General features: G+C 38.6%; 3 protein-coding genes across 4 annotated transcripts in view; 2 read left to right on the top strand and 1 right to left on the bottom strand.

Annotated features, from left to right (window-relative positions):
* The first annotated feature begins 10,723 nt into the window (after positions 1-10,723).
* LOC121377553 (protein starmaker-like) lies at positions 10,724-16,216 on the top strand. Its single transcript, XM_041505599.1, has 3 exons — positions 10,724-10,799; positions 11,752-13,411; positions 15,593-16,216. The coding sequence occupies exons 2-3, from the start codon at positions 11,767-11,769 to the stop codon at positions 16,003-16,005; spliced, it is 2,058 nt and encodes a 685-aa protein (XP_041361533.1). The 5' UTR covers positions 10,724-10,799; positions 11,752-11,766; the 3' UTR covers positions 16,006-16,216.
* Positions 16,217-19,404: 3,188 nt separating this feature from the next.
* Positions 19,405-53,705, top strand: LOC121377273 (pejvakin-like). Of its 2 annotated transcripts, none has more exons than XM_041505202.1 (7): positions 19,405-19,906; positions 22,824-22,980; positions 34,678-34,921; positions 41,337-41,458; positions 44,738-44,869; positions 47,001-47,156; positions 53,029-53,705. In XM_041505202.1, exons 1-7 carry the CDS (start codon positions 19,491-19,493, stop codon positions 53,227-53,229), a joined length of 1,428 nt encoding a protein of 475 aa, XP_041361136.1. In that variant the 5' UTR covers positions 19,405-19,490; the 3' UTR covers positions 53,230-53,705. The 2 variants fall into 2 exon arrangements, with proteins under 2 accessions (XP_041361136.1, XP_041361135.1); XM_041505201.1 differs by lacking the exons at positions 19,405-19,906; positions 22,824-22,980 and adding exons at positions 27,536-28,073; positions 33,968-34,124.
* A 14,501-nt stretch (positions 53,706-68,206) lies between these two features.
* LOC121377637 overlaps positions 68,207-72,089 on the bottom strand; it is a 19,262-nt gene continuing 15,379 nt past the window's right edge. Inside the window, exon 5 of the mRNA XM_041505705.1 lies at positions 68,207-70,426. Within this exon, the coding sequence (XP_041361639.1) occupies positions 69,774-70,426 (653 nt within the window). The 3' untranslated portion in view covers positions 68,207-69,773. The remainder of the gene's footprint in view (positions 70,427-72,089) is intronic.

The raw sequence follows: 72,089 nt of genomic DNA, 5'->3' as shown, positions 1-72,089 counted from the left end.
GTACACGCATACAGTATATCACTCATGTCAGCATAGTTAAGTGGTACAGGTTGATGCGATAAGATATATGATTGATTGCCCTTAGTGGACCCATCGGCTTTTATCTTACTTCAACCAGTGCCCAGGACTGGCACATTCAAGTTTGTGGTATGTACTTTCCTGTTAATGGGGAAGTGCCCAATCCCTGGTTACCAGGATACGCCAGTACATATCTGTGCAATTTAAACGCGCTCTCTCACAGATGGTTGATTATTGACCCAACAAGGTATTATATGACAATATATACATTTGATTTGTACCTAAAAGTACTTTATTGAACCATCTACATAACCACTATATTACACTTATTATTGATATTTTATAAAACAAAATATTTGAATTATGGGTACGGTCCATAATTCTGTGAAAAATAACGCCTGTTTGGAGAGCAGAGGTGTGACGTATTATTTTGAGTCACGTGACGGGCATTCCCCGAGTAACTGCAGTGCCAAAACGATTTACCAAGCTCGTGTAACGAGAACGCTTGACCGTCCTCTGCGACGTAGGATAAATAGAATTATTTTTTTAAAATTAAAATAAGTTATTAAAAAATAATAAAAACATGTACTGAATGATAATAAGCTTATACATTAATTTATTTTAGTAACAGAAGCATGTTAAACGTCGACAATCCTGACTAGTTAGGCCTTTGCATCTATGGGTAAATTTATCATTAGTCGTACGCGAAAAACTCTAAACATCTGGATCACAAACACAGTCATTTTCCACCTTGTCAAATTCAGTATTATATAAAATATGCCATAACAGCTGACTTGGGATAGGAATTGTTACATTTTTAAGAGAATACTCTGAATTAGACGTTGTGTGTATATATATATATATATATATATATATATATATATATATATATATATATATATATATATATATATATATATATATATATATATATCGTCCTTTTGATCACACAAATCAGGATGCGCCTGGATGTTGTAGTTCCTTCACTGGCCGCCAGATGGACCTGGTGATGGTTTAACCCGTTACAGTGCTTACGAAAGTTGAATTGCTGCTATCTCGATGCATTTTTAACAGTTTTTAACAAAATAAAATATAAAATAAATTCAGTGGCGTATTTTTCAGGTACTGGCGGTGACGATTCCCAACTCTTCTTTTTTTTATTTGGCCATATATATATATATATATATATATATATATATATATATATATATATATATATATATATATATATATATATATATCATATATCATATAATATCTTACATTTTCAGTGCAATTAAAGTATGTGATAGTTTTCAGATCACATACTTTGAAAATTTGATAACTTTGCAAATTAGATGTAAATTAGTCGAGGTCTCGGCACTAGGTTTATTGACATTTAAGCAAACGTACTTAATTAAAGTTGCGTGTACAGTTTACAAAAACATGATGTATTAAGCTTGAGATTATATGATAAAGAGATTATTACCCTCGTGTATTTCGGTATCGTCAATATCATATATTAGGGGGAAAAAAATATATGATGCTCGCCAGAGGCTGGCATAATACAATTTTTATTCCTAATATATGATATTGACGATACCGAAAAACACTCTGGTAATAACCTATATATATATATATATATATATATATATATATATATATATATATATATATATATATATATACTATTTTTTTTTGGGGGGGGGGGGGGGCATCTGATATCATTACTGTTTTGTCATTACAGCTGTACTTATTGCAAAGAGCTCTGTCCTGTTTTGATTTAGTAAACTATTCTGGGAGTGGCAGTCCTCTTTGTGCAAGAATGGTGAAATATCCAGTAAAGGTTTCCTCGTGTCTCGGGAGTGGCTGTTCTCATACAGATGAGGCAATAGTTAGAGAATCATGAAATCAACAAATATTTTGCCAAAATTTGCCATTTTTAAATTACGGCTAGAGAAAGGAAACCTGCTACAATGCCACTGGTTACTCCTACGGCATAACAAAAAAGGATAGTTATGTTATGTACACTGTTCCGCAGACAGGAGATTATGCACCATACATACATACATACATACATACATACATACATACATGTGTACATATTTACATACATACATGTGGACATACATGCATACATACATACATATATATATACATACATACATACATACATACATACATACCTGGATGCCTCAATAGCTCAAAAGGTATCGTGGCAAGTCTGCAAAGTTGCGGACGATTCGATGTTATAGGTTCCCTGCACAGAGTCCCTGCAACGGCACGTGTCAATGTGTGAGGCCAGAAAGCATTTAATTATCTATGTATGTAAGAGTCAACCTCGACATACATACAATATATAAATATTCATACATCAACACACACACACACACACACACACACACACACACACCACACACACATACATGGATGCGATTCGGTGCCACAGGTTCGAGTCCCAGCAACGGCATGGGACAATTTGTGAGGTCAGAAAGGATTTAATTATCCCCTGTGCCAGTGCGTTAATATCTATGTATGTAACAGTCAACCTCGACATGCATACAATATATAGATATTCATACATCAATACATACATACATACATACAATACAATACAATACAATACAATACAATACAATACAATACAATACCGGTAATATAATATAATATTGCAAATTAGATGTAAATGAACCAGGTTACAGCAGCACAACGTTTATTGACATGTAAATAAACGTGCTACGGCGACACTACAGAAAACGCTTAACAGAGAAACTTTACATTTATTATATGATAAAGAGATTATTACCCTTCTGTGTTTGGGTATCGTCAATATCATATATTAGGAATAAAAAAAAATAAAAAAATTATACCTAATATATGATATTGATGATATACAGAGAGAGAGAGAGAGAGAGAGAGAGAGAGAGAGAGAGAGAGAGAGAGAGAGAGAGAGAGAGAGAGAGAGAGAGAGAGAGAGCAAAATAAGGAAGTGAGATATCACACTAATATGCAATGAAAACTACTCAAAAGACACGAGTGATGACTGACGTCACGTAAAAAATATATCGATAAAATTAGTCCGAAGGAACGTAGAAAGTATTGACTTAATGCCCGCACTGCACTAATCTATAAATTGCTTCCACTGTGCACTAAACAGTCACAGTAATTGTTGAATTCACGGTTTTCACGGTAAATTATACTAACCTGTCAAGCAACGGTCGTAGAAATTCAAACGTGAATGATAAGGATATAGTGTTCATACACCACGAGCAGATCCGGCATTGATTTGTATGTCTGATCTGTAAAATGTGTCACCATATTGTTAGCCTACGTTAGACTTTCTAGGCAGCGCACTAGCATATCCAGGACTTTCGATTCGTATCAAAGTTCGCATTCTCCGTCAAATAGTTACGGAGTAAAAATAGCTTTCAATCTGATTGGTAGTAACGTGACATTGTTAAATTATCTGAGCATACACTGTTATCTATTCCAGATATTAATATATTTTAAGGGTTAGTTTGTTTTGTTTAACGACATCACTGATATATTAATAATCATCTATTAGATGTCAGACATTTGGTAATTTGACATATAGTCTTAGAGAAGAAACCCGCTACATTTTTCAGTTAGTAGCAAGGGATATTTTATCTGCACCATCCCACAAACAGGATATCACATACACTACCTAAAGCTACATGACCTGAGCCGATTTCATCTTTTATAATAGTTTATAATTTAAACTAAACGTGCTATTAAAACATCATTCTCTTTATATACAACCGGCCTCGGTGGCGTCGTGGTTAGGCCATCGGCCAACAGGATGGTAGGTACTGGGTTCGCATCCCAGTCGAGGCATGGGATTTTTAATCCAGATACCGACTTCAAACCCTGAGTGAGTTCTCCGCAAGGCTCAGTGGGTAGGTGTAAACCACTTGCACCGACCAGTGATCCATAATTGGTTCAACAAAGGCCATGGTTTGTGCTATCATGCCTGTGGGAAGCGCAAATAAAAGATCCCTTGCTGCTAATCGGAAAGAGTAGCCCATGAAATGGCGACAGCGGGTTTTCTCTCAAATCTGTGTGGTCCTTAACCATATGTCTGACGCCATATAACCGTAAATAAAATGTGTTGAGTGCGTCGTTAAATAAAACATTTCTTTCTTTCTCTATATACAATATGAATTAATTCCATGATACTGAACTGCCCCAAAGCTTCACGTCAGAATCCTATTTCATTTTTTACAACAGTTTGTAACTTAAACTAAATATTTTATGTAGTTGATGCGCAACTCTTCAAAAACTAACAAAGATTACAAATTTAAAACATTTATTATAATAAAAAGTTGTTTTACAAATCTCAAAATATGTCTTATTCAATTTTAATTCCATAATTCTTAAACCTGACTAATGGATATTCTAAAGTGCTTTTACAAACTAACAAATTATTTACTACTGACATAATTGAAAAGTAAATAGCGGAGCGGCCTCTTGTTTACGTTTTAAAACATGATTAATACTTTAAATGAAAGCTTCCCATAACACAGTTTGATACAATAATATGATCATGGATGGTCATTATCGTCTCTGGTTGCAATGCATCACAACATCAAAAATACAATTTTATAAAAACCCTGGAATTGATACATATTATCATAGTGGAACATTTACAACTATATTCAAATGAAAATTATATATAGTTAGCCGTGTACATACGATTCAATTAATTGTTATTGTGTCACCTGCATTTACGCAATAACTTAGGCATTAGTTAATTAGGGGATAGCAATGAGTCCAATTAGTGTGAAACTACCTTACAGCAATTAAGAACGCTATGGCTTTTAATGGTTGCCACCAGCTTATCAGCTAAGGACTAAAACCCATGGCAATTACGAGTCAACAAACATATCGATCTTATAAATATTCGTTTTCCGTACATGAGGATATATAGAGACCCAGAGATATAGACCGGGAAGGTTGGACCCAATGGGAGACCCTTGAGGTCTCAGTAACAATGTCAACTCTATCGGGAGACCTGTGTGTCATTCACCCAAGAGCTCTGACTGGTATATTATCTGTATCACCATGTTGGTAATTTATTAATCATGAAAGTAAAATACAAAAAACTACATCACCAACTTGAGACTTGTCTTCTATCCATTAACATTCAAAAAAAAAAATTACGCTCTGTTAATATTATAAAACAATTTAGAGCCACAAATGTAAAATGAGCCATCATTCGTAATCAACCAGAAAATATACACGAACTTGTATTCAATAGGAAAATATGGATATCCATGTGCAAACGAGCACGTACTCAATAGGAAAATATGGATATCCATGTGCAAACGAAGACGTACTCAATAGGAAAATATGGATATCCATGTGCAAACGAACACGTACTCAATAGGAAAATATGGATATCCATGTGCAAACTAGCACGTACTCAGTAGGAAAATATGGATATCCATGTGCAAACTAGCACGTACTCAATAGGAAAATATGAATATCCATGTGCAAAGTAACACGTACTCAATAGGATATATTCATGTGCACACTAGCACGTACACAATAGGAAAATATGGATATCCATGTGCACACTAGCACGTACTCAATAGGAAAATATGGATATCGCTGTGCACACTAGCACGCACGTACTCAATAGGAAAATATGGATATCCATGTGGAAACTAACACGTACTCAATAGGAAAATATGGATATCCATGTGCAAAGTAACACGTACTCGGTAGGAAAATATGGATATCCATGTGCAAACTAGCACGTACTCAATAGGAAAATGGGGAGGGGGGGGGGGGGACTTGATCGCTTCGTACGGTGCTTTGTTGGAGTACCGAGTCGCGTACGTTGGGTGTATGGCGACTCGGTAAAGAAGACTCGAAGAGGAGGGAGGAGGAGACGTGTGACAGGGGTGGCACGGGGGGGTGGGGGTGGGGGTGTAAAAGATGGCGGCTCAACCGCAAGCGGAGGGCTCTTTTGCATTGCCGTCCCCGCCGATCCAGTAGAAGAGGAAGTAGACGCCACCGGCCGACGAGACCTTGGATGCATCCAGCGACGTGATGAACACGGCTATGACCCAGTCGTCGCCGCCCGCCCCCCCCCCCCTCCCCTCCCCTCCACTTCGAAGCCGAAGCCGAAGCCGACTCCGGTGAAGCGTAGGAAGGTGCCAAAAGGTGATGGTGGTGGTGGGGGCACACTTTTATATTTATACACTTTTACACTATTATAAAACAAATATAAAGCAAAATATCTGAAAAGTGCTAACTTCTAAATTTTTATTGCAAATTCCGCCCACCTCAAACTTACCGCCCCCCCCCCCCACCCCCACACCACACACACACCACCACACCCCACACCCTTCCTGGCCCGGACTTAGTCATTGGCGATGTCAGAGGCTAAGCCCGTGACAGGCGTGTGCGAAACCGTCGTGGTGCATGCGCACGTTAAACATTATCCGCTCCGCACTCGGACAAATACAAATTCATGTGGAAACGATAGGCAAAAAATACATTCATGTGCAAACAATAAGAAAATGTACATATTCACGTGCAAACGAACCTATAATAAATAAGAAAATATACATATCCATGTACAAACAACAAGAACGTTGTGACTCAACAGGCCGACGGCACGTCCACGTTGCACATTAAATTTTGTGAGGCATGGCATCGAAACAGACCGTAACAAATATCGTTTTAATGTGTGTGTTTTCGTTGTGTCAGACTGCTTTGAGCAAGTAACGATGAAATCACGTGTGCTATTTTAGTCACGTGACCAGTGGCACGTGCAAAACCACTTTTGCCTCAATGGTGCTGTGCACGTGCTATGGATCGAGTCACGTGGGCTGTGATGGGCTTCAAATGGAGTGTCGACATTGCCACTACAATACTTATTCCTGAAAAATAACCTACTTTCAACAGTCATTGACTTTATTTAAATTTTAGATTGTGAAGTTTTTAATTTGACTCGGTATATATTATTGCACATGCGAACATGTTCTCAACATACAAATACCTACTACTTTTATTTAGTGTGTTTATGGACCAGAGTAACTTGCCTATCCCAAAATTATGTATGTGAAGGGAGTATGAATAATTATTGTGTTTTTACGCCAGAGATAACCTACCTAATTATGAGTAGTAAGGAGGCCTACCGGGTGCCATGACCTACTTTTCCCGTGATCACGTGACCTTAATAGGATTCACGATGAGAACAGACGAGTCACCTTGTAATCTCGAGTTGCCCCCCCCCCCCCCCCCCCCCCCCCCCCCCCCCCCCCCCCCCCCTCCCCGGGACTTTTATCTCTTATGCAGTTATGGAAAACTTTTGGAGTATCGCGGCTCGTACACTGGGTCGCGGGCTTCCGTGACTTTGGTGTACGGTGACGCGATCGTACCGACGAAGAAGGGGGGAGATGGAGGAAGAGGAAAAGCGCGCCAGGAACGGCACGGGGGAGGACCAAAGCTGGCGGTTCAACCGCCAGCGGCGGTCCCTTCTGCGACGCCGCCCCCAGCCCAGCCTGAGTTGACGAGACCAGCCTTGCGGGAACCGTCGACCACCGAGAGGGACCGACTCAACACCGCGGTGTGAGAGACACCCCACGACGATCCTCCATCGCCGACCGTCACGTGGCCCAGGCAGAACTGGCCGGTATCGCCGGTATAGCCAGTCGCCACGCCACAGGCCCGATCAGCCGCCGTTGGCAAGAGGAAGGCAACATCACCGACCAACCAGCCAACCAAGACCGAGAGACCAGCGCCGGTAGTCTTATTTATTTTTGGACTGTCCTTCCAAAATGCCCCAAATTATATAAATATTCGACCGAGCAGTCAATTCTTTTTATTTTTGGCTTGTAACGTTTTTCTTTCTAATTTTAATCCTACTAATTTCTTTTACTAATTGCTATTTTCAAAATTCTGTCCATTTTCACCCCCACCCCCCCCCCACCCCCTCCTAAATCAGGGGTGTTATCTATCTAATTTAATTTTGACTGCCCAATCTAATCTAGCGACCAAATTTAATGAGTAGAATTTTCTTTATTAATTATATTAATTAAAGATGCGCATCAAAATTTTAAAGGCCCACTATTTAATTTTTGGATGTAAATTTCAAAATTGTCCCCTTAATTTTGTTCTGTCCCGGAGCAAGTCACTGGCTATCCAGAGAGAGGCCCCGGGACGGACATGCTCGAAACTCTAATGGTATGTGAGCATGTTAAAATTATTCGCACTCGCACTCGCAGGTGTGCGACCTTGTTTTGCAGGTGCGTGAATTTGAGCCGTGGTGTGCAGGTGTATAACCTTGATGTAAGTCTGACCTTGGTGTGGGGAGGCAGTGACCTTGTTATCCTTGGTGTGCAGGTGTATAACCTTGGTGTAAGTCTGACCTTGGTGTGGGGAGGCAGTGACCTTGGTATCCTTGGTGTGCAGGTGCATTACTGACTTCCTCCTTGAGCAAGGGCACGTCTGTATTTCATCTAACGTGCAGGCAACTGGCGTTTTCTTTTTGTGTTTCTTGTATAATGTTTACTGTCTTGTTGTTGTTGTTTTTCTAGTTGGCTTACCATTAAACATACATATTGTTTTAATTCTTCACAATTGCCTAGAAGTGAATATGTGAACCACAACACGTGTCACAATTAGGAACTATAGTGGACCGTCATCAATCAACTCTCACCCGGAAGTCAACTGTGTAGTGAGACCTGACTATATGATTGTGCATGAAGTGACTAAGTTTAGGTTAGAAGGCATTAAAACGTCCGGCATAATATGCCAATGGCTTCTAAGTTGTTTAGACTGCATTTCTTTGGTTAAGGGAAGGGATTTATCTCAGTCGTTTGAAAGAAAGAAAGAAATATTTTATTGAACGACGCACTCAACACATTTTATTTACGGTTATATGGCGTCAGACATATGGTTAAGGACCACACAGATTTTGAGAGGAAACCCACTGTCGCCACTATATGGGCTACTCTTCCGATTAGCAGCAAGGGATCTTTTATTTGCGCTTCCCACAGGCAGGATAGCACACACCATGGCTTTTGTTGAACCAGTTATGGATCACTGGTCGGTGCAAGTGGTTTACACCTACCCATTGAGCCTTGCGGAGCCAGTCGTTTGAGTGCTCGCTTGAGGTATTTGCGTCGCAGGATCGAACCGCCTCGGTGATTGTTTTTTTTTCTTCTCGTTACAACCAGTGAACCACAACTGGACAAAGGCCGTGATATGTGTTTTCCTGTCTGTGGGAAAGTGCATATTAAATATCCCTTGCTGTATTAGGGAAAATGTAGCGGACTTGCTCTTATGACTACGAGTCAGAATTAACAAATGTTTGGCATCCAATAGCCGATGATTAATTAATCAATGTGCGCTAGTGGTGTCGTCAGTGGCGTATCTACGGAAAATAGCGCCTATGGCAAGCACTGAAATTGCATCATACATCTGGGGGAAAAAAATCACTTTCCGAGGATGGCTTGTCTGACTTTAATAGAATCTGCTCAGTGGCGTCCCCCTTTAAGTGGCGCCCAGGGCACGTGCCGTAGGCTACCTACCATACCTTAGGTACGCTACCGGGTGTCGTTTAACGAAACAAACTGGTTTTTTTTTAATTAGTTAAAGGGGCATTCCTTAGTTTGCTGCAATTTTTAAGATGTTATCGACCAACAGAGACTTTCTGACGATTGTAATTACATGGTCAAATATATTTTCCTGCATAACATATTAGTGGCTGTATATTAAACGTATTTCTGATCGTTCTAATATTTGTACTAGCGTAAATTTAATTTTATTTCCTAAAATAAAAAAAAATTCCGTACGTACGAAATTATTTGAAGACACAATCCGGTTTGGGCTTCTTACAAATATTAAAACGACCAGAAACACATTGAATATACAGACACTGATATTATAAACAAGAAAATATATTTAATATGTAAGTTTAATCGTAGAAATATTTTATTAGTCGGAAACATCTTACAATGCAGCAAACTCGGGAATGTGCCTTTAATTGCTGTGCGTCAGCTGGGCAAGTAGCATTGCGTCTTTTGTCATCTTCAGTTTGATGCCATGATGGAGCAATAGAGTCGTATATTTTGTCACGCGACCGTCCATTAAGACAGTTTTTCGGTCGATTCTTCCTACTGATAATTAAGACGTTCGGAATGGAAGGAAGGAAATGTTTTATTTAACGACGCACTCAACACATTTTATTTTACGGTTATATGGCGTCGGACATATGGTTAAGGACCACACAGGTATTGAGAGAGGAAACCCGCTGTCGCCACTTCATGGGCTACTCTTTTCGATTAGCAGCAAGGGATCTTTTATATGCACCATCCCACAGACAGGATAGTGCATACCACGGCCTTTGTTACACCAGTTGTGGAGCACTGGCTGGAACGAGAAATAGTCCAATAGGTCCACCGACGGGAATCGATCCCAGACCGACTGCACATCAAGCGAACGCTTTACCACTGGGCCACGTCCCGCCCCTTCAGAATGGAAGTCAAGTCTATACCTGACACGGAAAGCTGCAGAAAATTTCTATGCATTTTCAAATACAATGTCATCACCTGAAACTATTCAGGGTGGGATACTCTGCCCCTCTCCCCCCATTACAAAGTAAAAACATTCATTGATTTTATAAATATTGCATTTTCCCAGGCCATTCCAAATTAAATCAGCTGTTGGTAATGCTATGACGTCTCAGATACTTGACGTCATACTCTGAGCTGCAGACAATGAAACGTCGTCATCGCAGACTGTGAAGCAGATACAGGCGACGTCAAGTGAGTTCAGTAGTTCCATTTTTGTTTTGGTTTGTTTTGTTTAGTTTTTTTCCCTTAGACTTTTACTTTTATTTGTGCTCTTTGTTTTTCTTCTTTTAATTTCATGTTTTTTGGTTAATCAGTATTAAAATTTATCACGATAGGCTATAGTACTCAAAATGTATGCATATATTCAAAGAAAATTATTGTTATTATTTTTTTTTTTTTATGATTATAATAATAATAATTATGATTATTATTATGACGATGATGGTTATGAGAATTTTTTTTTTTCTTACTTAACCACATTATGACGTCTTATTTATTTATTTATTTATTTATTATTATTATTTATCAATCTAATTAAAATTAGCTCAACTGGTTAATTACTATTGCCTGTGGATCTAACAGCACCCCGTTGGAGCTCATGTCCAGCTGACCTTTCATTCGACCAATCAAAACCTTACTTGCAAAATCATGCCAGTGATTTGAAAATAATTTGAAAACATTCGGGATTATGCCGAGGGTATACGAAATGATTCGGGTGAATTACGAAATATGCCGGAAACTAATTTCAATATAAAATTTTATATAAAATTCATTTCAAGACGGAAAAAAAAAAAAAAAAAAAAATCAGACAAAAACGTGATGGTATAACCATAAAATTTCTTTATACTAGTAAACAATCCAGAGTTTATTACTGCATTTTTCACCCTTTTTTAATGTTGAAATAGACCAACAAGTTCGCCTATTGCATAAATAGTCTCGCCCGATATTTTTAGAGTTTGTATGCCCCCGAATAACGCTATAAAAAGCGAAGTGTAATTGATCGATATTTAAATTGTTATTTATAGATGAAATGTCACCTGGACATGGGAGTCCACGTAATGCTGTTAGATCTACTGGTAGACCAGTAGGGCTAATTTTAATCAGATAGTTTGTTTATATTATTATTATTATTATTATTATTCAGAAATGTAGGAACCATATGGCGGGAACTGCTGGCGCGACAAAAAATTGGGGTCAGATCGCTACGAAAAGTACTACTAACGAAAGTGCGCTGCGCAGCATCTGCAGAAACCGGGCTTCAGTCACGAACCAGTCGAGCATAGTTGGTGGCAGGAAATTCGTCGTCGACGGCTTCGGCGACGACGGCAGCGAAAGTGACGTGCTGTTGTATTCCACTGACGATGAGCTTGGGTCAGAGTTCGACGGGATCGAGACTAGCGGAAGCGAAACACCCGATTTCCAGGTAGGTCTACGGCCGCTAGAGGGCACCGAGCAGGATGCTGCTGATGATGATGGTTATGATGGTGATGGTGACGGTGATGCTGTTGCAGCAGGTTATGGCAGCCGCCGTAAAGCCGATGGAGGTTGTGAGACAGATGATTTCTTGATACAAAATAACCAGTTTTCACCTCACCAACCAGATAGGTCTAGTGCGCGAGATGATTTTTCGATCGACCATCTACAGTTTCCCGATCGCCAAGAAGATAGCGAGGAAGATGATTTCACGATCGAAAGTCACCGGTTTCTCGATCGCCTTGAAGATAGCGAAGAAGATGATTTAACGATCGAAAGTCACCAGTTTCCCGATCGCCTTGAAGATAGCGAGGAAGATGATTTCACGATCGAAAGTCGTCGGATTCCCGATCGCATTGAAGATAGCGAGGAAGAGGATTTAACGATCGAAAGTCGCCGGATTCCCGATCACCTTGAAGATAGTAAGGAGGATGATTTCACGATCGAAAGTCACCGGTTTCCCCATCGCCTTGAAGATAGCGAGGAAGATGATTTCACGATCGAAAGTCACTGCTTTCCCCATCGCCACGATCAAGATGTACTCAATTCTAATGAAAAATGTAATACATACTACAAAACCTCCGACGATGAATTCGGCACTGAACAAGACTCCTGTGGCGACCACCATGCCGACGCCATTGCTTTCGACAACGTCGGCAATGTCAAGGACATTAGCGACGAAGCGGAACTGGTCCCGATCGTCTGTGCCAGTTCAAAGTACTTCTGGGAACGGAACCAATACGAGGCAGGCACCAGCTTGGGAACGAGGCTCCACCGGTACATAAATTACATCTGCAACATTGATGACAAGTGTAGTGGGCAGTGCGACCACAACAATGGAGACGTAAACAGTCGGTCGCTGGATCAAATCCATGGTGCGGAGGCAGCAGAAAAAGAAGAAGATTCTGACGAAGACCAAGAATCTGATGAAGAAGAAGTTGCTCGCATTGGTGCTTCTGCTGCCGGTGATAACGATGACAGTGATGATGATGATGATGATGAGGAGGAGGAGGAGGAGGAGGAGGATAGCATCGGGGATAGCTTGGTCGTAAATCAGTCATGGGGACAAGGCGCCCACGGCCGACCGACTCGTCAGAGAAGCGGCGAGAGGGACTTTGATGACGTGGATGAGGATCGGGGTCATGTCATTTCAAGACCCAGAACGCCGCCTCCACCCCCCGCCCGGAATGAACTAAGCACACGTCACCGAAGCTTCGCGTCCACTCTGAAGTTCTGGCAGGGAGTTGAGCGGATCATGGTTCCCAACTTCGTCCGCGAGGCGGTCAACCTGTTTGATGATTCTGATACAAGTTCCGAGGAATCAGAAACAGGTAAATATTATGATCTTTATCAAATCAAATCAAATCAAACATGTCTTACGATTCTGATACAAGTTCCGAGAAATCTGACACTGGTAAATATGATCTTTATCAAATCAAATCAAATCGAATCAAATCAAACTAGTTTTATGATTTTGATACAAGTTCCGAGAAATCTAACGCAGGTAAATATCATATTTATCAAATCAAATCAAATCAAACCTGTTTGATGATTCTGATACAAGTTCCAAGGATTCTGATGCAGGTAAATATGATCTTTATCAAATAAAATCAAATCAAATAAAATAAAATAAGTTTATTCATCAATACATGAACAATATAAATGAGCTGCGTCACGTATTGTGGTCCAGTAATACCCGAACAAACACAATAATATGACAGTGATAGAAATCGTAATTTGGTAGACTGCTGATAGATCAGAAATAAATCTAAGTTATTGGTAAATCATAAGACGCAAGTACTACACCAAGCAATAGTCATACATACCATGGGCGGATCCAGGAAATATTTTTAGGGGGGGACCAAAAAAGAAGGGCACATTGACTCGTCAAAAGGGCACCTTACTACAAGTTTTGATATTTACAATTAATATGAATTCCTACAGTTCTACGTCATAATATACTAGCAATAATGAAGTAAATTGGCGTCACTCGCGTTAGAACCTCAATGGGGCCCCATTGAGACTCAATAACACAGACACATATCTGCAAGCTTGCGCATGTACACGAAAATCTTGATTTCATTTATCTACAATATAATTATTGTTTACTTAAAAAAAAAAAAAAATTCTACAAACAAAAAGGGCACTTGGACATTTTGAGGGCACTTGAACAATTTTTTTGGGGGGACGCGTCCCCCTGGTCCCCCCCCCCCCCCCTTGGATCCGCCCATGCATACTAGGTGCGTGTGCTGGACTTTTAGCTGGGGGTCTACACTGGCGTCCGAAGTACATATAGTGTGTGTGTGGGGGGGGGGGGGGGGGGGGGGCAATTACACTTGAGGAAAAAGAAACTAACTTCCGAAATCATCCTCTTGCACATGCGCAAACAGACAGGCAGCCTTAAGATCTATAGCAGGGGTGAGACGTGGCCCAGTGGTAAAGCGCACGCTCGGTCTCGGATCGATCCCCGTCGGTGGCCTCACTGAGCCATTTCTCTTTCCACCCAATGCATCACGACTGGTATATCAAATGCCGTGGTATTTACTATCCTGTCTGTGAGATGGTGCATATAAAACACCCCTTGCTACTAATGGAAACATTAAATGTAGTGGGTTTCCTCTCTAAGACTAGATGTCAAAATTACCAAATGTTTGACATCCATTTGCAGATGATTAATAAATCATTGCGCTCCAGTGGTGTCGTTAAACAAAACAAACCCTCTCTCTCTCTCTCTCTCTCTCTCTCTCTCTCTTTCCCTCCCTCCCTCCCTCCCTCCCCCCCTCTCTCCTTCACTCTCTCTCTCTCTCTCTCTCTCTCTCTCTCTCTCTCTCTCTCTCTCTCTCTCTCTCTCTCTCTCTCTCTCTCTCTCTCTGATTCTGATAATCTGATTTCCAAGACTGCAATAAGATATTTACAGTCTGGGACCTCATCATCTCGACCGGCCTCGGTGGCGTCGTGGCAGGCCATCGGTCTACAGGCTGGTAGGTACTGGGTTCGGATCCCAGTCGAGGCATGGGATTTTTAATCCAGATACCGACTCCAAACCCTGAGTGAGTGCTCCGCAAGGCTCAATGGGTAGGTGTAAACCACTTGCACCGACCAGTGATCCATAACTGGTTCAACAAAGGCCATTGTTTGTGCTATCCTGCCTGTGGGAAGCGCAAATAAAAGATCCCTTGCTGTTAATCGGAAGAGTAGCCCATGTAGTGGATGACAGCGGTTTTCCTCTCAAAATCTGTGTGGTCCTTAACCATATGTCTGACGCCATATAACCGTAAATAAAATGTGTTGAGTGCGTCGTTAAATAAAACACTTCTTTCTTTCATCATCTCAATCATTGTAACAGACACACAGACAAACCGATACAGACAACTTTGAGATAGCACTTTTAAGGCTTCTCATTGCTGATGAACGCTGGTGCAGGTTTTTATTTTATTTTATTTATTTATTAAATTTGTTTATTATTATTATTTTTTTTTTTTTTTTTTTTTTTTTTTTTTTTTTTTTCTCAGAGGATCGTCTTTGTTTTGGAGATACGGGAAATACGTCACAGTCGTACAGGTATCGTTACAGCACGCCCGAATGTGACTTCATCTTCATTCATCCAATAGAAAACGTAGGCTTTGGTGATGGTGACATCACGAGCGGCCAATCCCGATTCGCGTCTGACCAAACCTCAGGAATTAGATGGTGGATCATATTTGTCTGGTGGTGTCTGACCCTGGTATTTCTCGCGTTACTCGTGGCTTTGTTAATATCGGAAAACCTGTATCCCGGCCTGTTTTCGAACTACTCTCAGTGTGAGTGCTACAGCATTTTCGGGATGTTCACGACTATTTTATACGAACCGTCCGAGAAATGGAACTTTTGGCCGTCAGAGGAATGGAACCTTTGGCCGTCAGAGGAATGGAACTTTTGGAGTTAAGAATTGTTTAAGTTTGTTGTTTCGTTGCTTTTAATGTTGCTTTGCCTTGTTTTGTGAAAAAACAAAACAACTGAAATGGTTGTACTTGTCTTTCGTCGACGGAGAGTTGTTAGATGTGGGTGACTCGATGAAAGAACTGTAATTTTGCATTGTGGTAATTTTTTATATACTCTTGTATTTGTTTCAATAAAAATATATATATATTTTTTAACCTGAGCGTTACGTAGGTCTAACGCAATTTTTAACACTCAAATCTCTCTCTCTCTCTCTCTCTCTCTCTCTCTCTCTCTCTCTCTCTCTCTCTCTCTCTCTCTCTCTCTCTCTCATTAACGCACTATGTTTCGGCAACAAGGTATAATGTAGGTAGTTTTAACATTGCCAAAAATTAAATTGCGACTGAATGGCGAATTTTGTTGGTTACAGAGAAGAAACCCACTGCGTTTTTCCATTAGTAGCACAGGATCTTTTATGTGCAGCATCCCAGACAGGATAGCACGTGCCACGGTCTTTGATATACCAGTCGTGGTGCACTGGCTGGAACGAGAAATAGCGCAATAGGCCCAGCGACGGGGATCGATCCTAAACCGACCGCGCATCAAGCTACAACCCGCCCCTGAAAAAGCAGCAGGTTTCAAAGTACCAAAGAAGAGACATTCGTGTCAAAGTTCGAGGTGCACCGTCAAATATTTATGGAGTAAAAACAGCTGCGTCTGTGATTGGTAGTAAATGTGGCTCTCTCCCCACCCCGCCCCCTTTCCTTTCCTTTGAATTCCATTTCATTTCTTCTCGATCTGTCAGCTCCTATATTTCAACTTCTTTCGATGTCCACCTCCACATCCCAGCCATAGGGACAAGTATTTGTCTGTTGTGGCTATCTGTGCCACACACCTGCCATTTCCCATCAGCGTTTTGCCGTGGGCTTAGTCTGACTACTTCGGAGAGTGTTCAGTTACTGAGTAGTTACTTCTGGCATTGTTAAATGGCACTTGTAACGAATTACTATACTCCACTACAACCGGCGGTCGTTAGTGCCGTGGGTCAGACGAGCTTTATTAGCGGCAGAGGATAAGGATGCCAGGTGAGTGCAGGGAAGTGCACATGCAGAGACTGCACCCGTGGAGGAAGTTGAGACAGGTAGGTGGTGGTGCAATCTAATTAAAATTAGCTCCACTATTACATGTGGATCTAACAGCAGCCAGTTGGAGCTCATGTCCACCAGTCAAAACCTTACTTGCAGAATCATGCTAGTGATTTAAAAATAATTTGAAAATATTCCGAATTATCCTGAGGGTATACGATATGTTTCATGTAAATTACGAATACCTTATTTAGACCAGTAGAACTCATTTTAATCAGATTGCTAACAACACTGCGTAGTCTCCAATGTCCAGGTAACATTTCGTCTGTAAATAATAATTTGAATATTGACCAATCACACTTCGCCTTTTATAACGTTATTTGGGAGCATACAAATTCTAAAAATATCGGGCGAGTCTATTTTAGTGGCCGCAGTACAGCGAACCATACCAATACGTACGGGATGGGTTATCAGTCTTCAGTTTTACATTACAAATTATTTATTGTACAAAATAAAACATGTTTTAAGGCATTCGTAATTCACACGAAACATGTCAAATACCCTCGGGATAATTCGGAATGTTTTCAAATTATTTTTAAATCACTGGCATGATTCTGCAAGTAAGGTTTTGATTGGTGGACATGATCTCCAACGGGCTGCTGTTAGATCCACATGTAATAGTGGAGCTAATTTTAATTAGATTGGTGGTGGTGGTGTGACAGCTTAGAATACAGAGTTGGAGGAAAACTGACAGAAAGGGTCGAAACAGATTGAAATCGTGGGAGAAACTGGAAAGTTGTTTTATATATATTAGATAATGAGAATGACAGGCACGCGATTTGAACCACAGTCCGAGTCGTCAGATTTATTATCCAGCAGTAGGGTTAAATGTGACATTGATTATTTGTGCTGATACTAGTAGCCTATGAAGTTGCGATAAATAAATACACTTTTATTTGTTATACACTCGTTATGCAGCATACACGAGAGACTGAAACTAGTGCATGGTAACACACACACACACACACACACACACCACCAACACCACCACCACTACCACCAAAAAAATAAAAAATAAAATATTGAACTGCGCTTTTCAGCAAAAATTACTGTTGTTAATAAAAACATTCATTAATATGGTCCAGGGCTCCGTTCCACGAATCGATCGTAGCCCTAAGATTACCGTAAGCGCACAGCTACCCTATGCACTTAAGTTGATCTTAGGGCTAGGATCGCTTCGTGGAAGGGGACCCAGGAAGATTAATTAGGTCAAAATTAGTGTTGAACCCGGAAATAAATAGTACAGAGCTGAAGTTTTCGGGATAGTTGCAAAATATAAAACGTCCCAAAGTTTCCGAGGTGTGACAACGTTACTACAGACGTAAATCATTTATGTATATTTATTGTCCCGTAACATTATTACGTCAGTCAATTATTTTCGTATTCAACCTAGGAGAGCCCGTACACACGCAAATGAGTAGGAATCTACAGGGGCGTAGCGTGATCTGGACCGGGGGGGGGGGGGGGGGCGAATATGAACCAAGTGGACCTTTTTCTATTTCGTTTTTGCACCACCAGAAACTCCATATGTATAAACCTGTATGTTTAGTTCTGAAAGCGGACCATTTGCTTCAGCTGCGCCCCTGATCTAATTCTACCACAAACCTATTATTTCAAGACTTGCCTAAGCATCTTGAGTGGACATGACACATTCAAGTTTGGATATACCAGTAATTTATTGATATTGAACATTTTGGACGCGTGTTCCAGAAAATGTGCAGCTGCGTCTCAATCTGATTAAAATTAGCTCTACTGGGTAGGCTAATTCACCCGAATCATTTCGTATACCCCGAATGTTTTCAAATTAGTTTCAAATCACTGGCATGTAGTTAATAGTTTAAAACTCATTAAACGGTTAAGAAGAAAATTTTGTTTAAGTTTCTATAATGCTTTCCGATTTTTTTTCTCGGGGGGGGGGGGGGAACTGCCCCCCTGCTAGCTACGGCCCTATTTCACGAGTCGGGTCCTTGTGCCATTGTTTCCTTTAGTTCTTCCTATAGTATATGTAGGCTATTAAATCCATTGGTATGCCCTTTTCACGAGTCGGTCCTTGTGCCATTTTTCCTTTAGTTCAACCCCCCCCCCCCCCCCCCCAAAATTAAAAAAAAATCTGGACCCGCCCTAGTGAACACCCGCATTTTACTTCACAAAGAAAACAAATAAAAGCAAAGAAACCAAAAATAATGTTGGCGTGTTACCGCTATGTACTATGTGGATATTTGTATACATTCAATCGAAACCGGAAGTATTTCAACTTTCAGGAAGACAGGATTGAGTGGATTTGTTTCATGTGTGTTTTGTATCTCAGCTGCTGTCTGTGTTCTTTCATGATACTGGTTTAGACATCATGTTTTCTTCCACCGTTGATCAATTGATAAAAACACTAGGAAGAGACACATTGTTTCCGGTGCCTAGTATAGAAACGTCAGACAACATTGGTCCGTTATGTCTTGTGATTACAGAGCCGACACGATATTGGCTTTTTTGGAAAAAATACAAACACTACACGACCGAGTTTGCTTTAAAAGACATTCTGGTAGGGGGCGGGGAGGATTTGAAGGTTGAAGAAACTACGAGAAAGATCACCACCTACAACCGATCTACGAAACTGTCGCTGAAGGGGAAGTTTGGCGTCCAACTATGTCGCGAGTTGTTAGATGTCGATCTGAAAGCATCGGACTATGTCACAGTGAACAGTCAGTTAGGCGACTTGGAGAAAGTGGAAGTAGATTTGCCTTCACTGCTATCTGCTTTGAAAGATAGGTTTGTATGTCTACACGGGTACCAGCCATTTCGCCCCCAAGCCCGTTCGCCCTCAGTCAGTTTGCCCCCCAAATAGTATGTCAGTTCGCCCCAAATAGTATGTCAGTTCGCCCCCAAATAGTATGTCAGTTCATCCCAAATAGTATGTCAGTTCACCCCATCTTGCATAACCAGTTGGGGGTGAACTGGTACATGGGGCGAACAGATCAAACTGGGGGCAAACTGACTCGGGTCAAACTGCCTTAGGGGTGAAACGTCACTGATTCTGTACACACAAGCAGGGGTCTGGGAAATTATGCACGGCTAGGTGGGTGGATTCAGACTGTGGTGAGCGAAGTTTCTAGGGGTGGTGTAGTCCATCAAGATTAACGTTGAGTGCAAGTCGAAGTGCAAGCATACTTGTGCTTGCACTTCGACTTGCATTCAACGTTAATCTTGACGAAGTAGGGGTGGTGTAGCCCACGTACTCTGATGGTAATATTAAGAGAGCTAGATGGACATTTGGACAGTTATACACTCATTACCGTCCGAGAACAATGTATTTATCAATATTGCACAATCTGTGCTTACCAAATGGTAGTCAAAGATTCCTGCTCTAGATAATACAACAAACAATCCTATGTTTGATATTAAATACATTTACATGGATAATTTTCGATGTCCCTGGTAATTTGTTTCTTTCACATATTAATCACCAATACACACACTACAGGAAGAAACCCGACAGCACACCCTTTCAATAATGTTCCGGTTAAATATGTAGTTGCTGATGGGTTTCTTCCTGCAGTATACATGTATTAGTAATTACCAGTGGCGTAGCATGGGCAGAGCCACCAGGGCGGTTGCCCTGGGTGCAAAATTCTGGACTGGTGGAAGGGACTTGGGAAGTGCTACCGGTCCACTTGTTAGGGGGTGCAATACATGCCTTGCCCCGGGCACTGGCAACCCACGCTGCACCACTGGTGATTACTATGTAAAACATTTGTTGTCAGGGAACTTGAAAATAATCAATGTAAAGGTATCTAACGTCAAACATAGGATTGTTGTATTAGAGTAGGAATCTTTTATTACTGTTACAGATTGCACAATATTGATATATATATATATATATATATTTTTTTCTTCGAGTGTATAACTGTCCAAATGTCAGTCTATAGCTCTCTTACTATCAGAATACTAAGGCTAGGTATGGTGGTGGTTAGCTTTGAGTTATGTTTCTCAAACAGAAAATATATTGGGAAAGAAAAAGAAATGTGCAGGTTTTTTCAATCCCTGAAACAGGCATGTATCATGAAGTTTTGCAGTGGTGGAGATAAGAGATCGCGAGCCCCTGTAATGATACAGAAGGCCACGATACAACACACAGACTCGAGCTTCTAGAATTTTTACAAAATCCACTATAGCCATGGGATCAGTAATTTAAAATTTACTAGCCACGATTAAAAATTCACTGGCCCTACTTTACTTAATACAATTTTACTAATATCAATAATTGGATATGTTACCTAAAGAGAAAGACAGAGATTAAAAATACTAAGAGTGGGGGTGGGGGTGGGGTGGGGGCAGGATATTCATATTTACAAAATAGACTTAAATGTAGCATTGAACAACTTTTTTTCACTAGCCGTTGGGCATGGCAACTTAATAAATCGATGTACCGGTAGTAAGGGATCTTTTATATGCACCATCTCACAGAGAGGATAGCACATACCATGGCCTTTGATGTACCAGTTGTGGTCCTCTGGCTGGAACAAGAAATAGCCCAATGGGCCCGTGCCTGGACCGACGGGGATCGATCCTAGACTCTTGCTCAATAAAACAGCAATTTACTCTTTTCGATTAGCAGCAAGGGATCTTTTACAAGCACCATCCCACAGACAGGATAGCACATACCACGGCCTTTGATATTGAAGAATCTGAATACAAATTAATATTTTCTTGGTTGGATTTTCCTTCAAGTGTAAAAGTTTATTTTATTTAACAAGCACATTGATGTATTCATCATCGGCTGTTGGATTACATGTCAAACATATCAGGGTTTTATCGCCACCATTCCCCACCATTCCTCAAAAGTTATGTCGGTTTTTATTCCCAATTTTGGAGTAAAAGTATTCCCAATCAATGTAAATAATTCTCATTTATAGTCTTTTCAATTCTAACAAGGCTTATTAAGATGTTTTTTTAAAAATAAAACTGACATTTCCCAAATTTTTTGTAAAACAAAACTAAAATTCCCAAAGTCAAAGCCATGGGTGTCAAGTCAAATATTAGAAATAATACCCTGCATTTAGTCTAAGAGAGGAAACCTGCTACATGTTTTCCGTTAGTAGCAAGGGATCTATTATATGCACCACCCCACAGACAGGATAGCACATACCACAGAATTTGATACACTAGCTGTAATGCACTGACTGGAACGAGAAATTGCTCAATGGGCCACTGATAGGGATCGATCCCAGACCGACCGTACCTCAAGTGAGTGTTTTACCACGTGGCTCCCCAGGATTATGCAAGCTTTAAACATGTCAATGTACATGTATATAAATGCATCCTATAAAGTTCTCGCTTCAGCCAGTGCACCATGACTGGTACATCAAAGGCTGTGGTATGTGCTATCCTGTCTATGGGATGGTGCATATAAAAGATCCCTTGCTGCTAATCGAAAAGTGTAGCTCATGAAGTGGCGACAGCGGGTTTCTTCTCTCAATATACATGTAAGTGTGGTCCTTAACCATATGTCTGATGCCATATAACCGTAGATAAAACATTTCCTTCCTTCCTTTCTAGGAAGTTAATATTCAGCTACATGTAGTAGAAATAGAATTAAAATCAAATATAGAGTTTAATTAGTATATGATAAAAACATTAAAATATTTTTGTTTTGTTCTTCAATGTTAGACTTTCATTCTCTTTGCAGAAAAATTGATTTGAAATCAAGACGGATTGAGTCACTGGCAAATCAAAGCAATAAGATTCTTGGTATTGTTACTGGGGTGATACGGTTGATGAATGACGCCAAGCTGGACTGCAAGACCGACTTGGACATATCTGCTGAGGCAGATGGTAAACATTTGGTAAGAATATTTATATATCTGCTGAGGCAGATAATGTACTAATTATTAACCATGTGGTTAAAAATATCATGTCAAAGTAATCTCTCTCTCTCTCTCTCTCTCTCTCTCTCTCTCTCTCTCTCTCTCTCTCTCTCTCTCTCTCTCTCTCTCTCTCTCATAAAAAATGCACCATGTCTCTGCAATAATGTATGACTCGCGTTATTAGTCCCCTACCAGAAATTTAATCATTTGTCAATAATATTTAAATTGAATTTTAAAAAAAATCTTTTTTCTAATTTATCACTTTCTTATGACTTAACATGTGCATGTACCTCCCTTTGATTAAAATTTCATAATCAGTTCAACATAGCTGGAAAATCAATTTTCTTGTAATTTAATAATCACTAATGGAAATTTAATTATTTCTCAATAATATTGAAATGTGAAATAATAATTTTTGGTTGTAATTTATAATTTTCTTGTGACTTACCTCCCTTTGAACAAAATTTCCTAATCAGTCCAACATGGCTGGAGGTGAAGCCACAGGGGAGGCAAACGATGACAAGTCACGCTAGTCAAAGGAACGGCCTTGGCCTTCACGATGCTTCACCTGCTCATCAGCACCGAAGACGGAAGTTTCAAGGTCATTCTCAATCATGGATCTACTAAAGGCGGCTTCACACCACAAAGGATCACTGAACTCGATGATGTGGATGGGCTTAGTTCAAGCTTTACTGTTCTGGGTGCCACTGGTCAGTGTTTTTAAGTGTTGCATAGTGCCAGCGTTATCATATAGTGACACTTAAGTGATAGAAATCGTAGATTTTGGGGATACGGGAAATACGTCACAGTCGTACAGGTATCGTTACAGCACGCCCGAATGTGACTTCATCTTCATTCATCCAATAGAAAACCTAGGCTTTGGTGATGGTGACATCACGAGCGGCCAATCCCGATTCGCGTCTGACCAAACCTCAGGAATTAGATGGTGGATCATGTTTGTCTGGTGGTGTCTGACCCTGGTATTTCTCGCGTTACTCGTGGCTTTGTTAATATCGGAAAACCTGTATCCGGGCCTGTTTTCGAACTACTCTCAGTGTGAGTGCTACAGCATTTTCAGGATGTTCACGACTATTTTATACGAACCGTCCGAGAAATGGAACTTTTGGCCGTCAGAGGAACGGAACCTTTGGCCGTCAGAGGAATGGAACTTTTGGCGTTAAGAATTGTTTAATTTTGTTGTTTCGTTGGTTTTAATGTTGCTTTGCCTTTTTTTGTAAAAAAACAAAACAACTGAAATGGTTGTACTTGTCTTTCGTCGACTGAGAGTTGTTAGATGTGGGTGACTCGATGAAAGAACTGTAATTTTGCATTGTGGTAATTTTTTATATACTCTTGTATTTGTTTCAATAAAAATATATATATATTTTTTAACCTGAGCGTTACGTAGGTCTAACGCAATTTTTAACACTCAAATCTCTCTCTCTCTCTCTCTCTCTCTCTCTCTCTCTCTCTCTCTCTCTCTCTCTCATTAACGCACTATGTCTCGGCAACAAGGTATAATGTAGGTAGTTTTAACATTGCCAAAAATTAAATTGCGACTGAATGGCGAATTTTGTTGGTTACAGAGAAGAAACCCACTGCGTTTTTCCATTAGTAGCACAGGATCTTTTATATGCAGCATCCCAGACAGGATAGCACGTGCCACGGTCTTTGATATACCAGTCGTGGTGCACTGGCTGGAACGAGAAATAGCGCAATAGGCCCAGCGACGGGGATCGATCCTAAACCGACCGCGCATCAAGCTACAACCCGCCCCTGAAAAAGCAGCAGGTTTCAAAGTACCAAAGAAGAGACATTCGTGTCAAAGTTCGAGGTGCACCGTCAAATATTTATGGAGTAAAAACAGCTGCGTCTGTGATTGGTAGTAAATGTGGCTCTCTCCCCACCCCGCCCCCTTTCCTTTCCTTTGAATTCCATTTCATTTCTTCTCGATCTGTCAGCTCCTATATTTCAACTTCTTTCGATGTCCACCTCCACATCCCAGCCATAGGGACAATTCTTTGTCTGTTGTGGCTATCTGTGCCACACACCTGTCATTTCCCATCAGCGTTTTGCCGTGGGCTTAGTCTGACTACTTCGGAGAGTGTTCAGTGACTGAGTAGTTACTTCTGGCATTGTTAAATGGCACTTGTAATGAATTACTATACTCCACTACAACCGGCGGTCGTTAGTGCCGTGGGTCAGACGAGCTTTATTAGCGGCAGAGGATAAGGATGCCAGGTGAGTGCAGGGAAGTGCACATGCAGAGACTGCACCCGTGGAGGAAGTTGGACAGGTAGGTGGTGGTGCAATCTAATTAAAATTAGCTCCACTATTACATGTGGATCTAACAGCAGCCAGTTGGAGCTCATGTCCACCAGTCAAAACCTTACTTGCAGAATCATGCCAGTGATTTAAAAATAATTTGAAAATATTCCGAATTATCCTGAGGGTATACGATGTGTTTCATGTAAATTACGAGTACCTTATTTAGACCAGTAGAACTCATTTTAATCAGATTGCTAACAACACTGCGTAGTCTCCAATGTCCAGGTAACATTTCGTCTGTAAATAATAATTTGAATATTGACCAATCACACTTCGCCTTTTATAACGTTATTTGGGAGCATACAAATTCTAAAAATATCGGGCGAGTCTATTTTAGTGGCCGCAGTACAGCGAACCATACCAATACGTACGGGATGGGTTATCAGTCTTCAGTTTTACATTACAAATTATTTATTGTACAAATTAAAACATGTTTTAAGGCATTCGTAATTCACACGAAACATGTCAAATACCCTCGGGATAATTCGGAATGTTTTCAAATTATTTTTAAATCACTGGCATGATTCTGCAAGTAAGGTTTTGATTGGTGGACATGATCTCCAACGGGCTGCTGTTAGATCCACATGTAATAGTGGAGCTAATTTTAATTAGATTGGTGGTGGTGTGGACAGCTTAGAATACAGAGTTGGAGGAAACTGACAGAAAGGGTCGAAACAGATTGAAATCGTGGGAGAAACTGGAAAGTTGTTTTATATATTAAGATAATGAGAATGACAGGCACGCGATTTGAACCACAGTCCGAGTCGTCAGATTTATTATCCAGCAGTAGGGTTAAATGTGACATTGATTATTTGTGCTGATACTAGTAGCCTATGAATTTGCGATAAATAAATACACTTTTATTTGTTATACACTCGTTATGCAGCATACACGAGAGACTGAAACTAGTGCATGGTAACACACACACACACACACACACACACACACACCACCAACACCACCACCACTACCACCAAAAAAATAAAAAATAAAATATTGAACTGCGCTTTTCAGCAAAAATTACTGTTGTTAATAAAAACATTCATTAATATGGTCCAGGGCTCCGTTCCACGAATCGATCGTAGCCCTAAGATTACCTTAAGCGCACAGCTACCCTATGCACTTAAGTTGATCTTAGGGCTAGGATCGCTTCGTGGAACGGGACCCAGGAAGATTAATTAGGTCAAAATTAGTGTTGAACCCGGAAATAAATAGTACAGAGCTGAAGTTTTCGGGATAGTTGCAAAATATAAAACGTCCCCAAGTTTCCGAGGTGTGACAACGTTACTACAGATGTAAATCATTTATGTATATTTATTGTCCCATAACATTATTACGTCAGTCAATTATTTTCGTCTTCAACCTAGGAGAGCCCGTACACACGCAAATGAGTAGGAATCTACAGGGGCGTAGCGTGATCTGGACCGGGGGGGGGGGGGGGCGAATATGAACCAAGTGGACCTTTTTCTATTTCGTTTTTGCACCACCAGAAACTCCATATGTATAAACCTGTATGTTTAGTTCTGAAAGCGGACCATTTGCTTCAGCTGCGCCCCTGATCTAATTCTACCACAAACCTATTATTTCAAGACTTGCCTAAGCATCTTGAGTGGACATGACACATTCAAGTTTGGATATACCGGTAATTTATTGATATTGAACATTTTGGACGCGTGTTCCAGAAAATGTGCAGCTGCGTCTCAGTCTGATTAAAATTAGCTCTACTGGCTAATTCACCCGAATCATTTCGTATACCCTCGTATACCCCGAATGTTTTCAAATTAGTTTCAAATCACTGGCATGTAGTTAATAGTCTAAAACTCATTAAACGGTTAAGAAGAAAATTTTGTTTAAGTTTCTATAATGCTTTCCGATTTTTTTTCTCGGGGGGGGGGGGGGGGGAATGCCCCCCTGTTAGCTACGGCCCTATTTCACGAGTCGGATCCTTGTGCCATTGTTTCCTTTAGTTCTTCCTATAGTATATGTAGGCTATTAAATCCATTGGTATGCCCTTTTCACGAGTCGGTCCTTGTGCCATTTTTCCTTTAGTTCTCCCCCCCCCATTAAAAAAAAATATTCTGGACCCGCCCTAGTGAACACCCGCATTTTACTTCAGAAAGAAAACAAATAAAAGCAAACAAACCAAAAATAATGTTGGCGTGTTACCGCTATGTTATGCAGCGTAACACACTGTGGATATTTGTATACATTCAATCGAACCCGGAAGTATTTCAACTTTCAGGAAGACAGGATTGGGTGGATTTGTTTCATGTGTGTTTTGTATCTCAGCTGCTGTCTGTGTTCTTTCATGATACTGGTTTAGACATCATGTTTTCTTCCACCGTTGATCAATTGATAAAAACCCTAGGAAGAAACACACTACTTCCGGTGCCTAGTATAGAAACGTCAGACAACATTGGTCCGTTATGTCTTGTGATTACAGAGCCGACACGATATTGGCTTTTTTGGAAAAAATACAAACACTACACGACCGAGTTTGCTTTAAAAGACATTCTGGTAGGGGGCGGGGAGGATTTGAAGGTTGAAGAAACTACGAGAAAGATCACCACCTACAACCGATCTACGAAACTGTCGCTGAAGGGGAAGTTTGGCGTCCAACTATGTCGCGAGTTGTTAGATGTCGATCTGAAAGCATCGGACTCTGTCATAGTGAACAGTCAGTTAGGCGACTTGGAGAAAGTGGAAGTAGATTTGCCTTCACTGCTATCTGCTTTGAAAGATAGGTTTGTATGTCTACACGGGTACCAGACATTTCGCCCCCAAGCCCGTTCGCCCTCAGTCAGTTTGCCCCACATAGTATGTCAGTTAGCCAGTTCGCCCCAAATAGTATGTCAGTTTGCCCCCAAATAGTATGTCAGTTGGCCCCAAATAGTATGTCAGTTGGCCCCCAAATAGTATGTCAGTTGGCCCCCAAATAGTAAGTCAGTTCGCCCCAAATAGTATGTCAGTTCACCCCCAAATAGTACGTCAGTTCACCCCCAAATAGTATGTCAGTTCGCCCCAAATAGTATGTCAGCAGGGGACAATATTTCAAAATCTGAGGTACCTGGAAGTCGGTTCACGTGGTTTTTACCTAGGTAGCCAATTGTTCGGTTACCTGATCGGTTACCTCAAAGTTAAGTAGAAATTATATTTTAAATACATAATTTTTAGCTCAAACATAAATTTAAAACAAAATACAAAATACAAAATAAAACGTTTTATAAAACAGTTTCTTTAATGCTTGCAAATCGAAAGAAGTGACTTGTAGATGTTTCTTTTGTTTTCGTACGATCGTAGCGTTGTAGATTTATTATTATTATTGGTATTATTATTATTATTATTATTATTCACCACTTGCCATCGGGATCGCAAAAAGTAATTTGTAGTTGCCTGAATCTAAAAACCACTGTCCTCGGGCATCGGGCCACCGTATTCTAGAACATCTGTGCAGCTTGCTGAAGTTAACACTATTAGCCCAGTACTGAAACAAAATAGATACATTTGGAGGAAAAATGTCCATTCCCTGGTTCCTCTGAAGTATAATGCAAAACACTCGGTCACTCACTGGTGCATGATTAGACTAATAAACTTTTTTATATAAATAACAAATAAAGACTACCATTTGTCACTGATAATATGTACAATTTAGTATACAGCAGATTTAACCCCCCCCCCCCACACACACACACACACACACACAGACACACACTAAAAACCCAAACAACAAATGTCCAGTTCCTCTGAACTATAAAACAGGCTACTCATTGGTGCATGATTAGATTAATAACAATAAATCTTATAATAACATAAAAAGAAAGACCACAATTTGACACTGATATTTTGCAGTGGCGATGCTACTAGTATATTCTCTTTATCGCTGGTACTTCTATAATCCAGTGACATTTTTGCATTTTTGTTTACGTTAAAACCGTTTTCAACCTTTGTAAAATTATAGGCAATCCAATATTATGTCTACATATATTCCTTTAGAGACAGAATAGCAGCAGATAATTTAGGCGCCTTAGCGGTCCGTGCACATTTCTTTAAAACTTTTGGCTCGACTCTATACTGAGCCTTCGGTCGCAAGTTACAACAGTTGCAATATACCGTTGTCTACTGGTTTGCCGCGCATCAAGTACTAAAAATCAGTCTAAAACATTTGCCGGAATACTAGTAGTGTGTCTGCATGAATAAATTTCCTGTAATCGTGAAGTTTGCGAGTTTTAATTTCTGAACGTCTACAGGTCACAATGTAACCGATTTGCGGTTCGCGTAAATTTAATTTTGCATAACCGACATGCGAACAGAACGGCGGTTCGCGTGAAATATTGTGCCCTGTGTCAGTTCACCCCAACGTGCATAACCAGTTGGAGGTGAATCGATTTGGGGGTGAACTGGTACATGGGGCGAACAGATCAAACTGGGGGCAAACTGACTCGGGTCAAACTGCCTTAGGGGCGAAACATCATGGATTCTATACACACAAGCAGGGGTCTGGGAAATTATGCACGGCTAGGTGGGTGGATTCAGACTGTGGTGAGCAAAGTTTCTAGGGGTGGTGTAGTCCATCAAGATTAACGTTGAGTGCAAGTCGAAGTGCAAGCATACTTGTGCTTGCACTTCGACTTGCATTCAACGTTAATCTTGACGAAGTAGGGGTGGTGTAGCCCACGTACTCTGATGGTAATATTAAGAGAGCTAGATAGACATTTGGACAGTTATACACTCGTTACCGTCCGAGAACAATGTATTTATCAATATTGCACAATCTGTGCTTACCAAATGGTAGTCAAAGATTCTTGCTCTAGATAATACAACAAACACTCCTATGTTTGATATTAAATACATTTACATGGATAATTTTCGATGTCCCTGGTAATTTGTTTCTTTCACATATTAATCACCAATACACACACTACAGGAAGAAACCCGACAGCACACTCTTTCAATAATGTTCCGGTTAAATATGTAGCTGCTGATGGGTTTCTTCCTGCAGTATACATGTATTAGTAATTACCAGTGGCGGAGCCACCAGGGCGGTTGCCCTGGGTGCCAGATTCTGGACTGGTGGAAGGGACTTGGGAAGTGCTACCGGTCCACTTGTTAGGGGGTGCAATACATGCCTTGCCCTGGGCACTGGCAACCCACGCTACTACGCCACTGGTGATTACTATGTGAAACATTTGTTGTCAGGGAACTTGAAAATAATCGATGTAAAGGTATCTAACGTCAAACATAGGATTGTTGTTGTATTAGAGTGGGAATCTTTTATTACTGTTTAGAAGGCACAGATTGTGCAATATTGATATATATATATATATATATATATTTTTTTTTTTTTTTTCTTTGAGTGTATAACTGTCCAGATGTCAGTCTATAGCTCTCTTACCATCAGAATACTAAGGCTAGGTATGGTGGTGGTTAGCTTTGAGTTATGTTTCTCAAACAGAAAATATATTGGGAAAGAAAAAGAAATGTGCAGGTTTTTTCAATCCTTGAAACAGGCATGTATCATGGAGTTTTTCAGTGTTGGAGATCAGAGATCACGAGCCCCTGTAATGATACAGAAGGCCGCGATACAACACACAGACTCGAGCTTCTAGAATTTTTACAAAATCCACTATAGCCATGGGATCAGTGATTTAAAATTTACTAGCCACGATTAAAAATTCACTGGCCCTACTTTACTTAATACAATTTTACTAATATCAATAATTGGATATGTTACCTAAAGAGAAAGACAGAGATTAAAAATACTAAGATTGGGGGTGGGGTGCGGCAGGATATTCATATTTACAAAATAGACTTAAATGTAGCATTGAACAGCTTTTTTTCACTAGCTGTCGGGCATGGCAATAGTGGTTATTTACTAGCCCAACATTGAATATCACTGGCCGTGGGAGTGGGGCTACCATAGTCTAGAAGCTCTTAAATACATGTCGCGATATATGATGCAGTGTTGGAGATCGAGAGTCCCTGTAGCGATACGGGAGGTCGCGATACAATCATCATTCTTTATCTAGTGACTTGACTATAGGAGGACAGCCACTCCCGAAGAAATCCTTTACTGGAGAGTTCATCCCTCTTGCATCGCCATAAAGAGGACATGAGCCACTCCCAAACTAATTTACTAAAACACACGCAGTACTACCCTTTGAGGTTTTAAAGTCTTTTTATACTGCATTATCGATTACTTCAGAGACAATGCACGTCAAGCTGCATAAATTGGCTGTCCTAGCATTTTTCTTTACCCATATTAAAAATTATATCTAATCTCTATCATTTAATTGTAATTTGTAAAGAAACATTTTTATTTATAATTGATTTCTTTTTCAATTTTTTTTATTTGGGTTGGTATGGGTTTAAAACTAATAGTATGTTTTTTAATATGAATTTTATCGTCATTATAATTATGAAGTTACATGCCAATTCATTGTTTTCCTTTCGACACAAACAGATTATATTCATGGTTATTATTATACATGGGTATTATATTCAACAAAGAAAATTATAGTTTTGTTTTTCGATGTGCAGTTAAATTGGAGGGCTATCTGAATTTGAGAAGGGCCAGTAAGATTTTTCTTCAACTGGCCCTGCTGGTGACCATCGTTTTCATGTTAATTTTCAACCCTGAATAGCCAGTGATTAATAAATCAATGTACCGGTAGTAAGGGATCTTTTATATGCACCATCCCACAGACAGGATAGCACATACCACGACCTTTAATGTACCAGTTGTGGTGCTCTGGCTGGAACAAGAAATAGCCCAATGGGCCCATGCCTGGACCGACGGGGATCAATCCTAGACTCTTCTTCAATAAAACAGCAATTTACTCTTTTCGATTAGCAGCAAGGGATCTTTTACAAGCACCATCCCACAGACAGGATAGCACATACCATGGCCTTTGATATTGAAGAATCTGAATACAAATTAATATTTTCTTGGTTGGATTTTCCTTCAAGTGTAAAAGTGTGTTTTGTCTAACAAACACATTGATTTATTCGTCATCGGCTATTGGATTATACACGTCAAACATTTGGTAGTTTTCACATATCAGGCTTTTATCGGCACCATTCCCCACCATTTCTCAAAAGCTATGTCGGTTTTTATTCCCAATTTTAGAGTAAAAGTATTCCCAATCAATGAAAATAATTCTCATTTATAGTCTTTTCAATTCTAACAAGGCTTATTAAGATGTTTTTTTAAAATAAAACTGAAATTTCCCAATGTTTTTGTAAAACAACACTAAAATTTCCAAAGTCAAAGCCATGGGTGTCAAGTCAAATATTAGAAATAATACTCTGCATTTAGTCTAAGAGAGGAAACCTGCTACATGTTGTCCGTTAGTAGCAAGGGATCTATTATATGCACCACCCCACAGACAGGATAGCACATACCACAGAATTTGATACACTATCTGTGGTGCACTGACTGGAACGAGAAATTGCTCAATGGGCCACTGATAGGGATTGATCCCAGACCGACCGTACATCAAGTGAGTGTTTTACCACGTGGCTCCCCAGGATTATATAAGCTTTAAACATGTCTTTGTACATGTATATAAATGCATCCTATAAAATTCTCGCTCCAGCCAGTGCACCACGACTGGTACATCAAAGGCTGTGGTATGTGCTATCCTGTCTATGGGATGGTGCATATAAAAGATCCCTTGCTGCTAATCGAAAAGTGTAGCTCATGAAGTGGCGACAGCGGGTTTCCTCTCTCAATATACATGTAAGTGTGGTCCTTAACCATATGTCTGATGCCATATAACCGTAAATAAAATGTGTTGAGTGCGTCGTTAAATAAAACATTTCCTTTCCTTTCCTTTCCTCTCTCAATATACATGTAAGTGTGGTCCTTAACCATATGTCTGATGCCATATAACCGTAAATAAAATGTGTTGAGTGCGTCGTTAAATAAAACATTTCCTTTCCTTTCCTTTCTCAATATACATGTAAGTGTGGTCCTTAACCATATGTCTGATGCCATATAACTGTAAATAAAATGTGTTGAGTGTGTCGTTAAATAAAACATTTCCTTCCTTCCTTTCTAGGAAGTTAATATTCAGCTACATGTAGTAGAAATAGAATTAAAATCAAATATAGAGTTTAATTAGCAGTGTTCTACGTTTCGACCAAAATGGTGGCCAATGCGACCAAAATGTTGGCGTGGCGACTGATTGAATTTATTATCGTCGCCATCTGGCGACTGACTCCAAAAACGTCTTAAGTATTAAATTATTTGCCATGTGTGTTCAGAGTCCTAGCAGCGAAAACAAATGAAATTTGTTGACATCATTGTGCAGTCGGAACATTTCACTATTTACGAAGTTGTCCGATTGATCACTGTGATTTCCGTATTAATTGTCGGTACAATTCGGAACTTATCGTTGATTTTAGTAATTTGGCGAAAACAATCCAGATACTTACAACACATTCATAAATGATACAAAATGAGTAGTGTCGCACTGTAGCGAGTAACATTTAAAGCTTGGCAAGTAAATTTTGTTTGTCCACTAGCCAAAGAAGAGTAAGTTATAAAACCGAGTGTAGAACACTGATTAGTATATGATAAAAACATTAAAATATTTTTTATTGGTTCTTCAATGTTAGACTTTCATTCTCTTTGCAGAAAAATTGATTTGAAATCAAGTCGGATTGAGTCACTGGCAAATCAAAGCAATAAGATCCTTGGTATTGTTACTGGGGTGATACGGTTGATGAATGACGCCAAGCTGGACTGCAAGACCGACTGGGACATATCTGCTGAGGCAGATGGTAAACATTTGGTAAGAATATTTACGTATCTGCTGAGGCAGATGTTAAACAATTGGTAAGAATAATGTACTAATTATTAACCATGTGGTTAAAAATATCATGGTACATAACAAAGTAATCTCTCTCTGTGCCTCTCTCTCTCTCTCTCTCTCTCTCTCTCTCTCTCTCTCTCTCTCTCTCTCTCTCTCTCTCTCTCTCTCTCTCTCTCTCTCTCTCTCTCATAAAAAATGCACCATGTCTCTGCAATAATGTATGACTCGCATTATTAGTCCCCTACCAGAAATTTAATCATTTGTCAATAATATTTAAATTGAATTTAAAAAAATTCTTTTTTGTAATTTATCACTTTCAAGATTATGACTTAACATGTGCATGTACCTCCCTTTGATTAAAAGTTCATAATCAGTTCAACATAGCTGGAAAATCTATTTTCTTGTAATTTAATAATCACTAATGGAAATTTAATTATTTCTCAATAATATTGAAATGTGAAATAATCATTTTTGGTTGTAATTTATCATTTTCTTGTGACTTACCTCCCTTTGAACAAAATTTCCTAATCAGTCCAACATGGCTGGAGGTGAAGCCACAGGGGAGGCAGACGATGACAAGTCACGCAGCATCACGCTAGTCAAAGGAACGGCCTTGGCCTTCACGATGCTTCACCTGCTCATCAGCACTGAAGACGGAAGTTTCAAGGTCATACTCAATCATGGATCTACTAAAGGCGGCTTCACACCACAAAGGATCACTGAACTCGATGATGTGGATGGGCTTAGTTCAAGCTTTACTGTTCTGGGTGCCACTGGTCAGTGTTTTTAAGTGTTGCATAGTGTCAGCGTTATCATATAGTGACACTTAAGTGATAGTTTTTAAAAATATTATGGTGTATATTTATCTTTTACTGGTCTGGGCTCCACTGGTTAGTGTGTTTAGGTGTTGTATAGTGTCAGCTTTATCATATAGTGACACTTAAGTGATAGTTTTTAAAAATATTATGGTGTATATTTATCTTTTACTGGTCTGGGTGCCACTGGTTAGTGTTTTTAAGTGTTGCATAGTGTCAGCGTTATCATATAGTGACACTTAAGTGATAGTTTTTTTAAATATTATGGTGTATATTTATCTTTTACTGGTCTGGGCTCCACTGGTTAGTGTGTTTAGGTGTTGTATAGTGTCAGCGTTATGTTATAGTGACAAGTGATGGTTTTTAAAATATTATGGTGTATATTTATCTTTTACTAAAGTACTATATAGTGACAAGTGATGGTTTTTAAAATATTATGGTGTATATTTATCTTTTACTAAAGTACTATCGGAAATAGAATAAAAATGATTTTCATCGATTATTTCTTACATATTAAACTGACAAGTAAATATTTTGTAAATATCTATTTAATGATAGTCTACCTAATTTAGCATTTACTTGTTTTGTCTCTCATTGATGTACAAGGTGGTGTTTACTCTTGGAATTAAAAGAAAAATATCAGTAAACAGGTGATTTGTGCACTTTATTGGAACAGACTATAAAAAAATTTGGTCAAGTGTCAATTTCATTGCAGTTACAATATGTGAGGGACTGTTTCTGATGATGGTTTACCCTTATCCCTCTCCAAAACAAAATATTTGTATCATTTATAAGTAACTTTTGAGCAAAACTCAAGAACCATTATGGGTGATCCATTATACTGGTATTAAAGATGCTATCTCAATGTTGAACAATGACAGCTATTGCAAATCATTTTTTATTTTTATTAATTTTTTTTTTTTTTGTAATAAAATTTGATTTAACATTTAAAATAAAGACACCTTTAACAATATGCCCATAAATGATTATAGGAAATAATTTTATCTACTGGTAGAAAATACAGCTCACAGCTCGCATATAACTATGATATAGCACCTTTAAATTGTTGCAAGATAGTGTAAATTTCTAATGTACTTATATTGAATTTATATTCACTAAATATGCTGGTCATAATTAATAATTTATGCTGCAATTCAAAATAATCAGTTAACTTGCAGTTTTAAATTAAAAGTTTGTTTAAGGGTAAATGAAATTGACATATATCGATCAAAATGTGTTATAGTCTGTTCCAATAAAGGTCACAAATCACCTGTTTACTGACGTCTTTAGTTTAATTTCAAGAGTATAAACACCACCTTGTACATCAATGAGAGCCCAAACAAGTAAATGCTAAATTAGGTAGAGTATCATTAAATAGATATTTACAAACTATTTACTTGTCAGTTTAATATGAAAGAAATAATCGACAAAAATCATTTTTATTCTATTTCCGACAGTACTTTAGTCTTGTTTCCACTGGTTAGTGTGTTTAGGTGTTGTATAGTGTCAGTATTATGTTGAAGTGACAGATCCATGGTTAAATTTAAACATTAAGTCATTGAATTATTAAAGGGACATTCCTGAGTTTGCTGCATTGTAAGATGTTTCCGACTGATAAAATATTTCTACGATTAAATTTACATATTAAATATATTTTCTTGTTTAGAATATCAGTGTCGGTATATTCAATGCGTTTCTGGTCGTCTTAATATCTGTAAGAAGCCCAAACTGGATTTTGTCTTCAAATAATTTCGTACGTACGAAAAAATATTTTTTAGGAAATAAAATGAAAATTAACCTAGTACAAATATTACAACGATCAGAAACACGTTTAATATACAGCCACTAAAATTCTAAACTAGAAAATATATTTAATGTGTAAGTTTAATCGTAGAAACATTTTATTAGTCGATAACATCTTAAAAATTGCAGCAAACTCAGGAATGTGCCTTTAAAGCTGTCCTCTGTACATCAAACTGTTGGTTTTTATACGCCCATCTATAATGTTTCATATTATGGTATGGCATCGTCCGTCCATATGTCCGTCTGTTAACTTATACTTGTCCGGACCATATCTTACATACAGATGCATACAAGACCATCAGACCTCACATATAGGAACAACTTGGGATGGCGAGGTGTCGCGTACTATTACTTGGTCACTGTGACCTACTTTTCATGGTCTACTGCACATAACAGTAAATCCTTGTCCGGACCATATCTTGCATACACATGCATACAGGACCATCAAACCTGACATGTAGGAACAATTTGGGATGACGGTGTGTCGCATACTATTACTAGGTCACTGACCTACTTTTCACGGTTTACTGCATATAACAGTAAATCCTTGTCCGGACTATATCTTGCATACAGGACCATCAAACCTCATATATAGGAACAACTTGGGATGGCAGGGTGTTGCGTACTATTACTAGGTCACTGTGACCTACTTTTCATTTACTATTGCACATGACAGTAAATCCTTGTCCGGACCATATCTTGCATACACATGCATACAGGACCATCAGACCTCACATGTAAGAACAACTTGGGATGACGGTGTGTTGTATATTAAGATACCAGCGGATATATAATATGATTAAATACTGGTGTAAGCTGTTAGTGACATCTAATTGTATATTGAAGAATTGTTCTGAATTTTTGTATGACGAGTAGAAAATTATAAAGAACAAAACAGGGTATACCATATTAAAAATGAATTGATTAATTTGGGTTTGTGGGATATATGGTTTAATCAAGTACTATATCCTGGATGTTTATCTGTAATCAAACAGAATTCTAGACCAAGCTATGCAATATATTAGAAGTGAAATTGATATTTCGCCAAAATGTATTATGTACAAATATTTTACAGATACATTCAATCTGCAATTTTATTTACGGAAACCACTTCCAGTACTTTATAGAAAATATGTGTCAAAATGTAGAATGTCATCTCATATGTTAGCAATTGAAACTGGCATATATAGTCATACACAGCGACATGATAGATTATGTTTTCACTGTTTAAATGTTATGGAAGATGAGTTTCATTTTATCTTAAAATGCCCCTTATATACAATTTGAGAAAAAAATACATTAAAACATATTACTGGAAAAAGCCATCATTTTTTAAGCTACTGCAATTATGTACAAAATTCTAAAACTTTATGTAATTTTGGAAAATATTTATATAAAGCAGTTAAATTAAGAACAAAAGATTTTTAAGGCATTTTCCGTATGTGTGTAGTTTATTTGTTACATGTGAGATGTATGTTTTCTTGTTTATTGAATTTTGTTCTCCTGTGGTAATGTATTTTTGCAGATGAGCTGCAAAGCTTAATGTGAATAAAGAACTTGAAGTATACTATTACTAGGTCACTGTGACCTACTTTTCATGGTCTACTGTACATAACAGTAAATCCTTGTCTGGACCATATCTTGCATACAAATACAATTAATGGGTCACTGATACAATACAGCACCGACAATACTATGCTAATTTCTTGGCAGTTCTGTATTGTTAACATTATATAAACTGTTTCTCTTCCAATATAAAAGTGTCACCAGAGTAACCATGCTAAACAAAATTTCCCTTTCTAATAAAGAACAATAACTTCATTAGTCAGACAGCACCTTCTCCAATGGATACAGTATCATCAGTAGTTGGTCCAAAACAAACTATTCATCCATCCCATTGCAAACATTTCACATAATTAGAATTGAATCATATCTGTATAGGGTGTATACTACCAAATCAAATCCCATAGACGACAATAGTAACATATGTGGCTAAAACTCCTACCTGCAGCGTATCAATCAACATAAACACCACAGATATAAATACTACCACCCCTCACACTTAAAGTGAATCAGAAAAAATTGGGGGTCAAGCTGCTTGTTTCTGAGATAACGGGTAGCGTCTATGACTACCCTAGTTCCGCACAAAATTCGAGTACTTTTTTTTACAGGTACCCCATACATGTTTCAAGCACAAGGCTACTTGACACATTGGTACTAGATGAAATAAAATTGCATATTTTTTTTACCCAGATGAAACTATTATTTTTTACAACCAACCCACTCACATTTATAACCAATCACAGGACTTGTGGTGTTCACTTCTTTATCAAAAGTTGGGTGCACCTCGAACTATGACCCAGCCGGAAGTTATTTGGTTTAGTACTACCTATACTGATAACATACATTTTTCAAAAAGTGTCCAGCTACATGTATGTTTCTTTTTACAACCAGTGTCTGGTGTATTCTGACATAAACTGACAACCTCACTGAAACTGTTGTTTCTACAGTGCAACCTAATATAATGTACACCTCAAAAGGCTTATATATTGCACACAGTTTTGTACAAATGCAATATGTCATATTAAACAACAAAATGTTTTAAAATAAAACTCCTGAAGATATTTACTTTCAGTTGGGTGTGTGTACTCAGGTATATATGTAGAGACAACAAAGATAGTCAGAGTACCTCTACCCCTTTAAAGAATTCCATTAAAACACATGCACTTGATTGACCCCTAGATTATGAAGACCTTAACAGGCACATCAAAGAAATATCAATATTAAAAAAATACACTGTCTGAGGAAGGAAACACAAACATGACTGTACCTGTATGAAGTAATGACTTAATGTCCTGAACATTAGTGTTGGGAGGAAATCCTGTATGCTGGGTGTGGGTGTCTTCAAGTTACCAGGTGTGGCAATTTCTATTCCTTCGGCCATACTGATTTTCATAATGAATTATCAAAACCATTGCCAGCCACCAATATTCTTGACTATATTTTATTCATAGCCTACTGTAGTTGGGGGTTTTAATAGTTGTGATATCTGGAATTATCATGTAGCTTTCACACATTTATTTTTGATAAATTACTGAAAAAAGCTATTTTTAAATGACAAAATTATCCGAACATCTATTTTCTTGCATTATTTACTAATCCAGATCAATACAATATGTATATTGGATGTATTCCTACAATCTGTAATCCAACATTTTATTAGCTAGAAACATTCGGTAATACAGCTTTAACAATAAAATAAATTATCAACTTAATCCAAGGCAGATAATCAAATCTGAAACAAATTGGTTCTGAATCTAGTATAAACTCAAAATGCTTTTCATGAGAGCTAACTAAGTGATTATTAAGAAAGAAAAAATGATCTGGAGATCTAAGTATATGTTTAACAACCTTATTGTTATGTATAAATAAGAACAGAAGGCAAAATAGTGACAACAAATTTAATTATGTTTTTGGTAAAGTTTTTCTTCAAATTTACTTTAAATTTTGCATAAAACTACAAATTTGTCTAAAATATACCATAGCACCCTATAAATATCTCAAAATGACAATAAAAATCAAGTTCTTTACAAATTTGAGTTTTCAGAATTTCATACATGAAAAATTAACTACATGTATGTTAATGGAAACTAAAGACATTAACCCACTATTGGCAAATGCTATTTTTAATATAAAAATAAATTGCTATTAAAATCTTAGTTCAGGTTGCCTATATATAATACCATATTTAAGAGCAGTTGTGTATGGCAAGTCAAATACCATGTAAAAAGAAATTATTGAAATTTTTACAGTATGAATTATAGGCCAAAACCAACTTTTCCTCAGTGCTAACTTTGATTCAAACTCCATTCAGAGCCATGTACAGAGATTATTGTCACGGTCAAGGTCATTGTGAACTTGCATGGCCGAGTGATGGCTAATTAATCAACCAGTATAAATTGATTAAATAAAATGACAAAATTATAATCTTTTTTATTATGCACTGAATATGTGCTATAGGGTGTATATAAATACTACCAAATCAATTTCCATAGACGACAATAGTAACATATGTGGCTAAAACTCCTACCTGCAGCGTATCAATCAACATAAATGCCACGGATATAAATACTACCACCCCTCACACTTAAAGTGAATCAGAAAAAATCGGGGGTCATGCTGCTTGTTTCTGAGATAACGGGTAGCGTCTATGACTACCCTAGTTCCGCACAAAATTCGAGTACTTTTTTTTACAGGTACCCCATACATGTTTCAAGCACAAGGCTACTTGACACATTGGTACTAGATGAAATAAAATTGCATATTTTTTTTACCCAAATGAAACTTATTTTTTACAACCAACACACTCACATTTATAACCAATCACAGGACTTGTGGTATTCACTTCTCTATCAAACGTTGGGTGCACCTCGAACTTTGACCCAGCGGGAAGTGATTTGGTTTAGTACTACCTGTAACATATTCATTAATATCTATAGATGGTTTTCTATCAAACTCCTTATGGACGTATCATGTACCTCACTGGTACTCTTGTTTGTTTTATGTTTTTCAGATTGTGAAACACAAATGTTTAAAGGCCTTATGGATCTCGATGATACGAGAAAGGAAGATTTCAGAATCATCATAAAAAGAATCATGGAACTTCCAAAACTGGTTTTACCCATCTCAGACCTGGTATGACTTTTTTTTTTTTTTTTTTTTTTTTTTTTTTTTTCATCCTGCAACCACTGTTTCTGTTGACAAAATATGATGAAGGATAAAGCGAAGTCATATCCTGCTACTAGCATAATATGACTTTTGACGTCACATGCATAGCTACATTACAAAATCGCTCATTTGACCTCTAGGTCATCGTACAATTTGGCTGAAATAACAGAAATAATAGCTTTTCCCCTTAATTTTTATGGTCTTGAGGATAAAGATAATAACTAGTTAATGACGTCGGATATCTGCTTTATCCTGTTTAGGCCAAATGAGAAATTCCGCTTGGGAGAGCGTTGCGGAATTTCCTATTCTTATCTTCACAGCATAAAGCAGATATCCGACATCATTAATTAGTTATTCTCTGTGTAATGACAAATGGGCAGTTGTTTAATTTGAACATTATAGGAAGAGAAAGGAAGATTTCAGAATCATTAAAGGAATCGTGTAACTTCCAAACATTTGCCATCTCGGATATGTATGTTCTTGGTGGGGTTTTTTTATATACAGGTTAGGGGTTCAAAAATCCCATTGCCCGACGCCCGTGCCGTAATTATGTTAACTGCATATGCCCGATGACAAGTGACTAATGTAATACCTAAAACCTTTTTTAAATTTTGTTACAAATCTTGGTAAAACCTTTGGAAAGAGTTCCGATCATGCGAGCATTTACATAGCTCTTTGGAGAACTAACCCGAACCCTAAATGCTGGAACGATCAGAACTCTTGCCAGTGTGTTGACACACCAAAATGGAAAACAATGTGTTGAAAAGTTTAATAACAACTTTAGAGTTATTCCCCTTATACTATCGACTAAGATTGGTAATTTCCGCCACTGAACTTTCGACTGAATTCTTACAAGTAATCGGTTCGATGATCTTCAAACTTAGAAATAACATCCAATACGCTTTACAGCTTATATAAAAATAAAGTATACATGCCTTGTGTGTGCAATCATAATGTTTAATCCTTGCAAACATGGTAAATGAGGTGGGATACAGTTTAAAATTGTCATATTTAAATTAAATTAGATGTTAACGTGGTTCCGGAATCTGCTCCTTGCAAATGAACGTAAAGCAAGTTTATAACTTCTGAGTTCATTTGAACAGAGCATAAATATTATGAACTGTATTCTTATAATAGTTGCAAGACATTTTAGTTTAGATATAATAAACCTTGTAGCAGAACATACTTAATGTTTTTTCAGTACTTTACAAATGTAAATCTACATTCGTGTAAAATGAACGGGTAAGGTGAAGTTATATTTCATTAGCCCTTCGTCATAATCATGATGGTGCGATGCCCTCTAAGCATACATGAATATATTCTCTTTTTTCTGCTTTATTAATAGTTTTTAACAAATAAATTATGCTCAATAAGTTAATAAATTAAATACAAATGTACACCCCCTCCCCGGCTGTTGTTTACAAAGTTTGCACTATTTAAAAACATTTGAAAAATAACAGAGCTCCAGTTTACTTTGAACCCAGCCACGACTGTTTGCGAGATACTTTTCTCAGCTATTAACAGAGTAAAAACACCCCCAGAGAAGTGTTTTGGGGCACAAAATGTTAAATAATATAGGCCTACATAAAATAATGACACATGGGCCAAAATCCCAAAACATTTTCGAACCAATGCCAGCCATGAATGGCTCACGAGTGGAAAGGGATCTCACAACATCCACGGTCATACAAGTGGTCACTAAGGCATACATCGACACAATAATTATATTTAGATGAACAAGTGGACACTACCAAACAAATAACAAAGTTTAAATCAACAAATGGATACTAATTAAAAAGTAAAATTTAAATCAACAAATAGAGAAGACAGTTGATACTACTGGACAGACATATACATTTAGTACTTCCTAGGTAAGTGTTGTAACCTACTGGCAAAATTATTTATTTGTGCAATTAAACCAATTACTTTCACGATTATTACACTATTAAGCACAGTATTAAATTAAATAGGAGTAACACAATTGGTTACCTTAAGAAGTATGGGCAAGTGGAAAAATATATGGGGCCAGTGAATATCTGGTTGGCACTTGCTCTGTGGCAAGTAATTTTTTGAACCCCTGCAGTTTCGTTTATAGATATGACTTATAAGAATGTAATGACAAGTGGGCATTTGTTGATTCTGAACATTATAATTATACTGACTATCAAAATAATTTCACCCATATATAATGATGTTCATGTTTGATGGTAATTATTGTATGTCAGTGATGTGTGATCGATCCTCGTTGGTGGGTCCATTGGGCTATTTCTCGTTCCAACCAGTTCACCATGACTGGTATATCAAAGGCCATGGTATGTGCTATCCTGTCTATGGGATAGTGCAAATAAAAGATCCCTTGCTACTAATAGAAAAATGCATCGGGTTTCCTCTATAAGACTACTTGTCAGAATTACCAAATGTTTGACATCCAGTAGCCAATGATTAATAAATCATTGTGCTCTTGTGGTGTCATTAAATAAAACAAACTTTAACTCTCTTAACTTTATGGGATGGTGTAAATAAAAGATCCCTTGCTACTAATGAAAAAATTAGCTGTGTGCCAAGAACAGTGTGCTTGAACCTAAATTAAACTGGATGTATGGGCATGCAAGGTTCATATGTTTCCACGTCATCGATGACAAGTGTCGAGGTTCCCATTCTTACTTGCCATTCTGCCCCAAACGTAGGACATTGTCGATGGCAAGAACAAATTAAGTTTTGCCCTACTTGGCTTGCCACCTTGCCCTTTCCATATATTCCATGCTGTATATATATTCTTAATTGCAAAAAAAAAAGAGAACAAAGTTGGCAAATTAAAGAACTGATGGTTTGGCGAAACAATTTGAAAAAGTTTTCTTTTTAATATCAGTTTTTAGTAACTAAACACAGTTTTGCCTTGGAGGCTTGGTGTCCCCTCCAATTGTCTTGGAGCCCTTGCTTTTTTTAAAGAAAAAGAAACATGCATGTATTCCTCTCCCACGTCTCCTCCAAATTAAAATTTAACCTATGTTAGCACGAAAATAAATTGAAGTGGATGAAGCCACATGTATTGATATTGTTTGTTTTTAAGCTGCAATTACAATTTGACATCTGTAAGCAGGAAAATAAATTAAAATTAATGCATTAAACCCCATGTACGTATTGTCGTTGTTTGTGTTTAAGCTGCAATTAAAATTTGTCTTTTGTAAGAATGAAAATAAATTAAAATGAATTACGCTGCATGTATTGACATTGTTTGTGTTTCAGCTGCAAAGAGCGGAGACGTTCATAGATGCGGGAATACGAAGATCGACGAACCTGACGACACTCAACGAGAAGATCGGTACAGAGGATGACGAACTTATGCCACTGCTCAACTTCACGGGCTTCCATACCGAGGTAACTTTCTCTAGCAGATGTCTTTGTCTCTCTCTTAACTTTACGGGCTTCAAGATCCATACCGAAGTAGTTGTCTGTCTATCTCTCTCTCTCTCTCTCTCTCTCTCTCTAACTTTATGGGCTTCGTTTGTGTCTCTCTTTCTTAGCTTCACGGGCTTCCATACCAAGGTAACTTTCTCTTGTCTCTCTCGACTTCACGGGCTTCCATACCGAGGTAACTTTCTCCTGTCTCTCTTAACTTCATGAGCTTCCATACTGAGGTAACTTTCTCTTGTCTCTCTCAACTTCACGGCTTTCATACCGAGGTAACGTTCTCTTGTCTCTCTCAACTTCACGGGCTTTCATACCGAGGTAACGTTCTCTTGTCTCTCTCAACTTCACGGGCTTCCATACCGAGGTAACTTTCTTTTGTCTCTCTCAACTTCACGGGCTTCCATACCGAGGTAACTTTCTCTCATCTCTCTCAACTTCACGGGCTTTCATACCGAGGTAACATTCTCTCGTCTCTCTAAACTTCACGGGCTTTCATACCGAGGTAACGTTCTCTTGTCTCTCCCAACTTCACGGGCTTCCATACCGAGGTAACTTTCTCTTGTCTCTCTCAACTTCACGGGCTTCCATACCGAGGTAACTTTCTCCTGTCTCTCTTAACTTCATGAGTTTCCATACTGAGGTAACTTTCCCTTGTCTCTCTCAACTTCACGGGCTTTCATACCGAGGTAACGTTCGCTTGTCTCTCTCAACTTCACGGGCTTTCATACCGAGGTAACTTTCTCTCATCTCTCTCAACTTCACGGGCTTTCATACCGAGGTAACGTTCTCTCGTCTCTCTCAACTTCACGGGCTTTCATACCGAGGTAACGTTCTCTCATCTCTCTCAACTTCATGGGCTTTCATACCGAGGTAACGTTCTCTCGTCTCTCTCAACTTCACGGGCTTCCATACCGAGGTAACGTTCTCTCGTCTCTCAACTTCACGGGCTTCCATACCGAGGTAACGTTCTCTCGTCTCTCTTAACTTCACGGGCTTCCATACCGAGGTAACGTTCTCTCGTCTCTCTCAACTTCACAGGCTTCCATACTGAGGTAACTTTCTCTTGTCTCTCTCAACTTCACGGGCTTCCATACCGAGGTAACATTCTCTCGTCTCTCTTAACTTCACGGGCTTCCATACCGAGGTAACTTTCTCCTGTCTCTCTCAACTTCACAGGCTTCCATACTGAGGTAACTTTCTCTTGTCTCTCTCAACTTCATGGGCTTCCATACTGAGGTAACGTTCTCTTGTCTCTCTCACCTTCACGGGCTTTCATACCAAGGTAACTTTCTCCTGTCTCTCTCAACTTCACGGGCTTTCATACCGAGGTAACATTCTACTGTCTCTCTCAATTTCACGGGCTTCCATACCCAGGTAACTTTCTCTTGTCTCTCTCAACTTCACGGGCTTCCATACCAAGGTAATGTTCTCTTGTCTCTCTCAACTTCACAGGCTTTCATACCAAGGTAACTTTCTCTGTCTCTCTCAACTTCACGGGCTTCCATACCAAGGTAACGTTCTCTTGTCTCTCTCAACTTAACGGGCTTCCATACCAAGGTATTTTTTTCTTTCTCTCTCTCTCTCTTAAAGGGACATTCCCAGTTTGCTGCATTGTAAGATGTTTCCGACTAATAAAATATTTCTACAATTAAACTTACATATTGAATATATTTTCTTGTTTAGAATATCAGTGTCTGTATATTCAATGTGTTTCTGGTCGACTTAATATTTGTAAGAAGCCCAAACTGGATTTTGTCTTCAAATAATTTCGTACATATAACTTATATTTTAGGAAATAAAATAAAATTTAACCTAATACAAATATTAGAACGATCAGAAACACGTTTAATATGCAGCCACTAATATTTTATGCAGAAAAATATATTTGATATGTAATTACAATTGTTAAAAAGTCTCTGGTAGTCGATAACATCTTAAAAATTGCAGCAAACTCAGGAATGTCCCTTTAACTTAGTGGGATTTAGCTCAGTCGGTCGAGTGCTGGCTTGAAGTTACTTGCGTCGCAGGATTGAACCGCCTCAGTTTCCACTGAAAATAAACTATATAATTTTTTGTATTATTGCGTTTTTGTTTCCAGACGAATGGTGCTGTGGAATATCCTCTTGAGTGTTCAGACATGTTTGAGGTCTGTCAGCTGCTGATGTCCTTGTTAGAGGAGCTAGAAGATGATGAGATACACGCACTGGCTGACTGTCTGGACAATTCCAGCACGGCCAGACTGCTGCTACAAATAGTATGTAACTACAGTGAAACCCCCTAAACCAGACACACAGACACGAGATACACACAGAGACACAGACACAGACACACACACACACACACACCACACAGACACACACACACACCATACACACCGACAGATACACACACACACACATATACACACACAGAAACATGAGATACACACAGACACATGAGATACACACACTGACACACACACGCAAACGAACACACAGACACACACCATTTTAAATACTTTAAAATCCAAGATGTCCACCATGTACAAATTGAACTGACCTGTAATATGCTTGATCCTATGCAATCACATGTGGCATGAATAACTGGGCAAACCAAAAAAACATGGGTACACAATTTTTCTGCAAAAATCTATATTGTTCCATGTGCGCTGTTTTGATTGGTCGAAGGCGGCGATCTTGTTTCCCAGTTGTTAGTGCATTTGTGTGTGCTCTGAGGGGCGAGACATAGCCCAGTGGTACAGCGCTCGCCAGATGCACGGTCGGTGTGGGATCGATCCCCGTCGGTGAGCCCATTGCGCTGTTTTTTATTCCAGCCAGTGCACCACGACTGGTATATCAAAGGCTGTGATATGTGCTACCCTGTCTGTGGGATGGTGCATATAAAACATCCCTTGCTGCTAATAAAAAAAGAGTAGCCCATAAAGTGGTGACAGCGGGTTTCCTCTCTCATTATCTGTGTGGTCCTTCACCATATGTTTGATGCCATATAACCGTAAATAAAATGTGTTAAGTGCGTCGTTAAATAAAACATTTCTTTCTTTCATATGTGCTCTCTTATTTTATCATTTCCACCAAGATTCACTCTGATTCACGCACCTGATTTCCAGATACCGGCCTCGGTGGCGTCGTGGTAGGCCATCAGTCTACAGGCTGGTTGGTACTGGGTTCGGATCCCAGTCGAGACATGGGGTTTTTAATCTAGATACCGACTCCAAACCCTGAGTGAGTGCTCTGCAAGGCTCAATGGGTAGGTGTAAACCACTTGCACCGACCAGTGATCAATAACTGGTTCAACAAAGGCCATGGTTTGTGCTATCCTGCCTGTGGGAAGCGCAAATAAAAGATCCCTTGCTGCTAATCAGAAGAGTAGCCCATGTAGTGGCGACAGCGGGTTTCCTCTCAAAATCTGTGTGGTCTGTAACCATATGTCTGACGCCATATTACCATAAATAAAATGTGTTGAGTGCATCGTTAAATAAAACATTTCTTTCTTTCTGATTTCCAGATATGCTTGTTTAAGTGAATTCCAATATGGCACCATAAATCCAAAATAGTCCCTGTTTATATTTGTTTTCATTATGTGTATCAAGTTTTATTGCATTTGACTTGATACTTTCAGAGAAAATCAGTTTTAAAAATGTTTAAAATATCTTTAAAATTCAAGATGGCTGCCATGCCCTTTAACCTTCAATTTTTCTCCTTTATATCCTGCACAGCTTCAGATCTCTGGTTCTTGAGAAATTGTCCAGAATAAAAAGGGAGGAATGATAAGCAAAATAATCCGGACAAAAGCAATAGGGATCTGCCACTCACATGGCTCGCAGCCCTAATTATATAAATATATTTTCAGTGTCATCTTAATTTATTATTGTATAAGAAAACAGTATTCTGGGGTTGACAGTGATCTATGACAGTTTTGCTAAATACATGTAGATAGATCAATTCACCAAAAATTACAATGATTTCGATATTATATAGGGGGCTGATCGTAGCCCAGTGGTAAAGCGCCCACTCCATGCGCGGCCAGTCTGGGATCGATCCCTGTCGGTGGGCCCATTGGGCTATATCTCGTCCCAGTCTGACGCCATATAACAGTAAATAAAATGTGTGCAGTGCATTGTTAAATAAAGCATTTCCTTCCTTCCTTCCTATAAAGTTCTCATCCCAGTCTGATGCCATATAACAGTAAATAAAATGTGTGCAGTGCGTTGTTAAATAAAGCATTTCCTTCCTTCCTTCCTTCCTTCCTTCCTATAAAGTTCTCATCCCAGTCTGACGCCATATAACAGTAAATACAATGTGTGCAGTGCGTTGTTAAATAAAGCATTTCCTTCCTTCCTTCCTTCCTATAAAGTTCTCATCCCAGTCTGATGCCATATAACAGTAAATAAAATGTGTGCAGTGCATTGTTAAATAAAGCATTTCCTCCTTCCTTCCTTCCTATAAAGTTCTCATCCCAGTCTGACGCCATATAACAGTAAATACAATGTGTGCAGTGCGTTGTTAAATAAAGCATTTCCTTCCTTCCTTCCTTCCTATAAAGTTCTCATCCCAGTCTGATGCCATATAACAGTAAATAAAATGTGTGCAGTGCATTGTTAAATAAAGCATTTCCTTCCTTCCTTCCTTCCTATAAAGTTCTCATCCCAGTCTGATGCCATATAACAGTAAATAAAATGTGTGCAGTGCATTGTTAAATAAAGCATTTCCTTCCTTCCTTCCTTCCTTCCTTCCTATAAAGTTCTCATCCCAGTCTGACGCCATATAACAGTAAATACAATGTGTGCAGTGCGTTGTTAAATAAAGCATTTCCTTCCTTCCTTCCTTCCTATAAAGTTCTCATCCCAGTCTGATGCCATATAACAGTAAATAAAATGTGTGCAGTGCATTGTTAAATAAAGCATTTCCTCCTTCCTTCCTTCCTATAAAGTTCTCATCCCAGTCTGACGCCATATAACAGTAAATACAATGTGTGCAGTGCGTTGTTAAATAAAGCATTTCCTTCCTTCCTTCCTTCCTATAAAGTTCTCATCCCAGTCTGACACCATATAACAGTAAATACAATGTGTGCAGTGCATTGTTAAATAAAGCATTTCCTTCCTTCCTTCCTTCCTATAAAGTTCTCATCCCAGTCTGATGCCATATAACAGTAAATAAAATGTGTGCAGTGCATTGTTAAATAAAGCATTTCCTTCCTTCCTTCCTTCCTATAAAGTTCTCATCCCAGTCTGATGCCATATAACAGTAAATAAAATGTGTGCAGTGCATTGTTAAATAAAGCATTTCCTCCTTCCTTCCTTCCTATAAAGTTCTCATCCCAGTCTGACGCCATATAACAGTAAATAAAATGTGTGCAGTGCGTTGTTAAATAAAGCATTTCCTTCCTTCCTTCCTTCCTATAAAGTTCTCATTCCAGTCTGACACCATATAACAGTAAATACAATGTGTGCAGTGCATTGTTAAATAAAGCATTTCCTTCCTTCCTTCCTTCCTATAAAGTTCTCATTCCAGTCTGACACCATATAACAGTAAATACAATGTGTGCAGTGCGTTGTTAAATAAAGCATTTCCTTCCTTCCTTCCTTCCTATAAAGTTCTCATCCCAGTCTGACACCATATAACAGTAAATACAATGTGTGCAGTGCATTGTTAAATAAAGCATTTCCTTCCTTCCTTCCTTCCTATAAAGTTCTCATCCCAGTCTGACACCATATAACAGTAAATACAATGTGTGCAGTGCGTTGTTAAATAAAGCATTTCCTTCCTTCCTTCCTTCCTATAAAGTTCTCATTCCAGTCTGACACCATATAACAGTAAATACAATGTATGCAGTGCATTGTTAAATAAAGCATTTCCTTCCTTCCTTCCTTCCTATAAAGTTCTCATTCCAGTCTGACACCATATAACAGTAAATACAATGTGTGCAGTGCGTTGTTAAATAAAGCATTTCCTTCCTTCCTTCCTTCCTATAAAGTTCTCATCCCAGTCTGACACCATATAACAGTAAATACAATGTGTGCAGTGCATTGTTAATAAAGCATTTCCTTCCTTCCTTCCTTCCTATAAAGTTCTCATCCCAGTCTGACACCATATAACAGTAAATACAATGTGTGCAGTGCGTTGTTAAATAAAGCATTTCCTTCCTTCCTTCCTTCCTATAAAGTTCTCATTCCAGTCTGACACCATATAACAGTAAATACAATGTATGCAGTGCATTGTTAAATAAAGCATTTCCTTCCTTCCTTCCTTCCTATAAAGTTCTCATTCCAGTCTGACACCATATAACAGTAAATACAATGTGTGCAGTGCGTTGTTAAATAAAGCATTTCCTTCCTTCCTTCCTTCCTATAAAGTTCTCATCCCAGTCTGACACCATATAACAGTAAATACAATGTGTGCAGTGCGTTGTTAAATAAAGCATTTCCTTCCTTCCTTCCTTCCTATAAAGTTCTCATTCCAGTCTGACGCCATATAACAGTAAATACAATGTGTGCAGTGCGTTGTTAAATAAAGCATTTCCTTCCTTCCTTCCTTCCTTCCTATAAAGTTCTCATTCCAGCCAGTGCACCACAACTTGTATATCAAAGACCGTGGTATGTGCTATCCTGTCTGTGGGATGGTGAATATAAAAGATCCCTTGCTGCTAATCAAAAAGAGTAGCCCATGAAGTGATGACAGTGGGTTTCCTCTCTCAATATCTGTGTGGTCCTTACCTATATGTCTGATGCCATATTACTGTACAGTGTTCGAGATTAACGGTATCCCGATATCCCGGGGATACCAGAATTTAATTTTGGATACCAGACTTCAAGAACCCAGTATTCCACCGGCATACCATATAATACTAAATTCTCAGGTGGGATACCAGATTTTGAAATGTTAGTATCCAACTGGAATACTGCCCAAATATTTTAATCTAGAACACTGCTGTAAATACAATGTGTCTTTAAATTAAACATTTCCTTCCTTCGATATTATATATATACTAGTCTAGTAATTAATCTACCTTGGCAATTAACCAACTGAAGGCAATGTTCCACTGCATGTGTTTTGCCATGGAACTTTCAATTGTCTTACCTTACTTTTCTTAGTTAATTATTTATTATAATATAATATATATTATAGTACATATCATATACTTACAAATTAAAGGCATATTGTCACAGACCACTGACCTATTTAATGGTCTAACAAAGTATTATCAGAACAGTCCCTAAATGTACTTTATTCAACCATCTTCATAACCACCATACTCCATTTATTAATGACATTTTGTAAAAATAATTGAATTATGGCAATGGTCCATAATTCAAAAACTAAAATTGCCAAGAGGGTTTACATGGATTTCACTCCATCATGGTCCAGTTAAGGTGATGCGATAGCTAGATTTGGTTTCCAACAGTTATAATGTAATTTTTATTTATTATCCATTTTTAGAGAAATAAGGTCCTTAAATCTGTGACAGTATGCCTTTAAACTCTCTTACACATTATCTGGTAGAAAGTGCAAATGAAGACTACTTTTCCATAAAATATTGTTCGTCGTGGCCATTCTCTTCATTACCAGGCTTATGTATATTTTCAGGTAAATATATTTTCATTGTCATCAGAATTGATGGACGTAACCCAGTGGTAAAGTGTTAAAAGAAATGTTTTATTTAACGACGCACTCAACACATTATATTTACGGTTATATGGCGTCAGACATATGGTTACGGACCACACAGATTTTGAGTGGAAACCCGCTGTCGCCACTTCATGGGCTACTCTTCCGATTAGCAGCAAGGGATCTTTTATTTGCGCTTCCCACAAGCAGGATAGCACAAACCATGGCCTTTGTTGAACCAGTTATGGATCACTTGTCGGTGCAAGTGGTTTACACCTACCCATTGAGCCTTGCAGAGCACTCACTCAGGCTTTGAAGTCGGTATCTGGATTAAAAATCCCATGCCTCGACTGGGATCCGAACCCAGTACCTACCAGCCTGTAGACCGATGGCCTACCTCAATGCCACCGAGGCCAGTTTGGTAAAGTGTTAAATGCATGATCAGTCTAGGATCGATCAAGTTTTATTTTGTAAGTATATATAATAAATCTCAAACTTTCTACGTTTCTTGATTTATTTCAGCTGAGGAAGACAGAGTGTAGCGGGGGTGAGAGTGTGGCGCTGTCGGCCGAGGAGCGATCCATCCTGTCCACGGACCCGGCCAAGAAACTGGTGGAGGCGTTGAAGATGACGGTCGATGACGACACCATGACGTTCTCCCGCGACAACATCGGCATCAAGGCCTGTCGACTGATACTGCACGCTTTTTACGGAACCAACTAGCGGGAGCAAACATCAGTATACAAAAGTACAATAAGAAGAGATATTTGAGAGAACGTTCCAGTTTTTTGTGGTTGGGACAATATTTCAGAGCTGACTTTTGTATGATATGAACAAATATTTGAGAAGATAGGCCTGTCGATTTAATACTGCATGCTTTCTATGGGACGAAATAGCGGGACCAAAGATTGGTATACAAAAGTACAAGAAATATTTGAGAGAAAGATTCCAGGCTTTTTCGTTGGGACAATATTTCAGATTTGTCGTTTGTGAGACTCAATAGTAGTGTTGAAAAAAAACAATAAACAAAGTCTAAGATACTTGAAGAAATATTCGAGAAAAAATGTCAAGTTATTATTATATTTTAACAGTTACATGTATATCAGAACTGTTGTTTGGTACTACATGCTTTTTATGGAACCAAATAGTGACACTGAAAAAATCAGTAAATAGTGTACGAATAAAAAAACAAATTTTGAGAGTAAATTCTTGTCTTTTTGTTTGGGAGAATATTTCAGAGTTATAATTTTTATGGGATGAAATAATGGCATTGAAAAGATTAATTTACGATGCAATGAAATATTTGAAAATCCTCGGGTGTTTTTTTTGTTGTTGTTGGGACCATATTTCAGAACTTATATTTGGTACTGCAAGCTTTTTATGGGACTAAATGTTGACGTTGAAATGATAAAGATATGAAACGAAAAAATATCCAAGAAAACATTCCAGGGTTGTTTTATTGGGACCGTTTATTAGGGTAACTGTTATAATTTGATAGGACATTTTACATGATTTTTATGGCACCTAATAGTTGCATTGGAAAGGTCAGTAGACAAAATGTATGCATACATGTATGAAGAAATATTTGAGAGAAAATTCCATTTTTTTGTTGGGACAACTAACATTTTAGAGATGTCATTTGGTACCACACGCTTTTAATTGGATCAGCTGACAGTGAAGAAATATATGAGAGAAAATGATTTTTTGGTTGGGACAATATGCAGGAGCTTTTGTTTAGTATTGCTCGCTTTTTAAGAGACCAAATAGGATGTCAAAAGTACCAAAATTTATACAGTATGAAAATAATTCAACCAGAAAATTCCAAGTTTTTTTTTTTTTTGGTTGGGACAATATTGGAAAGTTGTTGCAATTTTGTGGTTAAGATAAACTTGAAATTATCACAATATATATTTGACAATTGAGACTTTATTTATTTTTATTTTTTAATGTTGACTGTATCAACTGAAATGATGTTTTGAAAATGAACACAAATGATACGTGTACAAAGAAAGTTTTCAGAGACGATTTCAATTTGTTTTATAGGTTTTCTTTTGCTTTTTTTCAATTTATTGGGACAGTATTTAAGACATATTAATAAAATGGACACAAGTGATACAACGAATGTCTGAGAGAAGATTCCAATATTTTGGTTCACACAATATTTAAGAAATGTTTGAAAATGGTCACAATATGACAAGAAAAATTGAGTTTCTTTGTTGTTTTTCTTGTGACAGTATTGTTTACATGTGAATATTTGAGAGACAATCATAGGTTTTCGGGGAGGGGGGGGGGGGGGTCTTTTTATTCGAACAGTATTGAAAAGTTATTAAAAAGGGTCACAATATGATATGAAGGAAATTTGAGAGAGGTTTAAATATTTTTGTTTGGCAAAATATTTAAAAGGTACTTGAAAATGGTCACAATATGACATATAGGAAATTTGAGTGAGATTTAAATTTTTTGGTTGGCAAAATATTTAAAAGCTACTTGAAAATGGTCACAATATGATAAAAAGAACATTTCGGAGGAGATTCCAATTTTTTGGCTGGGACAGAATTGTAGAACTGTTGCGTGTGAATATTGGTCACAATATGATAGAAACAAATCTGAGAGGAAGTCATAAAGTTTGTTTTGTAAAACGACACCACTAGAGCACGTCGATTTAAATTATTAATCATCGGCTATTACATGTCAAACATTTAGTCATTTTTTACATTATTATAGTCTTAGAGAGGAAACCTGCCACATTTCTACATTGTGGGTGTGGGTAATTTGTGGCATGCTTCCATCAGAGAACTGTTCAAGCACGCCTGTCGTGGGCACAACCTCTGACTTTGCCACAGAGTTCTGTCCATGACGGGGATTTCTCCATTAGTAACAAGGGATCTTTTATATGCACCATCCCACAGACAGGATAGTACATACCGTGGTCTTCGATATACCAATCGTGGTGCACTGGCTTAAAAGAGAAATAGCTCAATGGGCTCATCAATGGGGATCGATCCCAGACTGACCGCGAATCAGACGATCACTTTACCACTGGACTACATGTGTATGTCTTGCCCCTATATCAAGTTACAAATTCAACTTGGCATATCCTCATGACCTTCACCATTTGACCTGCATGTGAAGGATTCTATTGATATTTTAAGCCATTAATGAGGTATTAATACCCTACCGGTCCAACGTTTCCGTCTGTCTGTCTGTCCATCTGTGCAGCTCTCTACATTAACTTTTCCCATCTAGGAAAGAAAAGAAAAAAAGTTTGTATTTTATATAGCTAGTATGAAATGTTTTAGTCATCAAATTTAAAAAAATGGTCACATATGCAACCAAATCGTTCGCAATATAAAGGGCTGTTGTGCCATGTATAGTTTTCCAGAAATTGGTTGGGTTTTTTACACAATGCCACAAAATAATGAGCTGAAATTTTGTGAATATTGTTATCAAAAATTATACTGTTATAGATCTGGGGCCTAATTCACAAAAAATCTCACAACTTTGCGATCTCGCAATGCAATGCTAAAAGACTTGCAAAGAGGATCCGTTGTTGTTTAGCAGAGTCTAATTAAGAGAGCTTTATGAATTAGGCCCCAGGTGATTTAACTTTCATAGCGATTTATCATTTTTAACAGAGTTATGGCCCTTGAATTTAGGAGACACAAACATTTGTTGGGCCTTGTAGGAGATATACGTATTGAATTTAAAAACAGTTCTCTCAAAATGTTTGTTTTATTTAGCTAGCAATTTAACCAAGTAAATATAGAAAATCACATTTTTGCTACACAAATTTTGCTACGAAGTTATACTAGTACGGGACGTAGTCCAGTGGTAACATGTTCACCTAATGTTCCCTTGGTCTAGGATCGATCCCCGTTGGTGGGACCATTGGGCTATTTCTAGTTCTAGCCAGTACACCACGACTGGTATATCAAAGGCTGTGGTATGTGCTGTCCTGTCTGTGGGATGGTGCATATAAAAGATCCCTTAATTGCTACTAATGGAAAAATGTAGCAGGTTTCCTAAGACTTAGATATATATGCCAAAATTATCTAATGTTTGTCATCCAATTATAAATCGATGTACCGGGTACTCTAGCGGTGTCGTTAAACAAAATAAACTTTTTTTTTTTTTTTATGGTGTATGACATTGTCATTTATACATTTTTATACATCAATTTATAATATATAATATGTAAGCTTTAATAAATTTACCAATGCACAATGATTTATTGCAATTCACAATGTATATTATGTACATGTAGTTGAAAAAATAGTCTTAATTACATTATTTGAGTCAGACTTCACTTACTAAAAGTAAATATAGAATTTTATCTTGTCATCAAATCTTGCCAGTGTACATATACATGTATGTATAGTGATTGCATGATAAACAGAGGATAATAAACGAGTTACTAGTTATTATCAAATTTATGTCCCGAGTGAAATAATTTTCAGTTGTCACAAGCTTTAGCGAGTGACAAATGATAATTATTTCACGAGGGACATAAATTTGATAATAACTGGTACCGAGTTTGTTATTCTATTTATTACCTCAGCTATTTTTTCTCTAAAAGCACATGCACGAAGGCCAACTTGTATAGATAGGAACGATGTAAACCACTTTACACACTGTTCTGAGAATTGCTATAACGTAATTTAATCACGTTCATAGATAATTTTAAAAAACACAAGTTCTCTTTATTCTGCTTCCAAATCAATAAGGAATTGCATTAAAATAACATTTTGCTATTAATTTAATACCAAAAACAGAGACCCGTAAAGGCAAACTCTTTAAACTACATGACGTCATTTTGTGTTTGTCAAATCGTGATGACGTCATATTTAGTACCCACAAAGTCATTGGTTTGTAAGCGTCAAATTGTCCAATAGTATTGTTCGTTAGACCAATGCAGAATATTTCAAACTGAGAAAATATGGAAAATATTTTCCCTGTTATGAGTGACCACTGGGGTAATAAATTAAAATATGTTATGTCCAGGGACATTTCTGAGTTTGCTGCATTGTAAGATGTTTCAGACTAATAGTTCTACGATTAAATTTACATATTAAACATATTTTCTTGTTCAGAATATCAGTGTCTCTATGTTCAATGTGTTTCTTGTCGTCTTAATATTTGTAAGAAGCCCAAACTGGATTTTGTCTTCAAATAATTTCATACGTACAAAAAAATATTTTTTAGGAAAAAAAATGAAATTTAACCTAGTACAAATATTAGAACGATCAGAAACACATTTAATATACAGCCACTAATATTTTATGCAGACAAAATATATTTGATATGTAATTACAGTCGTCCAAAAGTCTCTGTTAGTCGATAACATCTTAAAAATTACAGCAAACTCGGAAATGTCTCTTTAACACCCCACCAAATAAGGCATCTTGAATTTGAGAACAGATTTTGCCGTTGATTTTTGTTTTTGTTTGTTTGTTTGTTTGTTATAACCATCAGGTAACCAATTGATCCTCTCTATCAGGGTTTCTGCCAGAAGGTATACAGATGGTAAAAGTACACACCCTAAAATCTGGAAAATTGATGGACATATTTTTTTATTTTTTTTTAGATAGATAATAGTAAAAAAAACCTGCTGTTTAAAATTTGTCAAAGGGCAGCCAGTGTCCACTTTCAAGACATTTCAAACCCATAACTACAAATGTGACTAGTAGGGACACTTATGGTCTGCTGTGCTTTTAAGGGTCTGGGATGTAACCCAGTAGTAATGCACACAGTCGGTCTAGGATCGATCCCCGTCGGTGGGCCCATTGAGCTGTTTCTCATTCTAGCCAGTGCACCACGACTGGTATATATCAAAGGATGTGGTATGTGCTATCCTGTCTGGGATAGGGCATATAAGTGATCCCTTGCTACTTATGAAAATATGTAGCGTGTTTCCTCTATGACTGTCAAAATGACCATATCTTTGACATCCAATAGCTGATGATTAATAAATCAATGTGCTCTAGTGGTGTCGTTAAACAAAACAAACTTTTTTTTATGGTCTGTTTTCATTTCATTTCATTACATACCATCAATTTATTTTCTGGCAGAAAGCCTGGGTGTGTATGTGTTATATGTGTCTCTGTGTTTGTGTATCGGTTGTGTTGTATGTAGCATACATTGTATGTGTTCAGCGGGCCTCGATGGTGTCGTGGTTAGACCATCGGTCTATAGGCTGATAGGTACTGATCACAGTCAAGGCATGGGATTTAACCCTGAGTGAGCGCTCCGCAAGGCTCAATGGGTAGGTGTAAACCACTTGCACCGACCAGTGATCCATAACTGGTTCAACAAAGGTCATGGTTTGTGCTATCCTGGCTGTGGGAAGTGCAAATAAAAGATCCCTTGCTGCCTGTCATAAAAGAGGCCTATGTGGCAACAGCAGGTTTCCTCTAAAAAAAAACCTGTCAGAATGACCATATGTTTGACGTCCAAGATAAAGATAAAAAATCCATGTGCTCTAGTGGTGTCGTTAAACAAAACAAACTTTTAACTACATGTAAGTCAGTGTGATTCCTGAATATAATTTTTATGAGAAAAGGAGGATGTTCCGGTGGCTCAAGTAGTCGACAGCATAATACAAGTCCAGTTTTACAATTCACCTTTATAGTATCTAGTTTGTTTGCCTGGTTTTTTTTTATCACCTGAAAGTATTAGAATATTACATTTTTGTCATATGGAAATAGTTTCTCATTAGTTCTTTGCACTTGGCAATGTGTAAATTCATTATATTAGTACTTCAACCCCTGCAATTACCCAAGCAACTGACAGTGCCGTGTAGTTCTTAATTTTATTAAGCATTTTATTATTATTATTTTATTTTATTTTATTTTTGCTGTGAATTATTGGATTTTTTTTTTTTTTGGCATGTTTGTTTGTCATGGACATTTTCTTAATTGCAGGGGTTGGTTTTTTCCATTTGTCTCAATTTACCTGTTACGACTACCATATTCTTTTTCAGTACGGTATCTTTATATGCCTTTTATTAGTTGAAGTTACATATATTTGAATAATTATATATATATATAGTTCTTCATTAATTCTTTTCATGACTATGCTTTCTAGGATTATACATGTATGCACCCATTTTGGTGCAAATGATTTTTTTTTGCAGTATATTGTACTTAAATTTATTCAGAAATTTGTATTTGAATGTTATTTATATTGATGTTTGAATTTTATCTTTTAAAAAACTTTAACAAAATTTATACATTTCTCTTTACATGTATACATTTATGTATTTTGTGTTTTATTACCGTAATATACTAAATACAGAACAACCAAATAAATGTAAATATATATATACAGTCAAACTTCTCGATAACCCCACCTTCGATCTCTCAAAAATTTCGATATCTCGACCTGAAGCAATAAACTGGATCTCTCGACCTAATTCTTTTGCCCCGCCATAAAGATTAAATAGATTATGCACCTCTAAAACTCGACTTGTGTCACTTGATCAAACTGTCATTGCCGATAGTATATACAGTATACAATATACATATATATATACACACACACACACACACACACACACACACATATATATATACACACACACACACACTGGCGTGGGAGTGGTCGGGGTGGCAAGGGGTCATGTTCTCACCCACTTTGTAGAAGCAGCGATGGTTTATATATATTTCTACATGTATTTTTTGTAGATGTGTGTGTGTGCAGTTTATGAAGTAATATAAATAATAAATTATGCTTTCAAAGTGACATTGTTGCAAATAAATTTTTTAATTTGGAACCTGAACATGAAATATTTGTACATGTTTATATACCACAAAGGAAAGGAAGGAAATGTTTTATTTAACGATGCACTCAACACATTTTATTTACAGCTATATAGCGTCAGACATATGGTTAAGGATCACACATATATATATAGAGAGGAAACCCGCTGTCGCCAGTTCATGGGCTACTCTTTTCGATTAGCAGCAAGGGGTCTTTTATATGCACCATCCCATAGACAGGATAGCACATACCACGTCCTTTGATACCACAAGGGTTTCCAGCATGCGCATCACGGGCTTAGTCTCTGACATCGCCTGAGACTTAAGTCCGGGACTGGGAGGTGGATTGGGGGCTAAGTTTGAGGTGGGCGGAATTGGAACAAACAATTTAGAAATTAGGCCAAGGACCTAAAGCCAACAAGAGATAGCGGACACATCCTAATCATGTCTGGAATAAAAACTTACGTCCAAAAGTGAAATTTGAATGCTCGGTCAAATATGTTTTAAGGTGATTTGAGCAATTTTGACGGGCTGTCAAAAATAAAGTGCGTCAGACTATTTACAAAAAAAAACAAAAACAACATACAGTTTTGAACTGCGGCCAAAAACGTTTAAAAGTCCGACTAAGCCCTTACCTAGAGGCGATTTAGTTCTTGCAGTTGTTGGCGCCTAAAGTGATGTGATTAACTTTCTACCATGAAACTGATACAAGTCTCCTCCACCTACGAGGGTAGGGGTTTTGCCAATTCGTCGTAATGGGCGCCGGCGATGATCTTCAACACTCTGTGGACGGTGTTATTGTTCATATCTTTGAAGGGGATCCCTTGTCTGTAAAGTCCATCGTGACGTGATGTCACCACAAGGCAGATTGTCTCATCACGTAGGTCCGTATCGTTGATCGCCACGTCACTATCGTTGGGGACGCGCTTGAAAATTCCCTCTTGGCAGTGAGTATTTTAGTGATATCGCTAACCAAGTACATAGAGTAGTGGTGCTTGGTCGTATTGGCCTGTAAGCTCCAGGAGGCGAAGTCCCTGTCTCTGCCAGACGCGGGAGGCTGTGCCTTGGCTGGTTGGTCGCTCGGGGGAGTGACAGTCTTTCATTTAACAACAGATCCAGCCTTGTTCGTCTTAAAGGAGGCCCTCGGGAGTGAGGGTCTCGACGGATTCGAACGGAACGGGAGACGCGGGACGTGGAGCGTGTTGAGTTCCTCTCCTGGGCCCCATAACACAAAGCACTTGTAATATTTGCGTCAGAAGTACGCCATACATTATGTATGGTGTACGTCTGACTCAAGTGTTACGAGCGCTTTATATTACCGGGCTCGGTCGGCTTGGCAGACTTGTCTGGTCGAAGCTGTTGCTGGCAGTTGAGCATCCGGTTGGGGGGGGGGGGGGGGGGGGGGGGCTCTCTCTCTCTCTCTCTCTCTCTCTCTCTCTCTCTCTCTCTCTCTCTCTCTCTCTCTCTCTCTCTCTCTCTCTCTCTCTCCGCACACTTTTGTCAACGCGAGAAAAACTAGTATGGTACAAGTCATATTTAATGAGGATGGTAATCAGATAGTGGAAATATCCAAGAGGTTTAATGAGGGAAACACCATGAATGCATAAGCCTACGAGATGGAGGGAGGGGGAAGGGGTCAACTGCCCCCTAGTACTGGGGCAAAACATCAAATCTGGGCAAAAATGCGTAGTGATTCGTTTGCAAAGACATACCCCCCCCACCCCACCCCCACCCCCCCAATAATTGTGAATCAAAAATATTATTGGTAGTAAATTGGCATTGATGAATTGTACTTGTAGAATGCAGGAAAGTGCATTTTAGGACATCTAGTTTTCAAAATGTTAGGGGGCAGCATACCCCGAAACCTAGAAACATTGCGCGCTCGATCCCAGTCAGACCCCCCCCCCCCCCCCCCCCAGTGTCGACTTGCTTCCGCTGTGCCTGAAAGAATTTGATTTTAAAGAAGGCATACTATGATTATTATAATACTTAATTAAACCTTGGCTATGGAATAGCAGTTACAGTTTTAAGTGTGTACACAAACCATCAACCCTATAAAAATAATTGTTTGTTCTATATTTAACCGACGTCGTTGACAAGTCGGTATAAATATATTTGGGGCGGGATTTAGCTCAGTCGGTTGGGTGCTCAGTGGTTCAACTGATTGGGGGTTTTTTCTCGTTCCAACCAGTGCACCACAACTAGTCAAAGGTCGTGGTATGTGCTTTCCTGTCTGTGGGAAAATGCATATAAAAGATCCCTTGCTGCATTAACAAAATGTAGCGGGTTTCCTCTTGACTACGAGTCAGAATTACCAAAATATTTGACATCCAGTAGCCGATGATCAATGTGATCTAGTGGTGTCGTTAAACAAAACAAACTTTACTTTACTTTTAAATATTTTTTTTTCACAAATGCTCACACAGTATAAGTTATTGTTATAAAGATGAGCTTATGGATGATACGTGAAATGTACCCTTGGCTTAATACGCATTCTGCATTTAGTGTGCAAATTGTCTATTTTCATGTCGCCCTGACCTACGTTTAGTGTTATTTGCTAGATGTTGGTCGTAAGTTAACAAAACAAAACACATATCCGGGTTCTACCTTGAGATATATGTTTAGATATTCGTCAGTCGACAATGCGTCAGTGAATAGCTGCATTTAGCGAAATTTGCCCTGTCGCCAAGAAAGGATGCCCTCAGTAATTACCTTCCTTGTAGTTGTCAAATACACCTGCGTGTACCTGGAATGAAGGGTTTTTTCGTTGGTCCGATAATAGTAACACCATTGAAAATCATTTGCTTTTAATTTCAGGGGGAAATGTTTATGGAGAAAATTAAAATCACCCGTCACAAATCCCATGATCGACACGTTACTATGACGTATCTGTAAGCGTAGATCCATATTACCAGAATAAAATAACTGGATGCTACTGTAGATCACAATGTGTGCAGGTTGAACATTCATTCAGTTACAGAATATATGGTACATCCAGTTAAAACCTCAATTTAATAATAAAATATAGTTAAAGGGACATTCCTGAGTTTGCTGCATTGTAAGATGTTTCCGACTAATAATAAAATATTTCTACTATTAAACTTACATATTAAATATATTAACTTGTTTAGAATATCAGTGTCTGTATATTGAATGTGTTTCTGGTCGTCTTAATATTTGTAAGAAGCCCAAACGAGTTTGTCTTCAAATATGTTCGTACGTACGAAAAAAAAACATATGTTAGAAAATAAAATGAAATTTAACCTAGTACAAATATTAGAATGATCAGAAACACATTTAATATACAGCCATTAATATGTTATAGAGAACAATATATTTGATATGTAATTACAATCGTTAAAAAGTCTCTGTTAGTCGATAACATTTTTAAAATTGCAGCAAACTCGGGAATGTCCCTTTAAGCGTGTACAACGTCTGTATTTTTTGTGTTACGCAAGATTTTAAACATATACGTTACCACATCTGTCATGGACACGTCCATTATATTCATTATGTAGTGCTATTTCACTTATTTATCCACTGCATCCATGGTAGGCATTCAATATACATGGGCTGTAGTGGCGACAGCGGGTTTCCTCTCAAAATATGTGTGGTCCTTAACCATATGTCTGACGCCATATAACCGTAATAAAATGTGTTGAGTGCGTCGTTAAATAAAACATTTCTTTCAATATACATTGGCATGCACTGTGCATCGACCATACAATTGTAAAATTCACAGAAGTTGCATAATGGTGGCCAAAATACGATACAAGATACGTGAACAGATTTTATTTGCGTTTGAGATATTTTGGTTTTCCCGCCACTTACATCGGTGACGTCGGTGTGATTAAGAGTCGGCTAGAAGTGTTTCTGGATAATTCTGGGAACCAAGATCTAGTGTTTGAAATAAATCTGGTCAGATACATTTTGTATCTAATTAAAGTCAAGTGTAATCATTGCATCAATGCTGTAAATTCCTGTATATTTCTTTTTACATATTATGCATGTTATTTCGTTTGTTTTCATATTCCATGTACACATAAAAGAAAAACAGCTGTACTATTAATGAATGAAAGAATCAATCAATGTTTAACGACACCCCAGCACAAAACTACACATCGGCTATTGGGTGTCACAAATGGTAAGTATATGAAAAGATTATTTATATATATTTATGTAAAACCACAGTGTAAGGAGCTGTAGGGGAAAAGTATATATTTGGAGCAATTGGGAGTGGCCCGATGCTTCATATAGATCTAATTGCCACGAAGCACAGACTCAACCAGATAATAGAAAATAAAGTGCAATTTTCAACTTTAAAAACATTGGGGGTGGGATATTTTTATTTTTTCAAATTCTGAAATTATCAATAAAACCACTTAAGTCTCCAAACTAATTGATATATTTGTCAATGTCGTACGCGTATCTTCATTCTGTCAAGCCAGTCCTGGGATAATGGCTGTCCTCCTTCAGGCGGTGCAGAAAGGATGAAGTAGGCGTGTGCCGTGCCCGCATCCATAAGCGTACGAGGCAGAGGGGAGGGCATTTTGGTTTAACTAGGACAAAAGCCAGCCTGCTCCCTATAAAAATGGGAGCCCGTAGGCCTTTGCCCGCATCGACCTCGGTGGCGTAGTGGTTAAGCCATCGGACTACAGGCTGGTAGGTACAGGGTTCGCAGCCCGGTACCGGCTCCAACCCAGAGCGAGTTCTTAAGGGCTCAATGAGTAGGTGTAAGGCCACTACACCCTCTTCTCTCTCACTAACCACTAACAAACTAACAACTAACCCACTGTCCTGGACAGGCAGCCCAGATAGCTGAGGTGTGTGCCCAGGACAGCGTGCTTGAACCTTAATTGGATATAAGCACGAAAATAAGTTGAAATCAATCAGCATCGGCCATACACATCTGACGCATTCATTTATGTTAAAGAAGCATACTCCTCCTGAGTGTGAACATTGTCATTGTACACCGTTCGCCACATTTTGATGGTTTGTTTGTTTTGTTTAACAACACCACTGAAAGGAAGGAAACGTTTAATTTAACGACGCACTCAATGCATTTTATTTACGGTTATATGGCGTCGGACATATGGTTAAGGACCACACATATATTGAGAGAAACCCGCTGTCGCAACTTCATGGGCTACTCTTTTCGATTAGCAGCAAGGGATCTTTTATATGCACCATCCCACAGACAGAATAGTACATACCAAGGCCTTTGCTACACCAGTTGTGGACCACTGGTTGGAACGAGAAATAGCCCAATGGGGCCTCCGACGGGGATCGATCCTCAGCCGACCGCGCATCAAGCGAACTCTTTACCACTGGGATACGTCCTGCCCCAAAATTAAGAAAGATGCATATAATCAATAGACCATTTTATGGTGATTTTTTAAATACAATTTTCATAAAATAACCCTCTATAATTACCTTTTTTTGATACCCAGTAGCCGATGTGTATTTTTTGTGTTGGGGTGTCGTTAAACATTCATTCATTGGTTAAACATTCATTCATTCGTTAAACAGTCATTCATTCATTCATTCATTGATTCATTCGTGCATGTGTGCGCGCATGCGCGTTTGTTCACGCTGTTCTAATATAGGTCTAAAGTTTTTGTTTAACAACACCTCTAGAGCACATTGATTTATTAATCATGGATATTGGATGTCAAACATTTGGTAATTTTGACATTATTATAGTCTTAGAGAGAAAACCCGCTACACATTTCCATTAGTAGCAAGGGATCTTTTATATGCATCATCCCACACACAGGATAGCACATACCACGGCGATATACCAGTTGTGGTTCACTGGCTGGAACGAAATGGCCCAGTGGGCCCACCGACGGGGATCGATCCCAAACCGACCGCGCATCAAGCGAGCGCTTTACCACTGGGATTTAGCTCAGTCAATTGAGTGTTCGCTTGAGGTGCTTGCGTCGCAGGGTCGAACCACCTCGGTGGATCCATTCAGCTAATTGTGGGGTTTTTCTCGTTCCAACTAGTGCACCACAACTAGACAAAGGCCGTGGTATGTGCTTTCCTGTCTGTGGGAAAGTGCATATAAAACATCCCTTGTTGCATTAGGAAAGATGACTACGAGTCAGAATTACCAAATGTTTGACATCCAATAGCCGATGATTAATTAATCAATGTGCTCCAGTGGTGTTGTTAAACAAAACAAACATCTTCTTTTCTTTTGTACTGAAATTAAACATAAACAAAAGACCTGATTCGATAAAACAGTAAATAAACATTTTATTCCAATACAGACTTCGATCAATATCACAGAATAAGACATTTCGTTCGAACGTGTCCGTTAAAGTTACACAATCATAGTTTTGGAGTTGTTGGGGTTTTTTTAACTTTAAATTTATTTAGACCTAAAAGTGTAAAAATTCCATTCTTTGTGTGATGTGGAGTTTGTATGTCGAGAGAATGCATGTGATCAATATCACAGAATAAGACATTTCGTTCGAACGTGTCCGTTAAAGTTACGCAATCATAGTTATATACATGTGGGTTGTTTTATTTTTACTTTCAATTTATTTACACCTAAAAGTGTAAAAAATCCATTCTTTGTGTGATGTGGAGTTTGTATGCAGAGAGAATGCATGAGATCAATAAACAATAAAATAACATTTTATTCCAATACAGACTTCGATCAGCATCACAGAATAAGACATTTCGTTCGAACGTGTCCGTTAAAGTTACGCAATCAAACTTATATATACATGTGGGTTTTTTTTTTTTTTACTTTCAATTTATTTAGGCCTAAAAGTGTAAAAATTCCATTCTTTGTGTGATGTGGAGTTTGTATACTGAGAGAAATAAATAACGGGACACTTGGTACTGTAGACTACAGTTCACTCACTATTGGCGTCGTGATGTCTGTATAAGAAAGGATGGAAGGGGATTCTTTTTACGGCCATTTACCTTTCGACCGACCGTTCAAAATTGCGCCAAATTCCCTCAATCAAAATTGCGCACCCTTTTCTCTTTGGCATTTAACTGCTCCATAAAAAGTCCATAGCACCACCCCCACCCCCACCCGCCTGCTACCGATTTGATCGGGCTGCTGGTGCTCCCTTGCACCTGCCAGTGCAGGCGGTCCCTCCTCTCCCCCCCCCCCCCCAACCTTTCCTGTCATGGACGGAGGAGCCGTGCGCTACAACAGCTTGTTCTGAATGTGCACGTAAAACCCTATGACCTGACCTGACCTAATTCTTTTTAAGTGTCCGTATCCCGAAGGTTCAAGCACGCCCACCCCGGACTTAGCCTCTGACATCGCCAGTGACCAATTCCGGGGCAGGGGGGGGGGGGGGGTGTATAAAATGCAAAGATGTAATGTGGAAATTAATTTCACAGGCACGCGTTGGAGGGGGGAGGGGTCTGGGTCAAAACCCTTTACAAGTCAAGAAATTTTTTTGGGCGGTGAATATATTTTCGGAGGGGGGGGAGCATGACTCAACCCCCTACAAACTTCCGTCATCACAGTCTAGACATCCCCAGCCCACCCCCTCCCCCCTGCTAAAATTACTGCACACGCGCCTGTGTCAGTAACATCTTAGATCGAATGTTGGTAACAAAGAAAGTTGACTTCCTAACACTATGGATGGGGGGGGGGGGGGGGGGGCAACAGTAGAAAATAGTTTTGAAAGAATACTGCCATGGTACTATAGTTAGGCGCGGATTCAGGTGGGACCCTCCCCTATTTTTGGTCAAACAATATACAAATATATATTACAGAATACATTATTCCGTCCACCTGTCAAGGACTTTTAAATTTTATTTTCAAAAACAAAACAAGGGTTGCTGGGCCCCCTCTATTAAAAATCCTGGATCCGCGCCTGATAGTGTTTGTCAGCTACATAAAAAGGCACTTTTAAATTGAAAAAAGGCATTTTACCAATTATTCGTTTTATCTTTTTTTTTTCCCCCCCCCGAGGGTGTGCAGCTACCCCCCTGTCTGCCTCTAGGTACGGCACTGAATAGAGGTTATTATTTCTACACTTATGATATCACAGAGTAATTTGCCTGAAATAAACTGCTCTTTGTTGCTATTGTATTACATGTCTGACTAATAGAGCGTGTTTAGCAACTAAAAAGGACATTAAATAGGCCAACATTTCGTGGTTTAGAATGATATACAAAGTGGACTTTATCGTACAATCATAATATTATGTAATGCTAATTTCCGACTGTCAACTGTCACGACGATGTTGATCAACTCGAAGGTTTCGTTGTAATTTGCCAAACTCCAATGGTAAGACGCGTGCGCTCAGATATGTGTAAACAACTAATGGGTTATACGACGAGAATCGAGTTGTAAGAGCACTCTGACTAGCAACTGGACAGTCGTAAAAGTCGCGAGAGCAGAAAGTTGGGCAACTTTCTGCTGACAGTTGGTAGTCTGATACTAGCATAGTATTACATGCAAACAAAAATATACAATAGAAAGTAAAAGAAAGTTTGAGCTGTTTCAAAATATTTGGACGATCGGAAACACATTAAACAATACAGACAAAAAGCAGAGGCGGATCTACGGGTGCCCCAGGGGCCCGGACCCCCCCCTAAATTTTGCGATAGTTGTAATTTTATTATATATTAATTTTCATTTTTTTTACGATCCCCCTCCAAGCCTCCCCCAATGTTCCCTTGGCATTCCACCTCATGTCACTGGGTCCCCCTAAATGGATTTTCTGGATCCGCCACTGAAAAGCTTTGTTAGTTGCACACCTTTTTCAGTTTGCAGTAAATTCACGGTAGTCTACGACTCTAGTTTAAGTCAGGCCTATTCTCAAACAACCATTTTGTTTTGAGCTAAACGTGTGCAAAGTATTTCGACTGATTCCCGAAGCGGTCATTCAGTTTTGTGTGTAGCGTAAAATTTAAAAAAACAAAAACAAAAAAAACAAAAACAAAACACCCAGTCTAACAAGCGTTAACGAAAAATAACTTGCCTAAGTTCATGGAAACGTTTTTCATAAACGTTTGCAAACTATTTTGACTAGTTTCCGAAATGCTATTCGGTTTAGTGTATAGCGTTAAAAAAACAAACAAAAAACAAACAAACAAACAAACAAACAAAAAAACCACCAGTTTAACAAGCGTTGGCTAAACCTAACTTTTGCGTTTACTATTTCGACTGGTTCCCGAAATAGTCATTCCGTTTTTAAAAATTGGCACTCTAAATACGGAACTAATTTTATCATTAATAAAACCCTATATAAATATTCTCATTTCGTTTGGTGTGTGTGTGTGTATGTATGTGTGTGTGTGTGTGTGGTGTGTGTGTGTGTGTGTGTGTGTGTGCGTCGTTTCTAATGGTTTGCATAAAAACAATTAAGTTATAACATGTATATGCACAAATATTTATACCAAAGTGAACTATGATTGCGCAAATTTAATATCACAAGTAAATTAGTAGTGTAACATTATTTAAAAAAACACACACAAAAAAACACTGACAAATAAAACAACGAAAAAACCCCCCACCCCAACTCATTATGAGTTGCACCTGTAATTATTTGGGTTCAGAATCACGTGGTCATATGACGGTGGGGGCGATATGAAAGATATTTGGGTTGTGACGTCAGTTCCGCTCTCACTAATTTGAGACTGTGAAACCGAATAAGATGGCGGCTGCTCATCCAGATGCGGATGTTCATTAGACACACACATCTCATACGGTGGGGGTTCCGCCGCGAACTCTCTTGGATAAGGGGGCGGGGTTACTGAGAAGTCCGAATCGTCAAACGCCTCGTTTTCAAACGACCCAACACCGTATATGGCATTCCTGTCGGGTAAAGTTCCAGCGGGTAACGTCCCTTGACCGTTACTCGGCAGCGTTGAGATCTCAGGCGTAACGCGCGATGGTTCCTGTCCATTTCTTCTAAATCGCGAAACAAGAGAATGGACGAGCCTGCTGAAGCAGGAGCATTTATTCCGACACGTGTGGAGTCGATCGCTGGCGTAGTTCGAGCAGCACGCGCTCAGCTTCAAACAGCGACCAGACAGTCGCTCTCGGCGGCCATGTTTCTTCTTGAAGAACTCCCAGAATGCACAGAGCACTATGATTGCTATGGCGACGCCAATCAGTTGACCGATCCACCGGAAAGGAAGTGAGCCGCTCGAACAGGCGTCATTTCTTTCGCTACCTGTAATTGGAAAATAAATTAATAATTGAATGAATGGATAGGTGGATGGAAATTCTTATCTAGACGTATTATCTTGAATAAAATGACACGAACTACTGATTTAATGTCGCATCAGCACATTACGGTACGGTACGGTTATTATTATTATTATTATTTTATTATTATTTTTTTTAATCTTATTTCATCTTTTATTTTAACACTTGTGAAGACAGAGAAAGAGAGAGGTACGGTAAGTGTGTGGGGTGGGGGTGGGGGGGGTGGGGGGGGGGTGGAGGGGGACCACTGCCGCCTTGTAGCATACTCCTAAATAAAGTAAAGTTTGTTTTATTTAACGACGCCACTAGAGCACATTGATTTTTTATCTTATCATCGGCTATTGGACGTCAAACATATGGTCATTCTGACACTGGTTTATTTTTGGAGGAAACCCGCTGTCGCCACATAGACTACTCTTTTACGACAGGCAGCAAGGGATCTTTTGTTAGCGCTTCCCACAGGCAGGATAGCACAAACCATGGCCTTTGTTGAACCAGTTATGGATCACTGGTCGGTGCAAGTGGTTTACACCTACCCATTGAGCCTTGCGGAGCACTCACTCAGGGTTTGGAGTCGGTATCTGGATTAAAATCCCATGCCTCGACTGGCATCCGAACCCAGTACCTACCAGCCTGTAGAACGATGGCCTAACCACGACGCAATCGTCTTTTACATGCGCTGTCAAGGTTCGCACAGGCTTGAAAAGTACTGGAATTTCAAGCCCTGTCTTGAAAAGTCCATAAATTTGAAATTAACCTTGAAAAGTACTTGAAAACTGCAGAATGTCATGAAAAGTCCTAAAAGTAATTGAAAAGTCCTGGAATTTCTGTATGTTGTGCTTGAAAATAATTATTTCAATAAAGATAGTAACAATTTAAAATATTAGCGGCGAGAGCGTACATGTATTTTGACGAATGCGGTTCATTTACTGTTGATTCGGTGGCTTCGGTAACTTTCGTACAGTTCCGGTAGCGTCTACAAGTTCGTTCGTATATTTCCGTGATCGTTCGTCAAGCTTCGTTATATTGCAAATGGCCGCTCGCATCAGCGAACATGTTAAGTGGCTGTGCTTTTGTGGAAGTATTTGTCTTTGAGTTGTGATCATGGGCAAGTGCGTGTTTAATCGGATATGGCTGACCCAGTTGCCTTGGGTCAGAGAACACAAATGTGACCGACATAAAGCGTCTTGCTCGCTGTGCAACAAGTGTATTGATCAGAAAACTGGCAATATGTTGTTTGTGACAAAAAGTCAAATGCATTCAGGCGCACTGTTGTGGACAAAAAGAACGATCTCATAACAGTTGAGGAAAAACTGAATGATAAACTTTCTGCTCTGAAGGGTTGAACAATTTGCCTGTTTGCCTATTAGCATGACATTGGTTATCCTCACTGAGATTTTTTGTGTTCAACTAATGCTTGCTTTGTTTAGTTGTATTGTAACAGTGTTGCAGTATTCTTAATGAACTTCCCATTAAAAGTGTATTTTCTCACATACAGAAAATGTTTTTTATGAATATTTGAGAGGTAAAATGTCCTTGAATTTCATAAGAAAAAGCCTTTAAAAACCCTTGAAAAGTCCTTGAATGAGATCAGGAAATTTCTGTATGAACCATGGCTGTCCCATAGA

Source organism: Gigantopelta aegis, chromosome 7, assembly GCF_016097555.1.
Source record: "Gigantopelta aegis isolate Gae_Host chromosome 7, Gae_host_genome, whole genome shotgun sequence".
NCBI lineage: Eukaryota > Metazoa > Mollusca > Gastropoda > Neomphalida > Peltospiridae > Gigantopelta > Gigantopelta aegis.
This window is presented reverse-complemented; position numbering and strand designations above follow the sequence as displayed.

Coding starts and splice junctions, on each gene's coding strand:
- LOC121377553 (XM_041505599.1), top strand. CDS start 11,767: ATGGCGGGAACTGCTGGCGCGACAAAAAATTGGGGTCAGATCGCTACG. Junction 13,412..15,592: donor TTCCGAGGAATCAGAAACAG/GTAAATATTATG, acceptor TTTTTTTCTCAG/AGGATCGTCTTTGTTTTGGA.
- LOC121377273 (XM_041505202.1), top strand. CDS start 19,491: ATGTTTTCTTCCACCGTTGATCAATTGATAAAAACACTAGGAAGAGAC. Junction 19,907..22,823: donor CTATCTGCTTTGAAAGATAG/GTTTGTATGTCT, acceptor TTCTCTTTGCAG/AAAAATTGATTTGAAATCAA. Junction 47,157..53,028: donor CCAGACTGCTGCTACAAATA/GTATGTAACTAC, acceptor GATTTATTTCAG/CTGAGGAAGACAGAGTGTAG.